The sequence below is a fragment of the Electrona antarctica genome (assembly GCF_951216825.1).
Source record: "Electrona antarctica genome assembly, chromosome: 23".
In the NCBI taxonomy this organism is placed as follows: Eukaryota; Metazoa; Chordata; class Actinopteri; order Myctophiformes; family Myctophidae; genus Electrona; species Electrona antarctica.
The window spans coordinates 17,655,599-17,727,687 of record NC_136804.1 but is presented as its reverse complement, the minus strand read 5'-3'; the positions used below and the strand labels follow the sequence as shown (position 1 = coordinate 17,727,687).

Sequence of the window (72,089 nt, the reverse complement as noted above, 5' to 3'; positions counted from 1 at the left end):
TGTAAAATCAATGTTAATTTAACTTTGCTGAGCGTGTACAAATGGAACCAAATGGACCCGTTAAGGTCCATTTTTTTTACACTCTTAGAGTTACAGAACAATAAGGGTCCATTTGGTTCCAAACTATCATTTAGCTAGCTGGGGACCCCCTGAAACTCCCTCAAGGACCCCTGGGGGTCCCTGGACCCCACTTTGGGAACCACTGAACTACTGTATCCCTTTAAGGCTGCACATCTAGTGCTTTCTGGAGAAGCTTTCCATAGGGTCAACAAGTTGGAAAATGTTTTTATGAAAAAATACAAAAAATACATTGTTTGCACTAATACTGTGTTGTGTATCGGTAGGCCTAACAAATCAGGTATTAGAATGCACTGTTTGGGGGCACGGAGGAACAGTCGGTAGTGCTGTCGCCTCACAGCTAGAAGGTCCTGGGTTCGATTCCCGCTGGGGACGTTGTGGGCGCTGGGGGCGTGCTCTCTCCTACGCGTCATCAGTGCAGTGGTGAAAGGTTCTTTCTGTGTGGAGTTTGCATGTTCTCCCCGTGTCCCCTAGGGTAGGTACCCTCACAAAAACATGCAGCAATCCTGGTCTCTAAACTACCTCCCCCTGGCCAGCCGGGGCGCCTGATGGAGGGGAAAGGAACTGGTCGGAATAACATTTCTGTTCCTTCCACGCGCTACGTCCGGCCGGGGAAACTCCCCCCTGTCAGGTGAAAAGAAGCAGCTTGGACTCATGCATAGTAGGAAGCATGAGGTCAGTCCACTGCCCCCCCAGGTTGGCAGAGGAAGTGTAGCGCCCAGGATTACATTAGATAATTGACACTGGGTGAAAAAATTGGTTGTAAATTGTGGGATATAAAAAAAAGAAGAAGAATGCACTGTTTATAATTCCTATTAGAATTCGGCATCTGCACGTATAATCAGTTTCTGTAGAACACGTGTAAGGTAAATCCTACAACTCATATTGCAATATCGGTCAGTTGATTTGACCATGCAAATAAGTCCTTTACATGAAAATGTTTGAGGACCTGATTTTTTGTATTTATTTATTTATGTTTTGCTGACGGTCAAACGGTATGCTATGCCTATTCAAAGTTTGCATTTTCAATTGAGTGGCCTTCAAGGAAGATGGCTGTGGGCTGTGGACTGTCTACATACAAGTTACAACTCTACATTATAACAAACGTGACGTATCTGACCTATCCTTTTTCAACATACTCCTTGGCGTACGGTAGTGGCCAATGTTGCCATGTCTGCTTATTATAAGTGACTTTGGACTTGTTTTCCTGTGCAGGTTGCATTTATTTGTTTATTTTTGTCAACAAACGTGTCAACAAATGTGTATTCAATTCGTCAACAAAACTGAAACAAATATTAAATTATAAGTATAAACAGACATATAGCTGCTGTCCTGTGCAGTTTGGGCATGAGAATAAGAAGTAGCCTACCAATACAGCACCCCACCCTTAAAGGTTTCATGACATTCATTTTCTTTTAGGTTTTATGACCTCAATTACACCCAAAAAACCTGAACGTTGGATTTGTTGTGGTCTGGCGTTTTCTCTGGCGTTTGGTAGCCCTTTGAGCTGCAATGAAAACAGGCAAAACAGTGAAAACAATGACATCTGCTGGCAAATCCCATTGACATAATTGCAATTTGCTGGCTCTTACATCACTAACAGAAGGAATATCAGAGCACTTGTTTGAGCCAGAAAACCCCAAACCACAGACAATCTACTGAATGTTAAAAGTTCAGGTTTTTTGGGTGCAAGTGAGCTCAGAAAACCTAAAAAACAATTAAGAAAAATTACAAAAACTTGTATTTAATTTGATGTCACTGTTGATGTACTGCCTGGCTTCAATCTCAAAATCAAACACAATAAAAGAAGGTTTGGATTGGAATGATTACATTTGGATTCACGTAGGCCTATATGAAATCTAGCTAGAATAATGATCAAATTAGCTTGTTTTATTTTTTTTTAGACCTGGCAACACTGGTATAGTGACCATTGCGTCATGACGTGAAGACGGAGGCAGGCCTGGTTATACTGTAATGTTGTGTTCCTGTTCCTCCCTCTCGTCTCATCTCCTCTCCTCTCGTCTTCCACCCTCCACCCGGCCCGACGGACTGATCACAGCACCGAGAGAGAGGATGTCCCATCAGACTGGCATTCAAGGTAAACCACAAACAAAGACACAGAAAGACAAAGACAAAGCAAAAAAACCCTCCTTGAGACGTGATTGAAATAGCTAACATTTGTCATGATGACAGTTTAAGAAGACCGCCAGATTATGGTAAAAAGCCACGGGAGAAGAAACCTGTAGATCAGATCTTCTGTTGTCGCATCAACCAGGCATCAACAACACAGGACAGGGCTGCCCGTTGCTTGCCTTGCACGCACGGCACGGCACGGCACGCACGGCGGCTTTGCTTGTGAATGAGAAGAATGCATGACAAGTGTTTCCAGCAGCAGCCGAGCCGAGGGATGCGTCTTTGCACTAATATGGTCATGGAGAATCCACTGAGATTAAGAATACCTAAACCTACCGCCGCGTTCATGCGTGTTGTGTTAATTCATTTTAACTCTCTGAGCGCGTTACAAATGTAACCAATTGAGACCCGTGCCGGGGAACATTTGGTTACATTTGTAACCGCTCAGAGTTGACCTGTGGAAACGAAGGATTTGCTTTTGCTGTGTATAGTACAAAGGTCCTTTTGTTGCGCGTGCGTGTATGCGCGTACGTGTGTGTGTGTGTGTGTGTGTGTGTGTGTGTGTGTGCGTGCGACTGTGCGTGCATGCGTGTGTGTGTGCGCAGTGATTGATGCGACTAAAACTAAAGCATCAATGTTTATGTAACAACTGGGCAGGGAACATTTGGGTGACCTATTTATTTGCACACAGCATCCATCTCTGGCCTCGCCAGTAATTACATGGGACAACTGGAATCTGCATGACATCTGAAGAAGAGACAGATGGACAAAGATTTCATGCTTCTATCCTATGTGGTCTGCGTTCAGTTAGGATACTATAGAGCGGTGCCCGTGGGGCCTCTACAGCGGTGCCCGTTGGGCATTTGCCTACTTGGAACGATGCAAGTTGGAAATGCATGCCCCACCCAGATATTATGCGTTGGAGCCTCTACAGCGGTGCTCGTTGGGCACTGGCCTACTTGAAACGATGCAAGTTGGAAATGTATGCCCCACCCAGATATTACCCGTGTCCCTTTTATGCCCAAATATGGAGTCTATGCAGACGTCAGAATGATGTCAGAACAGGCCAGCTCCATATATGGAGCCTGGGCAGGGGCCCGGGCAGAGGACTTTTTGAGGCGGTTCTGGACAACCGTACGTCCGACCGACTCGACACCGGGCACTGCACCCCCTGTGTTGGGGTGGAACGCGTGTGTCGAATTTGAAGTCGGTAGGGCGAACGGTTCTCCAGTTACGTGGATTACACACAGACGTACAGAGACTTGGTGATAGATGTAGGCGGCAGGCCTACACTAGATTGCTTAATATAATTGTGTAATGAGTATATTATAGAGCGTTGCAGTCCCGCCACCTTTCATGACGACGACTGGCCAAGGAAATAATTCCCCATTAATTTTTCTAATAGACATTTCGAAAAGTATTTATTTAAAGACCTTTAAAGCCGCGGACAAAGCCAACTCGGATCGTGACAAATCATGACAACAAACATAATATTTTGGGCCGATTACAAAGAAGAAAAACAACAAACAAAAGTGTTGTACCCTGCCCTTTTTGAGTGGTGCACTGAGTGGTTACGGAGCTATGTGTGGCTGGCTGGGTGCCTGGGTCACTGACTGGGTCTGAGCACGAAAATAGCATGGTTGTTTTTCACCACCTGTGCGCAACCTAACACACACACAAACACACACGCATATATTAACTGTATATATGATGATTTCGGGTGTGCCAGTAAAGTGACAGTACAGTACAGTAGAGGGTACAGTAGAGGGACCCCCACACGGTAACTCTTATTTCCTGGGCCTGTTGTCGTCATGAAAGGGGGCGTGACTGCGACGCTCTATAGTAGCCTAAGTATAAATTGGGTTAAAGTGGTTAAACTAGCTGACTTAACCACTTTCACTTAAACATTTTAAAATATAGCTGAAATAGCATATCTACAAGCTCACGCGACACATTATGTGCTTATATATTTGCTATTGTTGCTATTTTTGCACAAGTAGGGCATACATTTTCGGAAGGACGGGGGGAGGATCAACATATGGAATCTAAGGGTTTGATGAGGGCAGATCAACATACTGTCCGTGAGGTCAGATGTAGAGTTGCTGGCCGGCTTCATATATGCATATCTAGGTGATTATCCAGTCTTCTCCATGTATGGCTATCCAGGGTTTGATGAGGTCAGTGTCGTGATCTTCATAATGACGGCCATATGTGGAGACGGCCATATATGGAGCGTGTCACGAGGCGTGACTGACGGACGGACGGCCTGACTGACATGAAGTGTCACTGACATGAAATGCAGGTTTTTATAGTAAACTGCAATGGTCGCAATTATTTTATTTTGTATTTTTTATTTCTGCACATTATGAAAGTGGCTGTATGTGTTTTGACAGCTACCGGGGAAGTACGAGACGTATTTGCCAAGGCCAGGAATGGAGCCTTCCGCCTGATTAAAGTTGTCATCAACAATGGTAAGAACAAGTGATCTGTGCTATCTATAGAAGTATAGAGGGTATGCGCGTGACATCATCAAAGCAAAAACTACTTTCTGGCCTTGACAGCCCATACGTTAAATTCAAAATTTCACTCACTTCGCCACTCAATTTGCCACTCACTTTATGCATGCACATACCCTAGGGTATGTGCATGCATAAAGTGAGTGGCAAATTGAGTGGCGAAGTGAGTGAAATTAGTAAATATAGAGTCTATATTAGTAGGACTATAGGTCTATGAAACAGGTCCACTGTGCGTACACATTGGAGTGCTGTCAGTATCTGCATAGATAAGCAAATACTGTTTAGTGTTTACTAATGTTTGTGTCTACTGCCACATAAGTGGTCTTCCAAACCTTTCTCACTGTTAACATTCTTTATGTACAATAACAATACTAAAAAACATACAAATGTATAATTATATAAATGTATTATGCTAATTCAAAATACTAGACTAATACTTTAACTCAATGTGTTAGTGCAGGACTTGACATGAACCTTTGTCCGGGCACTACCCAGCAAGCCAAATGACGTCATGATGACGTTAAGATGACGTCCTCCGATGACTCCGGTGACGTTCAGGACTAGGCCAGATCACAGCCCATATGGGGATGATCTTTACGTCATTTCCAGGACGTCTTCACCAGTTGAAATAATATAGCTCATTCTGGGCCAGATCTGACTAGTTATGATTTGACTTAAGTTGATCTGACCTCAATCGGACTCTCTCTGATTCATCCAGGGACGTCCGTCTTAGTGGGCAGAATTTGTGTTGGTTGAAATCAGGTGATATTCTGGGACAGATCTGACTAGTCTTGGTTTGAACGTGATCTGGCCCCAATCGAGACGTCACTAATTTGTCCAGGTCCTGACCGTGCTTGCTGGGTAAAGTTACTTGTCCATGTACAAAGGGGCTGCTAATGTCCAATGGACAAGTACACGACATTAAGGCTTTCCGTACAAGTGCAGTAAAATTATTTTACTGCACTTGTACAGAAAGCCTTAATGTCAAGCTCTGTAGTGTAACTACAGTATGATTGATAAGGCCCCTTTCTGGAATCACAACCTGTTTAGGCCTGCTGTCCGGAGGTCGAATCCCTCTTAACCAGTGGTAACCAAACGTTTTAGCTCAAGACCCAAAAGAGAAAGTAGATCTTTGCCCGGGAAAATCTACTATTTTCACTGCTTTCACATTTATTTATTTATTGAAATTATTAGATTTTTCTTATTTTTCTGATTTATTTTTTTCCTTTTTTAAAAATCTTTTGAAATTATATATATTTTTAAATGTAGGAATAAAAATCACACCCGTGTGAAGTGAGGGGCGCTCTTATCATCATACATCATCTCATTCTGGCCAGTCATAATTTGCGTCCTTACTTTTCCGTCTTCACTTTTATCTTCAATGTTTGTGTTTACACAAACTCGGAAAGCTGGGCATAGGAGGTGCTGGCACCCCTCAAAAAGGGGATATGTTCTCGCGACCCATAAAAATTGGCCCGTGACCCAAAGATGGGCCCGACCTACTGTTTGGGAAACAGTGCTCTAGAGCAGTGGTTTTCAATCTTTTCTTTATATCAAGGCCCATTATTTATTCGGCATTTGAGCCACGGACCACCATTTGAGATTTTACATCATTTTAGAATGATTATTGAATGATTGTACTTGTTATGTGGATATATAGGCTACTGTAGCCTATCGGTGAGAGTGAGACACTGTTAAACCTAGGCTGGTTAAGGCCTGCCAATGTTACTTCGATTTGTATTGCAAATCCAGCCTCTCTGGGATGGTCTCCTGTAACACGGTCATTTAGCTCCAGAGGGCCACACTATTAGTGATTAACACTTTGACTCCTGAACACGAGTTGCACAAGTTACACAAGTTAATTGACTGTAGAACAGCTTCCCTCCCGTTCATGAGTTACACGAGTTTTTGTGTGTATCTGTCCACAGATACAAATTGTGCAAATAGCAGATCTACAAGCTCACAACGCATCGCAACGCTTGTAGAACTGCTATTTCCCCCCTGTCTTATATCATTTGACAATTTGGCCAATGTTTGACCAGTTTTTATAGTATAGTTTGTTGGTTACGTTTGATGCAGTAATAGTCTTTTTTTCTTTTCTTTTTTGAGGTATTGAAAAGGTCGTTAAAGTCCTTGAATTGTCACTTCACTGTCATCTGGGGACACAAAATCACGTGGGAACCCCCCTGGGGGTCCCGACCCACAGGTTGAGAACCACTGAGCTAGAAGAAGGTCCCAGTTCTTGGTCATTTGCATATGAGGCCAACTAAGCACATGCACATGTAGGCCTTCAACATGCCATCTGGGTTGTCTTCACTCCTCTTGTTTAGTCAAAACCAGTCACGACTGTGTTGAGGCCAGCGGTTTGAAAACATTCTGTCCAGAACATAGAGTTATATATAATAGAGACGTCATTGGATGTCTCCTCCCATCCACTTGCATTGAGTTTCTCACCCAGCGCATGAGGCGATTTCACTTCTTCTTCCGGGAATGGAACAGAGTGCATTCTGGGTATTTGTCCTGAGGACATTGTCTGTCCTCAGAGCAGCTAGTGCTGGGGACCACCAGGCAGCTTATGTGTCGTGTGTGTGTGTGTGTGTGTGTGTGTGTGTGTGTGTGTGTGTGTGTGTGTGTGTGTGTGTGTGTCCGTCCTCACTCAGAGCAGCTAGTGCTGGGGGCCACAAGGCAGCTTATGTGTCCTGTGTGTGTGTGTGTGTGTGTGTGTCCGTCCTCACTCAGAGCAGCTAGTGCTGGGGGCCACCAGGCAGCTTATGTGTCCTGTGTGTGTGTGTGTCCGTCCTCACTCAGAGCAGCTAGTGCTGGGGGCCACCAGGCAGCTTATGTGTCCTGTGTGTGTGTGTGTGTGTCCGTCCTCAGAGCAGCTAGTGCTGGGGGCCACCAGGCAGGCGTGTAAGAAATGGGACCAGGAGTACGATGCCTACATTCTTCCCCTTCTGGAAGACCTCATGCCCTCCTACCTCCTCTACCGGCTGGACTCCACCAACAACCAGGGCTACGAGTGGCTCTTCCTGGCCTGGACTCCTGACCCGTCCCCTGTGAGTACAACAACCATCATGGATGTCTGAGGCATGGAGAAATGGATTAGGGGACAGTTTGTTCATTTCATCAAAAAACTAACAAAAAAAAACAATCGTCGATTTCTTTTCCCCACTGACAAACAAAAGAATAACTAAGCTATGATGACTAAAACTAAGACTAAATATGACTAAAATGTTAGGGAGGGAGTGGGGAGAAGAGATCCAATAGAGACAAGCCATTTCATGTTTGGTTGCGCTCAAATGTTGAGCTTGTAGATCTGCTATTATCAGCATGCAAACAAGTGACTAAAACTAGACTAAAACCTTTCAGATGACTAAAATAAAATACATTTTATTCAAAAGACTATGTCTAAACTAGAGCTCTTCACGGGTCAAAAAAAATTGTTCCGAAATCCGAAATTAATTTGACATTTTACCGATTCCGACCCGTTCCGAAAATATTTTCAAATAGTTAAATCAAACCCGAATGGATTCGTGACAATTTCATCCGATTCCGACCTGTTCAGAGATTTCTTTCAAATGGCGGCGCCGAGCCCGACCGAGATCCGATTATTTCCGACATTCCGAGAGACACAACTCAGCCAGGCAGACAAATGTGGACTATATGAAATAATATAGCAGACGTATTGACCAATTACCATTTTATGATTTAAAGCGCGAGAGAGAGAAAGAGAGAAAGTCACAGACAGACAGAGAGAGAGGTTCCCTGCAGGCTGCGCGCTGCAGCAGAGGGTGAGAGAGAGAGACCTGTCTCTTCTCGTCTCCTCAGCGTGCATGCATTTAAAATTAACCAAACGGATCATTTGTTTTTTACACACAATCATCAGAGTTTTAGTAGATCATGTATCGGTCTTGGCTGAATTGAATATTAACAAGGCGCGCCACTCGATGCACTTATAAACAGCTCAGCTCCTACTTTGCTAGTCTCTTCTTTATCCACGTGTGGGGAATGGGATACACAGGAGAGTTTTCATGGTTGCTTTAACCTTCTTATATTAATTTGATTTGAGCTTTGCTAGTTTGCTTTCACCTCGTTGAGGTCAACTGTTGTCGAGATCCGTGATCGTGATATAAAGTGTAATTGCACGGCAGTGTTTTCATTCAAATCAGCGCAAGGCAAACCATACAGGACGGGGCCTTGCATTGCGTGGTACGTCTTGCGCTGCTGATCCTAAACCAGCATAATCATCACACGTAACACAGCCGTTCATGTCGCTGGAACATTAACCTGATCCTAGGTCAGCCTAAATTATCACACTTTAAACAACTTTTTTCCCCGTTTTTCTCCTCCGCAGCGCTGCGCAGCAGTAGCCTGGTTAATAAACCAGACCGAATCAGCCGTTGGCAAAAAAAAGTTGCCTACCAGCGGATTACCGCGACAGTGTTGTGTGATATTAGTCTGGCTTATTAGCCAGGCTAGCGCAGCAGAGCGCACATGCAGTGGACAGAGAGGAGGGTATACAGTCAGACTGGCACACAATCACAGTGTGTGTGATTATCACACACTGATTGAATATGTTGAATATGTTGCAACAACAACAAAAAAAGCATTACCCACACACGTCACAGACACACACACAGTAGCCTACGGGTCTTCTCGGATCCACTCGGACATTACACATAATGATTGACTGACCCGAGTTCCGAGGGGGATACGTCCGATTCCGACCCTGCCCGAGTGATTACAATAAAACACGACTCCGACCCGAGTGTGTGTGTGTGTGTGTGTGGGCATACATGTGTGAATTCATACAGTGGTCTGTGTTGGTATTGTGCGTATGAAGTGTATTATTTCTATTGTCGGTTAAAGAGAAACGCTGCCTCATACCAGTGTTGATTTCGTTGACTAAAACTAAGACTACGTTATTTCACTGACGAAAACTAAATGAAAACTAAGGTATGATGACTAAAACTAAGACTAAATATACTGACAATTTCGTCAACAAATACAAACTAGACTAAATGTTAGGAAGGGACTAGTGGACAAGAGATCCAGTATAGGCCTAAGTCATTTTACACTTTGTTGCATGCTGAAACGCGTGAAACTGCGACACGTGAGCTTGTAGATTGGCAATTTTGACGGCATCAAGGCCCACCAAAATACATTTTAGTCGACTAAATCAACTGTAGATTTAGTCGACTAAAATCTTATGATATGTCGATTAAAACACTAAAACATTCCATGTGACTAAAATGTGACTGAAACTAAATAAACTATTGAAGAGACTATGACTAAAACTAAAATCAAAATGTGCTGCCAAAAACAACAGGGCCTCATACATGGTCACAGCTTGCTCAAACTGTGGGGTGTCTGTCTGGCTGCCCAGATGAGGCAGCCCATTGTGGGAGTGAAAAGTGTTTTGCAATTCTAATGCTCCGTTTCCAATTTCAAACAGAGGCCGCTGTCTTTTAAGTGAGCAGGAAGCGAAAAATATGGCTTTAATCCCAAACAATCAGACCCGGCTGAACTGAGTGGTGTTGTTGGGGTGTCTGACTAGTGTGTGTCTGACTAGTGGGTGTCTGACTAGTGGGTGTCTGACTATTTGTTTTCTTAGTCGGTGTCTGACTAGTGGGTGTCTATTGGTTTTCTTAGTGGGTGTCTGACTAGTGGATGTATGACTAGTCGGTGTCTGACTAGTGGGGGTGTCTGACTAGTGGTTGTCTGACTATTGGTTGTCTGACTATTGTGTGTGTATATCATTGTTATGTTGATGACACCCATTTGTATTTTTCTTTTAAATCCTCTCAGCATTCTAAGTTTATAAGCATTATAATCTATTTTAAAAGAATGTCTAAATTCTATTAAGGACTGGATGTCCCAAAACGTTTTACAGTACCCTGACAAGACTGAAATCCTGATTATAGGACCCGAGAGCACCCACTGTGAAATACAGCAGTCTATGGGTATAACAGTAAATTTCACAAAGGTGTCAAAAAAACCTAGGTGTGCTATTCGATCACCAAATAAATTTTGAACCACATGTAAAAAAGGTTGTCCAAACATGCTTTTTCCAATTGAGAAACATTGCCAAAATCAAGACGTTACTAACACCACAAGACCTGGAAAAACCTATCCAGGCTTTTATTTTGTCCCGTTTGGACAATTGTAATTCCTTGTTTACTACATTGAGTCTATTTCTATGTACTGTTTTTGCTTCTCTGTTTCTTATTTTATCGTTGGTTTATCTCCGATTGTGATGTTCTTGTTTTATTCCTATTATTTTATTGTACAGCACCTTGTAACAACTGTTTTGAAAGGCGCTTTATAAATAAAATGACCTTACCTTGCCTATTGGTTGTTGGCTCACAGCTTCCCACTCTCAGTTTCCCAAAAAAACGTTGCTTCCCATCATGCACCTGTGCACAGTGTGAAGCTCCACAGCGCCACTTTCTCACCTGTTGGTACCCTAAACATAGGGACATACATAGATAGGGGCACAGGGACAGACATTGCTGGTCATTGGAGTGGCTTCACCACTCAAAAACCAGACTTGACATTTTGCAGCTTTGCATCCGCGTTGCCTTTGGCGCCGTGGGTGCACTGAGCAACGGAGCGGTGCGATGCGTGTTACCAAAAACGACGAAACAAGCCTTTTTCTTTTCTTTTCTTCCCAGGTTCGACAGAAGATGCTGTATGCTGCCACGAGGGCCACGTTGAAGAAGGAGTTCGGCGGCGGGCACATTAAAGATGAGATCTTTGGCACAACAACGGTATGTCGCTACTTTCACATAACACACATGTACTGTATATTATATGTACACAGACATATGTGAACAGTCAGGCATCACTTAGGTTGTGAATGATTCAAATGTCTCCAGATCTTTGCTGTTATGTTGTGATACAGTGCATACATGCTGACAGTTACAGTTCTCTGTACCTTAATTTATACTCTAGTACAACGGAGATTGTACTACGGCCTACCACATGTCGCAAAGTGTGTGTGTGTGTGTGTGTGTGTGTGTGTGTGTGTGTGTGTGTGTGTGTGTGTGTGTGTGTGTGTGTGTGTGTGTGTGTGTGTGTGTGTGTGTGTGTGTGTGTGTGTGTGTGTGTGTGTGTGTGTGTGTGTGTGTGTGTGTGTGTGTGTGTGTGTGTGAAATAAGTCATTGTTTTGGGTGAACTACTCATTTAATGGGTATCCGCACAGCTGACAGTCCTCTCTCTCTCTCCCCAGGATGAAGTGTCTCTCGGCGGGTATAGGAAGTACCTGGTCTCCCTGGCTGCCCCACTCCCACTGACCGCGGCTGAGGAGGAATTACGGCAGATCAAACTGAACGAGGTGCTTCTACACAAACATACACACAAGCCTTCCCGCGTCCGAAACGGTCGAGAAATGACAGAGGTCCCCGACGGCGGCAATGGGAAGAAGGAAACTGCGGGATTTGACAGCCTCCACTTCATGTTTCAGCTGTGTTTTTAAACCCATTATTGTGCCCTTCACATGTAGTACCGGATGGCTACACATCGTAGACACACATGCACACCCAGGGTGAATAGTATGTGTACTTTACTGTATGTTTAGGCAGATGTAACTTTGGAAAGATATTATATAGTGTGAACAGTGCATTTTGACCACAAAATATCTGTGTATTCATCTGTGCTTTTGTCCATGTGAACAATGAACTCAGGCTTGCGCTGAAAGACAATAGATACAGATAAGATATTTAAAGTACAGCATAATGTCCGTACTGGCCTCCTTTAATACCGGCTTGTTATCATCCAGATAAGAGCTCGACTAGGTACCATACAGGATATCATGTTCATACAGCATATTGCCAAGTCAAAAATGGAATACCTCAGTATATCAAATGGCTGGGGGATACCACTGACATGGACACAAATAAATTGGTTGCGTGCAGGAAAATACACACGCGCGCACACACTGGACATACTATCTGATTTTTGCAGTCAATAAGGCTTTTCAATGTGTCTGTATAAATGCAACCAATATGGCGTCAGATGCATTAGCCTGTGGTGAAGGCGCTAGGCTCAAAGCAGGCAACAATCCATACTGGATCGATGAGGCTGAGCGATTTTCCACGCCAGACTAAACAGGAGCCTACATTTTCTGACCTATAACGAGGGATTTGATACTGTCCTAGTGCAGGTCCGATTGTCTTACAAAAAGCCACATCACCCGAAAGCTGAGCAAATTGATGTGCTGCTGTGTAGATTATGATACGGGCTCTAAAGGGGTATATATTTGGCACACAGCTGGTCCTTTCGTACGTCTGAACTCCGAAAACTCCCTATTTTGACATTGGCTTCCCCGTCCCTGTCCGTCTGCTCGAATACTTCATTTTAATCATTAATATTTGTCGCAAACTATATAGCAAAATGGGAGGTTGTGAACTTGTGAAGTTCCTGAAAATACACCTACACCACAAGCATGTGAATGACATGTGTCGCACACGTGACACTCAAGAATTGAACCCGGGTTCAAGTCTCCCACGTGGGAAAGCAACATATCAAGAGGGAATCACCCCCTTGGCCATGCGTTTGGACTCCACACGCAGCCACATTTCTAATATAGATATTGTTTATTTTCAAATAGACAGTGTATTATATGGTTAAATTGGTTAAACTCATTTTGATGCATATTATATATCTAATGTTACTGTCAAGGACCCCTGGCGGTTTGTCATGCCAGTAACCCATCTGTATAAAACAGATAATTCTGCACTAATCTACATGTGCTGGACGGAAGCAAAGAGGCTTTCAGATAATTTATTATTCATTTGTGGACAGCGAGAGAAGCTGTACAAGGGTGGACAGGGGGGAAAAAATGACTTGACCACATGAAACCTAGCATTGTACTGATTCGATCGGCTATAGTTTTGGTGCAGACTAGCGGGGAAAAGGAGCAGACCTAGTGTAGTGCCCTGGCGGATGGGTAAATGGTAAATATGGTAAATATAGCGCCTTTATCCAAGGGGCTTTACAGAGATTGTGCATTATACATTCACCCATTCACACACACATTCACACACCGATGCCGGAGGAAACCATGCAAGGCACCAACATGCACATCAGGAGCAATTAGGGGTTCGGAGTCTTGCTCAAGGACACTTCGACCTAACTCTGGGGGAACACGGGTTCGAACTGGGAACCTTGCGGTTCCCATCCGGTCACTATCCCTGAGCCAATAGAGCACCGAAGTCTGACGTCAATATCGGCAGAGTGCGCAAGTCCACGGGCTCATGTACTTTTTATTTGCTTTGTAATCCCCATAGGAGGATTTTAGATAAATCCTCATATAAGAACTGTGTTTGAAAAATAAACATGTCATCCCAGCCGTTTCACTCATAAGGATATGAAGAATCAACTGACTGAGAGAAAACGCTAATGTTACTGCTGCTGAATTAGTTACATTTTTGCTAGAAACAGACGGTATCAAATATGAGTGACTGACGGTCGTAAACGACACAGAGCCACCTCCCCGACAATTTCGCCGAGACACTTTGTTTATTTTTGAACCACAATGCTTATATGAGATGATTTTAAGATGACCCCATCTTATTCTCCATAGAGAAATTACTTCGAAACAGGGGATGAGTGACAGAGCGAGTGACGTCAGGACGGCACTCTTATGCCGCCCCCGATGGGGTTTAAGTTGTTAAGAGCGAGTCTCAATTGGGCCGGACACTGTTTTGTTTACGTCTGTTTCTCCAGTGAAATGAAGAGATGCACTGATGTTCTGATGAATATTGGTGTCGGATCCGGTCAGCCAGACAGTGAGAGGGAGAGAGGGAGATGAGGAGGGAGGTAGAAAGTAGAGCCTTCGATGTATCGGTCATTTTGGGTGCCGATGCCCGACATTGGACATCTGTGTTTATTTAATCCGATGTCCCGATGTTTATACAGGAGGGGGGAAAGTATTTAGTCCATCCTCAAAAATCACCCCTGTGTTACAACATCATGATGTCTATTTGCTCAGACACTATGACAAAATTGTCAATGAGAATTTAGGACGGAAATATACACTAATAGCTGAATACAGGAGGGCATATGGGGTGCATTTCATTTTGAAAAAAATGTTTTATGTGCCAAAACATTTTATTTAAATGTATTCAATGTATTCTATTGTTAACTTGAATTAAAAAATATATATTTAGACGTTTTTAGAAGTTTTTAAAATGTATTTTGTATTATTTTAATTGATTACTAAACATCGGTCCAAAAGATCGGCATCGTATCGGCATCGGTGGTGTAGGTCTCTCAAAAATCGGCATCGGACCCAAAAATATGGCATCGGTAGTAGAAAGAGCTGGGGAGTGAGGGGGATTAAGGGGGTCAGGGAGGGGAAAAGACAGCGGGAGGGAGAGAGATGGAGGCAGGCAGACAGACAGACAGACAGACAGACAGACTTTTTTTTTTAAATTATTCATAATGTGAATAACATTTTCCACATGGTTCTGTTAAATATAGATGTTGTGGCCAGGACAGGTTTCCCATTTTCCTTCTTAATATTAGAGAAATGTTCTCTCCTCTCCTGTAGGTTCAGACAGACATCAGTGTGGAGACTAAGCAGCATACCCTAGCTGGCGTGGCGTTCCCCATGCAGAGGGAAGCCACCCAGGCTCTGGAACAGTTCAGGGCCAAGAAGATCAACTATGTCCAGCTGGTCAGTATATGATCTGTCAATGCTACAAGAGTAGGAGCTATCTATAGATGTTTAAAAGAATGAACTGCACACATGATGCACATTATGATTATGATTCAGCTTGGGTTTTTTCACACTGACATGGCATTAAGTACATAATCAATTACCTCATTTATCAAAGTGGTGTAGACCAAAGAACGGGCGAACGGTGGGATCACCGCAATTGTCACCGAATGTATCATTCCAGCGTGACTTTGACTTTTGATGTCAGATCTCACGTCTGGTCTGAGCTCGTATATGCTTTTTATTTGTCTGCACCCGTAGACATGCGGAGCAGCATTGGCATCTCTGGACACATGTATCTCAAAATGTATATTTTGGGTTGCATAGGATACACTAATAAATAATCCCTGTGCAAATATAACAGTTTATAAAGGCATACCAAGTGAACGCCAAGTGACAATGACAAGCAAATGAACATGGCCAACAATCTAACATAGCCTATTTGCAATGTTATAATTTAGGTGTTTAATCATTCACTCATTTAAACAAGTGCTTTAACAGTCATTCGGATAAGATTGCAGATCTGGATCAGACCTATAGGCTATACAAGTGCTTATGCAAGAGCATTTTTTGGAGTCGGGACCTTTGGCGCTGTAATCCTTTCATGGACAGTGAGGTCTTCAAACCTATACAGAAACTACGTCCTCTGGACTTATGTGCAGTACAACCTATTGGATAAAAAACAAAACTCTCCAAACCTGTGCCCAGTGCAAGTGATCTTCACGCTGTGGATTTATTTGGGCCACCGGGATATCTGTGTGTGTGTGTGTGTGTGTGTGTGTGTGTGTGTGTGTGTGTGTGTGTGTGTGTGTGTGTGTGTGTGTGTGTGTGTGTGTGTGTGTGTGTGTGTGTGTGTGTGTGTGTGTGTGTGTGTGTGTGTGTGTGTGTGTGTGTGTGTGTGTGTGTGTGTGTGTGTGTGTTCTGGAATAACGTTCCATCATCTTTTTTTTCTTTTTTTTTTTACAGGAGATTGACTTCAGGAATGAATCCATTAAGCTGTCCAGCACCGTGCCCACAGAGCTGAAGGAGCTGCCTGCACGGATACCGAAAGAAGCTGCGCGTTATCACTTCTTCCTCTACAAACACTCCCACGAGGGCGACTACCTGGAGTCCCCAGGTAACAATGCCATACTTATAATAACCCATTAAGGACTGGAACGCATCTGTGTCACCTTAGCTTTTAACCACTTTAAAGGTGCGTTCAGACTTGAATTTAAATATTCGCCTCGTTTCGTCCCGTTTGTGCTGCACCAGGTCGTGCCGCGCCCGTTCGCGTTGCTCGCGCATCTTCTCGCCTTTGCATTGACTTTGTATGTAATCGTGCAGCTCTAGCCTCTAACCATCCAAGTCTGAACGCACCTTAACAGTTAATCTACACTTTAGCTGTTGAAAAATAGCAGATATAGTGCCGCGCTATGAGCTTGTAGATCTGCCATATTTTCAGATGGGGGTCCGGCGGCCAAATACTTATAATATTTGGGGTCCTTGACATGAAAAAGTTTGAGAACCACTGTTGTAGAATCAGGTTTTTCAGAAAATAATCAGATCCTCATGTCTCAATGGGTAAATGCAAATTCAACAAAGCATGGATACGCATAGATTAATACTAAAGATCCTGAGAAAAGTCTTCATTCATCACTAATGTTTTGCGTGTTTTTTGTTGTTGCATACACTGAATCTCACTTCTGCTATCGGGCACTCGTATGTGCCACAAATCATGCGTAGCTGTTATTAGAATGCCTTATACTTACTTCATGCAAAATCAATTATAATAGTGCATTTTACTTAACTTACAATTACAATAGGGATTGTATGTGAAAATGTAGTAGGAAATGAACAAAGAGCTTTGTGAATGAGGCCCAATACCTTTAAAAACAATACCACTACCAAATAAACTGCAGTACTGCCTCATCCATCCGTGTGTGTGTGTGTGTGTGTGTGTGTGTGTGTGTGTGTGTGTGTGTGTGTGTGTGTGTGTGTGTGTGTGTGTGTGTGTGTGTGTGTGTGTGTGTGTGTGTGTGTGTGTGTGTGTGTGTGTGTGTGTGTGTGTGTGTGTGTGTGTGTGTGTGTGTGTGTGTGTGTGTGTGTGTGTGTGTGTGTGTGTGTGTGTGTGTGTGTGTGTGTGTGTGTGTGTGTGTGTGTGTGTGTGTGTGTGTGTGTGTGTGTGTGTGTGTGTGTGTGTGTGTGTGTGTGTGTGTGTGTGTTGCAGTGTTCATATACTCCATGCCAGGCTATAAATGTAGCATCAGAGAGCGGATGCTCTACTCCAGCTGTAAGAATCCTCTCCTTCACACTGTGGAGAATAGCCTGCGACTCCAGATAGCCAAGAAGGTAACACGCACGCACGCACGCACACGCACAGTGGTGGAAAAAAGTACACAAATGTTTTAGTTAACTTTTTCGCTGCTATCTACGTTTATAAACGTAGCTAGGCTATCGGTACCTACTGGTGCTAACTACGCGTACGTTCGTAGACAACCGTATACTCCATATATGAAAGCAGCGACCATCAATTTACCTTTTAGCATTGCTCCGGTTAGTATGTAGAGCCTCCGTCCCCACCAGCTATGGGATTTTTACATCCAGCTCTATTGAGCCTCCATTATAACAGGATTTTCAAAGCACTGTATCTCAAAAGGTTTGAGCGCTGTCCATGGTGAGCCGTCGCACATCCGACGATCGTAAATCCTTTGTGAGTTTGTATCGCTTCGCTGAGCACATGTAACTGGTTGTAATGATAGCTAAGGGGTCTGAGCTAACTGATCACTGTGCTCATAACAAAAGCCCCCACCTCCCTGAATAACCCGGAAAGGAAACAAGGATCGTAGAGTTAGAGTGGACGGGTGGCATTCCTTAGGTGTGCCTATGCTGCCACCTAGAGGCAGCGAAAAAGTTAAGTAAAGGTATCGATACAACATTGTAAAAATACTAGTAAAAGTATTACAATGTCTTAATATCTCATTTGACAAAAATATGAGTTCATACAAATACTTCTGTCTTTTACCTCCCCATACACACAAATTGAAATAAAATTGAAATAAATCTTTAAAGATGGAGTGCCGTGATTTTTCCCCCCCCAATGAACTGCCAGAACTGGTGGGCGTGTCCACATACAAATTTCAGCCTGGGCGAACGACCCAGGAAAATTGGCGTAGGAGTGAACCGTGTATTTCCCCAACCAATAACGGTGCAGAGGGGCGTCACTCCAAATTTGGACACACACACATGCACAAGTGTACGACTGCATGTAAACACGCTTGTACACTGCTGCCGTGCCAAGTATTTTTTTCTCAAGGGCACACTGGCACCGCGGCAGGTCCAACTTAAGCGATAACGGTGTCAACGCTTTGTGTGCTGCAGATGGAGATCGACAACGGGGACGAGCTTACTGCCGACTTCCTGTATGAGGAGGTTCATCCGAAGCAGCATGCTCACCAGCAGGCCTTCGCCAAACCCAAGGGCCCCACAGGAAAGAAGGGCGGGCGCAGGATCACGCGGCCGCCTGGCCATGGTGACATAGACGACTAAAAACGGCAATAACAAAGGGGAAGAAGGAAACGAAGAAAAACACCCCTCCTGTGATCGTCCACGATGGGACATTCCAGGAAGTAGTGCAGAAAGGACCCTTTTACCTTTGAAATAATTCCATTACTAATCCTTTTAAAAACCCTTTATTAACCTTATTCATGTGGCAGCCTTTTTGTTTTTACGTCATACTCGGCTAGGAAACCACACCCGAGTATGACATGAGAACAAAATGGCTGCCACGTGACATGTGGTCAATAGGAATCCAGGTAGTTGAACTTAACTATGCACACACACATTTAAAAAAAGCCATATTAACACACGCGAACCTGTGAACTAATATTTGTAGCTCCCTAGACCACAGCCTAACTCTCTGTACTGTAGCTGCGTTGCAATAGTCAAGAATGTATTTGAAAGGAATATTTGGGGAAAGCATTCTGACGAAATTTATTTCCCTTTGTTTAGTAAATATTTTATATTTTACGGGGCACGAGTAGCCTAAGTTTGTGTACGTAATGATTTTATTAACATTAAAAGGTAGCTAAACGTTTTTGCATTACAGGGTAATTATACGAGTGCCATTGAAATGTGCACTGATGATGGTCAAGTGAAATCTCTGTTGTCTGTTAATATCTTGGTTTATATGAAGTCTTTTTTTCTTTTATTTTGTTTTACTGTTTGCAGAATACCAATTGAGCAGTTTCTTAGCTTGTGAGTGACTGGTACAATGGTACGTTGTATGTAACCCTTAACGAGATGTCTATCCTCTACTCCAGTCAGTTGTTCTCAACATTGTGGGTCCCCACATGATTGTGAAAGTAACTATAAAAACTGGTCAAACACATTGGCCAAATTGTCAAATATAAGAAAGAAGGAAAGATTGTGAAAAATCAGGAGTAACGATGCCTGGTAGTATATTGTCAAAAAATGCCTAAAGTTAAATGGACTTGGGGGAAAGCCGTCCGTATTCATGTCGAAATTAAGCGTTCTTTTTTTTTGTTAGGCCCTTTTGCCTAGTGCCCAGGTAGCTCAGTCGGTAAGGCGCTCACCTTCGACACGCAAGGGTGTGGATCCCGGCAGATCTTGGTGGAAGCAGCAAACGATAACTTTGAAGGCCGAAGTGGAGAAGGGTTCCATGTGAACAGCAGTTGAACATTTGGTCAGTCCTATTTCCTCCGCTTAGTAATATGCTTAAATGAAGACGTAGGAGCTGAAGGTGTCCCAGTGGTCTAGTCGTACACGTTGTAAAATGGGATACACTCCCTCGTTTCTAGTCTGATATCTACAATAATCCATTTACTTACCTTTTAATTTCTGTATCACAGTTGTCCCTTTTTGGGGGGGAATTATATTACATGATTATGTAATGCAGTAAATGAAGGAGTCTGTGCAGAAGTTTGGGATAGGGTTTGCTGAACAGTATCATGTGGATTATCATAAATAACTATTTTTCTATGCCTTTCCCGTTTGGTTCTCTCCTGTAAGCCAAGTCTGAAAATAGGTGTCAAGTTAATTGAATAATGTTTTTTTTTCTTCTTCGTTTCATGGGAAAAAGAACATACCTGTGTGTCCGTCCATCATCTTGCTGTTTCACACCAGAACTACAGATATTAATGCAATAGGGTTGAACCAGCTTTGTTCACTTCAATATGCTGCATGTGTTCAACGGGTGAGATGGGGTTGAATTTGCACCCTCAAATGCTGTTCTTGGTCCTGTTTAGTACTATAGACGAATAACGGTTTAAGTCAAATTTGTATTCTGACCCCTCCACGAAAAGGCCTAGTTGTCCTGACCCCTTATCCATCATTTATACATTATGGATAATTAGTGTGGACTTAAACTGTTATTCGTCTATAGTACTCTATTGTTGATCATATTTTTATCAAACCAGTCCAAATAATTCATTCCATGAATAACTCCCTGTAAGGGACCACGTACTGCTCGATATGCTTAGGGCATATGATATAGACTGACTGTGCATTTAATTATAATAGTGCATTCAAAGAATAATTAGCTGAAGGAACTTCTTGTCTGGTAAAGTGCAACGGAGAACGCTGATTGAAAATAGGCAGACCACTATTAAATGTATGTCCTCTAGAAAGGTACTATTGTATTTTGTTCTGCCCCTTTAATGGCCAGTAGGAGGCACCAAATTACACTTGCCATCATGGGAAGTGTTATTTGGGGCCTCCTAGTTGCCATTCAAGTGGCTGAACATGATTTCATTCCACTTGAATCATAGTTGGGAGTTGTGTTTTGAATGCAATGTCTATGAAAGTTAAGGACATTAAAATATTTAAATCAGTTGCTTATGAGAGTTGCATGAGAGTTCATTATGTGTCTTCTAACTGCATTCCATGATATGGGCTGGCGGAAATGAAACAATAAATGATCACATAGTGATATTTGCCAGGTGAAAGAAGCGCTGGTTTCTTAAAGGGATAGTTCAGATTTTTTTAACTTAAGTTGTATGAAATACTTGCCATTAATATAGTGGTTGCAACTGTATTAATTGATTGCCCGAGTCCCATGGTGGGAGTTCTGCTCTGGTTTTGGTCAATATTAAGTAGTTCCGGTCATTTCGTGGGGGGCACTGGGGCCACGCAGTAAAAGTAAATTAATCCACAAAACGAACGTAATTTGTATTGTTGACCTATTTCTAAAATATTAGCGTGACTTTCGTTCAACTTTGACCCCTCTATCACATGGAACTATTTTTTGGGCGTAGTGATATGGACACAAAAAACATAGTTCTGTGTGATAGAGGGGTAAAAAAAGAACGAAAGTTGCACTAATATTTTAGAAATAGGTCAACAATACAAATTACGTTAGTTTTGTGGATTCATTTACTTTTACTGCGTGGCCCCCAGTGCCCCCCACAAAATGACCGGAACTACTTGATATTTCACCAAAACCAGAGCAGAACTCCCACCACAGGACTCGGGCAATCAATTAATACAGTTGCAACCACTATATTAATGGCAAGTATTTCATACAACTTAAGTTCAAAAAATCTGAACTATCCCTTTAATATTTAGTAACAAACGCTCCTCTGAACCGGCCAGTCTCAATCATAACATTACGTTACATAACATTGGGTGTCTCTAAAGATTTATGTTACCTGCTTCCTGTCATAGACATAATATATAAAGGCTAGATGGCTCAAGGCGGAGTCTCTGACGTAGTTCACCCGGCGGCCGTCTTGCTGAGGGGCTACAGTACAGTATGTTCTAATCCAGCTCAAACAAAAATAGTCACTCAAATCTTGACGGATTTACAAATGGGTTGGTTTAATACAAACGTTATCAACGTGGCTATGATTCAGGACGCTTATCTGCTTAATTTTATTTTTTATAAAAATGTCATCTAAAAGCATATAAGTATGCTTTTGAAAATTAAGCAAGTTATGGTTATTTAAAAAGTATATGCCCATTGCCCATAGACACAATGTTATGCTGCCCCTCGGTAAGATGGCCGCCACATAGCAACGTCGCTCTCATTGGCCAGCAGCGCGGGTGAGCCATCTAGCTTTCTTATACCGGTATATAGAATCTCTTTGACCGGTATATATCTTTGCTTCCTGTTACCTGTTTCCTGGTCATGTGACCTGAGTAACCAATACATGACAGCAGTGTGTGTGGCAGCCAATCAGGACTAGGTCCTCAGTATGACTCATGTATGGCAGATCTTGTACATTTCATGAGCTGTTGTTAAGGTGCTGCCACACTATCGAAAGAGCCGCGCACGTCTTAAGCTGCGCGCAGCTTATTTTCCGAGTTTTTAGAGCTGGTGGATGGAAAAGAAGCTCCACCTCCGCGGAAGACTTGCGCGACGGCCAGATTCCCGGAAACGCTCTCCTCCGCGCAAGTCTTCCGCGGAGGTGGAGCTTAATTTCCATCCACCAGCTGTCTAAAAACTCGGAATTTAAGCTGCGCAGAGCTTAAGAAGTGCGTGGCTGTCGACCGTTTTGCGCTTAGGTGTGGAAAGGGCTTTAGTCAGGTTTCAGTCACCCTAATACTCTATGGGTTTCACCTGACAAAAAGCAATGAAATGGTGACACAAAGGGCACGCACATCCTGTTACCCAGGGGGCAAAGGGGGGTGTGCTGCATTTGCCCTGCCATAAAAGGTTGGCCACCATAAATAATATCTATGACCCATGAACACAACCTATATAGAGCGTCGCAGTCAATAAGAAGTGTGAATGGAGTTTCTAGGTAAAAGTGACTTTTTGATGTGCCATAGAGCTGCCATTGAGCCCCATTATAAATTTCTCAAATTTGAAAGCACTATATTTCTAAAACTATGAAACATTTCAAAGATTCCTTTTCAGGCAAACATGTCCACCGTAAGATGAACCTAAATAGGTTTGAATGGGGTTTCTAGGTGTAAGTATGTAGGACTAGTAGCTTACTATACTATAGCATGCCGTTTTTCATCATTTTTGAGGATTTGAAAAAAAGACGAAAATCACTCCGAGACCATGGGCTATAACCCATGGTCTCGGACGGCATACTATAGCATGCCGTTTTTCATAATTTTTGAGGATTTGAAAAAAAGACGAAAAACACTCAAACTACAAAACATTTCAAAGTAAAAAGTTCCAACATGTGTCTCCACAGTAAGCTGAATTATAAAAAGTGTGAATGGAGTTTCTAGGTGAATTAATTTTTGACGTGCCACTATCTGCCATTAGAAATTTCTCAAATTTAAAGCACTATATTTCTAAAACTATGAAACATTTCAAAGATTCATTTTCAGGAAAAACATGTCCACCGTAAGATGAACCTAAATAGGTTTGAATGGGGATTCTAGGTGTAAGTATGTAGGACTAGTAGCATGCCAAAGTTATAATTTTTTTCGGACGGCTTACTATAGCATGTCGTTTTTCGTGATTTTGGACTATTTGAAAAAAAGATGAAAATCATGAAAAAACGACATACTATAGTTCATGGCTTCGGACGGCATACTATAGCATGTCGTTTTTCATGATTTTGGAGGATTTGAAAAAAAGATGAAAATCATGAAAAAACGACATACTATAGTCCATGGTTTGGGACGGCATAATATATTTTGTCATATTTTCATGATTTTGGGACACTATGTCAGAGCCAGGACTTGAACCTGCAGCCTCCTGATTCCCAGGCAGGCTCTGTACCCAGTGAGCCACTGTGCATGCTGTTGTTAAAAGGCCGAATAGATAATGACAGAAGAGCCAGAGACTTGTTTCCATTGTGGTTCATAAACATTCGAACATAACAACAGCAAAAGAAACAATAGACAAATCTCCTGTTATTTTATTTTTTGTATTTTATTTTTGTATCAATGTTGTACTCAAAGGGAACAGCAGACTGTGTTGTGGCAGGTAGCAAGTAGATCAGTGACTTAGCACACTGGCTGCATGATCTGGAGATTGTGGGTTCAAACCCCACTCAAATCTTTACTTGCCACGTGTAGTTTAGCTACCGGTTAGATTGGGTTTGATTGGGTCTAGCTACGTCAAAGGTTTGCTGTAGGCTTTAGACCTATAATAGTAGGCATCTCTCCTAGTCACCGAAATTATGAAGTGTGTGTGGAGACATCATTTCTATATAGTTGTAATTGAAAAAATTATGGCCTTAGATTCACAAATTGGACATGCACATGTGGGTTACTGTCCCTAGCAAATTGGTATAGTGTTTTAAGCATTACAGCCATTGTTCCTCCTATCACAGATCAACAGTTCATGACTCTGTTATCCTGTGAAAAGAGGGACTAATGTCACAGTTGTAAAAGTGCAGAGCCCCTACCATCCCCACCCTGATCAGGGGCGAGGAATCAAAGCTCCTACTTTCATTCACAACTTACTATGCTTAAAACAAATACCACTAAGCTTTGTACAGTGCACGAATCCCTGTGAAGTCGGCCAGCAGTATTAACAGCTGTCATCTGCGACGGACAAAGGTCAACCACGTGGAACCAGTGGCGCAGTGTGTTAGGACGCCGCCACATGATCGGGAGATGGTGAGTTCAAACCCCACTCAAGTCTTTACTTTCAAGACCGATTTCAGAAGAAGAAAACCAACAAAAAAGCAGTGTGAATTGTCTGGACCCAGTGGCTCAGTGTGTTAGGACGCTGCCACATGATCAGGAGATGGTGGGTTCAAACCCCACTCAAGTTCAAACAAAAAAATAAAGGTCCAGGTTGCAATCCCACCCCAGTCTTTACTGACACTTTGCTTTCCACACTCACATCAAGTAGCACAGAAAAGCTGTGTTGTAGTAACCATCAGTTAGCTCAGTGTGATGAGAGGCTGTCCTTGGGAGCCACAGGTCCATGGTTCAAATCCCACATTAGGCATAACTGTGACACTTTGCTTTGCACACTGATTTCCTGAAGGACAACTTTAAAGCAGCCCAGAAATTCACCATGATTGTGTGCCGGTAAGTGGCCCAGCGGATAAGTCAGATGATATCCGTAGTATACCTAGTAGAAGTGTGCCGGTTCAAACCCGACATACTCCTAATAGGCGGTGATGGTTCCAATCACTGACACCTAGAGTAGGAGTGGCCCTGTGGATAAATCAGATGATATCCGTAGAATACCTAGTAGAAGTATGCCGGCCGACATACTCCTACTAGGATGGTGCTAGTTCAAATCACCAACACCTACAGTAAGTAGGAGTGTGTGCAATTAAGTGGCCTGGTGGATAAATCAGATAATATCCATAGAATATGTAGTAGAAGTCTGCCGGTTCAAACCCGACATAGGATGGTGCTGGTTCAAATCACCATCACCTAGAGTAGGTAGGACCGTGTGCCGTTAATTGGCCTGGTGGTTAAATCAGATAATATCCATAGAATACCTAGTGGGATGGTGCTGGTTCAAATCACCATCACCTAGAGTAGGTAGGACCGTGTGCCGTTAATTGGCCCGGTGGTTAAATCAGATAATATCCATAGAATACCTAGTGGGATGGTGCTGTTTCAAATCACCATCACCTAGAGTAGGTAGGACCGTGTGCCGTTAATTGGCCCGGTGGATAAATCACATAATATCCGTAGAATACCTAGTAGGATGGTGCTGGTTCAAATCACCATCACCTAGAGTAGGTAGGGGGTCAGGTAAGAGTAGGTTGAGGTGTAGATAGGGGGAGAGTAGGCGAGGGGGGGCCAGGTGAGGGGGAGAGTAGGCGAGGGGGGGGCCAGGCAGGGGAAGAGTAGGCGAGGGGGGCCAGGCAGGGGGAGAGCAGGAGAGGAGGGAGGCCAGGCAGGGGGAGAGCAGGAGAGGAGGGAGGCCAGGCAGGGGGAGAGCAGGAGAGGGGAGAGGCCAGGCATGGGGAGAGTAGGTGAGGGGAGAGGCCAGGCAGGGGGAGAGTAGGCGAGGGGGGAGGCCAGGCAGGGGAAGAGTAGGAGAAGAGGGAGGCCAGGCAGGGGGAGAGTAGGAGAAGGGGAGGCCAGGGGAGAGTAGGAGAGGGGGGAGGCCAGGCAGGGGGAGAGTAGGAGAAGAGGGAGGCCAGGCAGGGGGAGAGTAGGAGAGGGGGGAGGCCTGCCTGGCCAGTAGGCAGGGGGGCTATTCCTATTATTTTTTTTATAAAAAAATTATAATAAAGTATTTATAATATTTGTATAAAAAAATAATGTTTTTTAACTTATTTACTAATTATTTAAAAAAAAGTCAGGAAGACCCCTGCCAGGCCTCCCTCCTCTCCTACTCTCCCCCTGCCTGGCCTCCCCCCTCACCTACTCTCCCCCTGCCTGGCCTCCCTCCTCTCCTACTCTCCCACTGCCTGGCCTCCCCCCTCACCTACTCTCCCCCTGCCTGGCCTCCCCCCTCACCTACTCTCCCCCTGCCTGGCCTCCCCCCTCACCTACTCTCCCCCTGCCTGGCCTCCCTCCTCTCCTACTCTCCCGTCTCCCCTCTCCTACTCTCCCCCTGCCTGGCCTCCCCCCACCTACTATCCCCCTGCCTGGCCTCCCCCTCGCCTACTCTCCCCCTGCCTGGCCTCCCCCCTCTCCTACTCTCCCCTTGCCTGGCCTCCCTCCTCTCCTACTCTCCCCCTGCCTGGCCCCGCTCGCCTACTCTGCCCCTGCCTGCCACCCCCTCACCTACTCTTCCCCTGCCTGGCCCCCCCCTCGCCTACTCTCCACCTCACCTGCCCACCCCCTCGCCTAATCTCCCCCTACCTTACCCCCCTCACCTACTCCTCCCCCTAACTGACCAACCCTCGCCTACTCTCCCCCTATCTACACCTCAACCTACTCTGCCCCTACATACTCTTACCTGACCACCTACCTACTCTAGGTGATGGTGATTTGAACCAGCACCATCCTACTAGGTATTCTACAGCTATTATCTGATTTATCCACCGGGCCAATTAACGGCACACGGTCCTACCTACTCTAGGTGATGGTGATTTGAACCAGCACCATCCCACTAGGTATTCTACGGATATTATCTGATTTATCCACCGGGCCAATTAACGGCACACAGTCCTACCTACTCTAGGTGATGGTGATTTGAACCAGCACCATCCCACAAGGTATTCTACGGATATTATCTGATTTATCCACCGGGCCAATTAACGGCACACGGTCCTACCTACTAGGTGATGGTGATTTGAACCAGCACCATCCTATGTCGGGTTTGAAACGGCAGACTTCTACTAGGTATTCTATGGATATTATCTGATTAATCCACCAGGCCACTTAACTGCACACACTCCTACTTACTGTAGGTGATTTGAACTAGCACCATCCTACTAGGAGTATGTCGGCCGGCATACTTCTACTAGGTATTCTACGGATATCATCTGATTTATCCACTGGGCCACTCCTACTCTAGGTGTCAGTGATTTGAACCATCACTGCCTACTAGGAGTATGTCGGGTTTGAACCGGCACACTTCTACTAGGTATACTACGGATATCATCTGACTTATCCGCTGGGCCACTTACCGGCACACAATCATGGTGAATTTCTGGGCTGTTTTAAAGTTGTCCTTCTGGAAATCAGTGTGCAAAGCAAAGTGTCACAATTACGACTAATGTGGGATTTGAACCCTGGACCTGTGGCTCCCAAGGACAGACTCTCATCACACTGAGCTAACTGATGGTTACTACAACACAGCTTTTCTGTGCTACTTGATGTCAGTGTGGAAAGCAAAGTGTCACAGTAAATACTGGGGTGGGATTGCACCCTGGAACTTTATTTTTTTGTTTGAACTTGAGTGGGGTTTGAACCCACCATCTCCGGATCATGTGGCAGCGTCCTAACACACTGCGCCACTGGTTCCAGACAATTCAACTGCTTTTTTGTTGGTTTTCTTCTTCTGAAATCGGTCTTGAAAGTAAAGACTTGAGTGGGGTTTGAACTCACCATCTCCAGGTCATGAGGGAGCGTTCTAACACACTGCGCCACTGGTTCCAGACAATTCACACTGCTTTTTTGTTGGATTTCTTCTTCTGAAATCGGCCTGTAAAGTAAAGACTTGAGTGGGGTTTGAACTCACCATCTCCCGATCACGTGGCAGCGTTCTAACACACTGCGCCACTGGTTCCAGACGATAAACTGCTTTTTTGTTGGTTTTCTTCTTCTGAAATCGGTCTTGAAAGTAATTTTTGAGTGGGGTTTGAACTCACCATCTCCAGGTCATGTGGGAGCGTTCTAACACACTGCGCCACTGGTTCCAGACAATTCACACTGCTTTTTTGTTGGATTTCTTCTTCTGAAATCGGCCTCTAAAGTAAAGACTTGAGTGGGGTTTGAACTCACCATCTCCCGATCATGTGGCAGCGTTCTAGCACACTGCGCCACTGGTTCCAGACAATTCACACTGCTTTCTTGTTTGTTTTGTTCTGGTACCATATGGTAACCAATCTGGTAACAGACAACTAGGGTTAGGGTTAGGGTTAGGGTTAGGGTTAGGGTTAGGGTTAGGGTTAGGGTTAGGGCTAGTGTCCGTTGGGGGGTAATTGTGTGATTTAACATGGAGTTGATGAGAAACCGTGAAACACCCAACCCACCCTCAACAAAATCCGGGATGCCTTCAACTTGATAAGAAAATGGATTAATGGGATTGATATGCCTTTGAATGTGTTGGTTGATAGGTCGTTGGTTTTCTTCTTCTGAAATCGGTCTTGAAAGTAAAGACTTGAGTGGGGTTTGAACTCACCATCTCCCGATCATGTGGGAGCGTTCTAACACACTGCGCCACTGGTTCCAGACAATTCACACTACTTTTTTGTTGGATTTCTTCTTCTGAAATCAGCCTCTAAAGTAAAGACTTGAGTGGGGTTTGAACTCACCATCTCCCGATCATGTGGCAGCGTTCTAACACACTGCGCCACTGGTTTAGGGTTAGGGTTAGGGTTAGGGTTAGGGCTAGTGTCCGTTGGGGGGTAATTGTGTGATTTAACATGGAGTTGATGAGAAACCGTGAAACACCCAACCCACCCTCAACAAAATCCGGGATGCCTTCAACTTGATAAGAAAATGGATTGATATGACTTTGAATGTGTTGGTTGATAGGTCGTTGGTTTTCTTCTTCTGAAATCGGTCTTGAAAGTAAAGACTTGAGTGGGGTTTGAACTCACCATCTCCTGATCATGTGGCAGCGTCCTAACACACTGCGCCACTGGTTCCAGACAATAAACTGCTTTTTTGTTGGTTTTCTTCTTCTGAAATCGGTCTTGAAAGTAAAGACTTGAGTGGGGTTTGAACTCACCATCTCCAGGTCATGAGGGAGCGTTCTAACACACTGCGCCACTGGTTCCAGACAATTCACACTGCTTTTTTGTTGGATTTCTTCTTCTGAAATCGGCCTCTAAAGTAAAGACTTGAGTGGGGTTTGAACTCACCATCTCCCGATCATGTGGCAGCGTTCTAACACACTGCTCCACTGGTTCCAGACAATTCACACTGCTTTCTTGTTTGTTTTGTTCTGGTACCATATGGTAACCAATCTGGTAACAGACAACTAGGGTTAGGGTTAGCGTTAGGGTTAGGGTTAGGGCTAGTGTCCGTTGGGGGGTAATTGTGTGATTTAACATGGAGTTGATGAGAAACCGTGAAACACCCAACCCACCCTCAACAAAATCCGGGATGCCTTCAACTTGATAAGAAACTGGATTAATGGGATTGATATGCCTTTGAATGTGTTGGTTGATAGGTCGTTGGTTTTCTTCTTCTGAAATCGGTCTTGAAAGTAAAGACTTGAGTGGGGTTTGAACTCACCATCTCCCGATCATGTGGCAGCGTCCTAACACACTGCGCCACTGGTTCCAGACAACTCTACTGCTTTTTTGTTGGTTTTCTTCTTCTGAAATCGGTCTTGAAAGTAAAGACTTGAGTGGGGTTTGAACTCACCATCTCCCGATAATGTGGGAGCGTTCTAAAACACTGCGCCACTGGTTCCAGACAATTCAACTGCTTTTTTGTTGGTTTTCTTCTTCTGAAATCGGTCTTGAAAGTAAGGACTTGAGTGGGGTTTGAACTCACCATCTCCCTATCTTGTGGCAGCGTCCTAACACACTGCACCACTGGTTCCAGACAAATCAACTGCTTTTTTGTTGGTTTTCTTCTTCTGAAATCGGTCTTGAAAGTAAAGACTTGAATGGGGTTAGAACTCACCATCTCCCGATCATGTGGCAGCATCCTAACACACTGCGCCACTGGTTCCAGACAATTCTCACTGCTTTTTTGTTGGTTTTCTTCTTCTGAAATCGGTCTTGAAAGTAAAGACTTGAGTGGGGTTTGAACTCACCATCTCCCGATAATGTGGGAGCGTTCTAACACACTGCGCCACTGGTTCCAGACAATTCACACTGCTTTCTGGTTTGTTTTGTTCTGGTACCATATGGTGACCAATCTGGTAACAGACAACTAGGGTTAGGGTTAGGGCTAGTGTCTGTTGGCGGGTAATTGGGTGATTTAACATGGAGTTGATGAGAAACCGTGAAACACCCAACCCACCCTCAACAAAATCCGGGATGCCTTCAACTTGTAAGAAAACGGATTAATGGGATTGATGTGCCTTTGAATGTGTTGGTTGATAGGTTGTTAGTTTTCTTCATCTGAAATCGGTCTTGAAAGTAATGACTTGAGTGGGGTTTGAACTCACCATCTCCCGTTCATGTGGCAGCGTCCTAACACACTGCGCCACTGGTTCCAGACAACTCAACTGCTTTTTTGTTGGTTTTCTTCTTCTGAAATCGGTCTTGAAAGTAAAAACTTGAGTGGGGTTTGAACTCACCATCTCCCGATAATGTGGCAGTGTCTTAAGACACTGCTCCACTGGTTCCAGACAATTCAACTGCTTTTTTGTTGGTTTTGTTCTGGTACCATATGGTAACCAATCTGGTACCAGACAACTAGGGTTAGGGTTAGGGTTAGGGTTAGGTTTAGGTGATGGAAAAGATGGAAGTGATGATGAATGATAATTTTAACTGACAAGAAAGGAAACGGGTAACAATCAGTAGTGCAAAAAAACCAAAGGCATAATCAAGTAGCTTCTTGCTTCGTGCTCCCATGTTATCTCTATGTATACCAGCTTTTTCGTTTTGAAGCTTGGAATGAACAGCTTTTTTTTGCGTGCTTTTTTCTCCTGAAAACTCAACTTTGAGGCAGCTTTTAAAAGCTGGGTTTTGGCTTCGAGTTTTCACATTTTTCAAATCTGAACAAAAAAAAGGAAAAAAATAGCAAATTTGTGTTTGCTGGACTCAAACAGAATTATACTAAGGCACCACCATTTTTGTGATTTTTCGGTTAGTGTTTTCCCATTTTTCAATTCTGAACAAAAAAAGGAAAAAAATAGCAATTTTCTTTTTGCTGGATTAAATTGAACAAACATACTTATACTAAGGTCCCTTGACAAGTTTTTGTGATTTTTTGTTTAGCGTTTTCCCATTATTCAATTCTGAACAAAAAAAGGAAAAACTAGCTGGAATCAAATTAAACGAACAAAAATCACAAATATGTTTTTTATATGTTGGATTCAGATTCAAATAAGGCAATTATACTAAGGTCCCCTGACCTCAAACCCCACTCAAATCTTTACTTGCCAAAATGTGCCATTGACCCCCATTCTGAATTTCTCAAATTTAAAAGCACTATATTTCTAAAACTATGAAACATTTCAAAGATTCCTTTTCAGGCAAACATTTCCACCGTAAGATGAACCTAAAAAGGTTTGAATGGGGTTTCTAGGTGTAAGTATGTAGGACTAGTAGCATGCCAAAGTTTGTGCTATTGCCATTGGGAATGCATTGGGCGTTTAACTTAAATAACTCAGAAACTACAAAACATTTCAAAGTAAAAAGTTCCAGCATGTGTCTCCACAGAAAGCTGAATTATAAAAAGTGTGAATGGAGTTTCTAGGTGAATGAATTTTTGACGTGCCACTATCTGCCATTCGAAATTTCTCAAATTTAAAGCACTATATTTCTAAAACTATGAAACATTTCAAAGATTCCTTTTCAGGCAAACATGTCCACCGTAAGATGAACCTAAATAGGTTTGAATGGGGATTCTAGGTGTAAGTATGTAGGACTAGTAGCATGCCAAAGTTATAATTTTTTTTCGGACGGCTTACTATAGCATGTCGTTTTTCGTGATTTTGGACTATTTGAAAAAAAGATGAAAATCATGAAAAAACGACATACTATAGTTCATGGCTTCGGACGGCATACTATAGCATGTCGTTTTTCATGATTTTGGAGGATTTGAAAAAAAGATGAAAATCATGAAAAAACTACATACTATAGTCCATGGTTTGGGACGGCATAATATATTTTGTCATATTTTCATGATTTTGGGACACTATGTCAGAGCCAGGACTTGAACCTGCAGCCTCATGATTCCCAGGCAGGCTCTGTAACCAGTGAGCCACTGTGCATGCTGTTCTTAAAAGGCTGAATAGATAATGACAGAAGAGCCAGAGACTTGTTTCCATTGTGGTTCATAAACATTCGAACATAACAACAGCAAAAGAAACAATAGACAAATCTCCTGTTATTTTATTTTTTGTATTTTATTTTTGTAACAATGTTGTACTCAAAGGGAACAGCAGGCTGTGTTGTGGCAGGTAGCAAGTAGATCAGTGACTTAGCACACTGGCTGCATGATCTGGAGATTGTGGGTTCAAACCCCACTCAAATCTTTACTTGCCAAAATCTGCCATTGACCCCCATTCTGAATTTCCCAAATTTAAAAGCACTATATTTCTAAAACGATGAAACATTTCAAAGATTCCTTTTCAGGCAAACATGTCCACCGTAAGATGAACCTAAAAAGGTTTGAATGGGGTTTCTAGGTGTAAGTATGTAGGACTAGTAGCATGCCAAAGTTTGTGCTATTGCCATTGGGAATGCATTGGGCGTTTAACTTAAATAACTCAGAAACTACAAAACATTTCAAAGTAAAAAGTTCCAGCATGTGTCTCCACAGAAAGCTGAATTATAAAAAGTGTGAATGGAGTTTCTAGGTGAATGAATTTTTGACGTGCCACTATCTGCCATTAGAAATTTCTCAAATTTAAAGCACTATATTTCTAAAACTATGAAACATTTCAAAGATTCCTTTTCAGGCAAACATGTCCACCGTAAGATGAACCTAAATAGGTTTGAATGGGGATTCTAGGTGTAAGTATGTAGGACTAGTAGCATGCCAAAGTTATAATTTTTTTCGGACGGCTTACTATAGCATGTCGTTTTTCGTGATTTTGGACTATTTGAAAAAAAGATGAAAATCATGAAAAAACGACATACTATAGTTCATGGCTTCGGACGGCATACTATAGCATGTCGTTTTTCATGATTTTGGAGGATTTGAAAAAAAGATGAAAATCATGAAAAAACGACATACTATAGTCCATGGTTTGGGACGGCATAATATATTTTGTCATATTTTCATGATTTTGGGACACTATGTCAGAGCCAGGACTTGAACCTGCAGCCTCCTGATTCCCAGGCAGGCTCTGTACCCAGTGAGCCACTGTGCATGCTGTTCTTAAAAAGCCGAATAGATAATGACAGAAGAGTCAGAGACTTGTTTCCATTGTGGTTCATAAACATTCGAACATAACAACAGCAAAAGAAACAATAGACAAATCTCCTGTTATTTTATTTTTTGTATTTTATTTTTGTATTAATGTTGTAGTCAAAGGGAACAGCAGACTGTGTTGTGGCAGGTAGCAAGTAGATCATTGACTTAGCACACTGGCTGCATGATCTGGAGATTGTGGGTTCAAACCCCACTCAAATCTTTACTTGCCAAAATCTGCCATTGACCCCCATTCTGAATTTCTCAAATTTAAAAGCACTATATTTCTAAAACGATGAAACATTTCAAAGATTCCTTTTCAGGCAAACATGTCCACCGTAAGATGAACCTAAAAAGGTTTGAATGGGGTTTCTAGGTGTAAGTATGTAGGACTAGTAGCATGCCAAAGTTTGTGCTATTGCCATTGGGACTGCATTGGGCGTTTAACTTAAATAACTCAGAAACTACAAAACATTTCAAAGTAAAAAGTTCCAGCATGTGTCTCCACAGAAAGCTGAATTATAAAAAGTGTGAATGGAGTTTCTAGGTGAATGAATTTTTGACGTGCCACTATCTGCCATTAGAAATTTCTCAAATTTAAAGCACTATATTTCTAAAACTATGAAACATTTCAAAGATTCCTTTTCAGGCAAACATGTCCACCGTAAGATGAACCTAAATAGGTTTGAATGGGGATTCTAGGTGTAAGTATGTAGGACTAGTAGCATGCCAAAGTTATAATTTTTTTCGGACGGCTTACTATAGCATGTAGTTTTTCGTGATTTTGGACTATTTGAAAAAAAGATGAAAATCATGAAAAAACGACATACTATAGTTCATGGCTTCGGACGGTATACTATAGCATGTCGTTTTTCATGATTTTGGAGGATTTGAAAAAAAGATGAAAATCATGAAAAAACGACATACTATAGTCCATGGTTTGGGACGGCATAATATATTTTGTCATATTTTCATGATTTTGGGACAGTATGTCAGAGCCAGGACTTGAACCTGCAGCCTCCTGATTCCCAGGCAGGCTCTGTACCCAGTGAGCCACTGTGCATGCTGTTCTTAAAAAGCCGAATAGATAATGACAGAAGAGTCAGAGACTTGTTTCCATTGTGGTTCATAAACATTCGAACATAACAAAAGCAAAAGAAACAATAGACAAATCTCCTGTTATTTTATTTTTTGTATTTTATTTTTGTATTAATGTTGTAGTCAAAGGGAACAGCAGACTGTGTTGTGGCAGGTAGCAAGTAGATCATTGACTTAGCACACTGGCTGCATGATCTGGAGATTGTGGGTTCAAACCCCACTCAAATCTTTACTTGCCAAAATCTGCCATTGACCCCCATTCTGAATTTCTCAAATTTAAAAGCACTATATTTCTAAAACGATGAAACATTTCAAAGATTCCTTTTCAGGCAAACATGTCCACCGTAAGATGAACCTAAAAAGGTTTGAATGGGGTTTCTAGGTGTAAGTATGTAGGACTAGTAGCATGCCAAAGTTTGTGCTATTGCCATTGGGACTGCATTGGGCGTTTAACTTAAATAACTCAGAAACTACAAAACATTTCAAAGTAAAAAGTTCCAGCATGTGTCTCCACAGAAAGCTGAATTATAAAAAGTGTGAATGGAGTTTCTAGGTGAATGAATTTTTGACGTGCCACTATCTGCCATTAGAAATTTCTCAAATTTAAAGCACTATATTTCTAAAACTATGAAACATTTCAAAGATTCCTTTTCAGGCAAACATGTCCACCGTAAGATGAACCTAAATAGGTTTGAATGGGGATTCTAGGTGTAAGTATGTAGGACTAGTAGCATGCCAAAGTTATAATTTCTTTCGGACGGCTTACTATAGCATGTCGTTTTTCGTGATTTTGGACTATTTGAAAAAAAGATGAAAATCATGAAAAAACGACATACTATAGTTCATGGCTTCGGACGGCATACTATAGCATGTCGTTTTTCATGATTTTGGAGGATTTGAAAAAAATATGAAAATCATGAAAAAACGACATACTATAGTCCATGGTTTGGACGGCATAATATATTTTGTCATATTTTCGGGTCACTATGTCAGAGTCAGTACTTGAACCTGCAGCCTCCTGATTCCCAGGCAGGCTCTGTACCCAGTGAGCCACTGTGCATGCTGTTCTTAAAAGGCCGAATAGATAATGACAGAAGAGCCAGAGACTTGTTTCCATTGTGGTTCATAAACATTCGAACATAACAACAGCAAAAGAAACAATAGACAAAATCTCCTGTTATTTTATTTTTTGTATTTTATTTTTGTATCAATGTTGTACTCAAAGGGAACAGCAGACTGTGTTGTGGCAGGTAGCAAGTAGATCAGTGACTTAGCACACTTGCTGCATGATCTGGAGATTGTGGGTTCAAACGGTCAGGGGACCTTAGTATAATTGCCTTATTTGAATCTGAATCCAACATATAAAAAACCTATTTGTGATTTTTGTTCGTTTAATTTGCTAGTTTTTCCTTTTTTTGTTCAGAATTGAAAAATGGGAAAACGCTAAACGAAAAATCACAAAAACTGGTCAAGGGACCTTAGTATAAGTATGTTTGTTCAATTTAATCCAGCAAAAAGAAAATTGCTATTTTTTTCCTTTTTTTGTTCAGAATTGAAAAATGGGAAAACACTAACCGAAAAATCACAAAAATGGTGGTGCCTTAGTATAATTCTGTTTGAGTCCAGCAAACACAAATTTGCTATTTTTTTCCTTTTTTTTGTTCAGATTTGAAAAATGTGAAAACTCGAAGCCAAAACCCAGCTTTTAAAAGCTGCCTCAAAGTTGAGTTTTCAGGAGAAAAAAGCACGCAAAAAAAAGCTGTTCATTCCAAGCTTCAAAACGAAAAAGCTGGTATACATAGAGATAACATGGGAGCACGAAGCAAGAAGCTACTTGATTATGCCTTTGGTTTTTTTGCACTACTGATTGTTACCCGTTTCCTTTCTTGTCAGTTAAAATTATCATTCATCATCACTTCCATCTTTTCCATCACCTAACCCTAACCCTAACCCTAACCCTAGTTGTCTGGTACCAGATTGGTTACCATATGGTACCAGAACAAAACCAACAAAAAAGCTGTTGAATTGTCTGGAACCAGTGGAGCAGTGTCTTAAGACACTGCCACATGATCGGGAGATGGTGAGTTCAAACCCCACTCAAGTTTTTACTTTCAAGACCGATTTCAGAAGAAGAAAACCAACAAAAAAGCAGTTGAGTTGTCTGGAACCAGTGGCGCAGTGTGTTAGGACGCTGCCACATGAACGGGAGATGGTGAGTTCAAACCCCACTCAAGTCATTACTTTCAAGACCGATTTCAGATGAAGAAAACCGACACATTCAAAGGCACATCAATCCCATTAATCCGTTTTCTTATCAAGTTGAAGGCATCCCGGATTTTGTTGAGGGTGGGTTGGGTGTTTCACGGTTTCTCATCAACTCCATGTTAAATCACCCAATTACCCGCCAACGGACACTAGCCCTAACCCTAACCCTAGTTGTCTTTTACCAGATTGGTCACCATATGGTACCAGAACAAAACAAACCAGAAAGCAGTGTGAATTGTCTGGAACCAGTGGCGCAGTGTGTTAGAACGCTCCCACATTATCGGGAGATGGTGAGTTCAAACCCCACTCAAGTCTTTACTTTCAAGACCGATTTCAGAAGAAGAAAACCAACAAAAAAGCAGTGAGAATTGTCTGGAACCAGTGGCGCAGTGTGTTAGGACGCTGCCACATGATCGGGAGATGGTGAGTTCTAACCCCATTCAAGTCTTTACTTTCAAGACCGATTTCAGAAGAAGAAAACCCAAAAAAAAGCAGTTGATTTGTCTGGAACCAGTGGTGCAGTGTGTTAGGACGCTGCCACAAGATAGGGAGATGGTGAGTTCAAACCCCACTCAAGTCTTTACTTTCAAGACCGATTTCAGAAGAAGAAAACCAACAAAAAAGCAGTTGATTTGTCTGGAACCAGTGGTGCAGTGTGTTAGGACGCTGCCACAAGATAGGGAGATGGTGAGTTCAAACCCCACTCAAGTCTTTACTTTCAAGACCGATTTCAGAAGAAGAAAACCAACGACCTATCAACCAACACATTCAAAGGCATATCAATCCCATTAATCCATTTTCTTATCAAGTTGAAGGCATCCCGGATTTTGTTGAGGGTGGGTTGGGTGTTTCACGGTTTCTCATCAACTCCATGTTAAATCACACAATTACCCCCCAACGGACACTAGCCCTAACCCTAACCCTAACCCTAACCCTAAACCAGTGGCGCAGTGTGTTAGAACGCTGCCACATGATCGGGAGATGGTGAGTTCAAACCCCACTCAAGTCTTTACTTTAGAGGCTCATTTCAGAAGAAGAAATCCAACAAAAAAGTAGTGTGAATTGTCTGGAACCAGTGGCGCAGTGTGTTAGAACGCTCCCACATGACCTGGAGATGGTGAGTTCAAACCCCACTCAAGTCTTTACTTTCAAGACCAATTTCAGAAGAAGAAAACCAACAAAAAAGCAGTTGAGTTGTCTGGAACCAGTGGCGCAGTGTGTTAGGACGCTGCCACATGATCGGGAGATGGTGAGTTCAAACCCCACTCAAGTCTTTACTTTCAAGACCGATTTCAGAAGAAGAAAACCAACGACCTATCAACCAACACATTCAAAGGCATATCAATCCCATTAATCCATTTTCTTATCAAGTTGAAGGCATCCCGGATTTTGTTGAGGGTGGGTTGGGTGTTTCACGGTTTCTCATCAACTCCATGTTAAATCACACAATTACCCCCCAACGGACACTAACCCTAACCTTAACCCTAACCCTAGTTGTCTGTTACCAGATTGGTTACCATATGGTACCAGAACAAAACAAACAAGAAAGCAGTGTGAATTGTCTGGAACCAGTGGCGCAGTGTGTTAGAACGCTGCCACATGATCGGGAGATGGTGAGTTCAAACCCCACTCAAGTCTTTACTTTAGAGGCCGATTTCAGAAGAAGAAATCCAAAAAAAAAGCAGTGTGAATTGTCTGGAACCAGTGGCGCAGTGTGTTAGAACGCTCCCACATGACCTGGAGATGGTGAGTTCAAACCCCACTCAAATATTACTTTCAAGACCGATTTCAGAAGAAGAAAACCAACAAAAAAGCAGTTTATTGTCTGGAACCAGTGGCGCAGTGTGTTAGGACGATGCCACATGATCGGGAGATGGTGAGTTCAAACCCCACTCAAGTCTTTACTTTCAAGACCGATTTCAGAAGAAGAAAACCAACGACCTATCAACCAACACATTCAAAGGCATATCAATCCCATTAATCCATTTTCTTATCAAGTTGAAGGCATCCCGGATTTTGTTGAGGGTGGGTTGGGTGTTTCACGGTTTCTCATCAACTCCATGTTAAATCACACAATTACCCCCCAACGGACACTAGCCCTAACCCTAACCCTAACCCTAACCCTAACCCTAACCCTAGTTGTCTGTTACCAGATTGGTTACCATATGGTACCAGAACAAAACAAACAAGAAAGCAGTGTGAATTGTCTGGAACCAGTGGCGCAGTGTGTTAGAACGCTGCCACATGATCGGGAGATTGTGAGTTCAAACCCCACTCAAGTCTTTACTTTAGAGGCCGATTTCAGAAGAAGAAATCCAACAAAAAAGCAGTGTGAATTGTCTGGAACCAGTGGCGCAGTGTGTTAGAACGATCCCACATGACCTGGAGATGGTGAGTTCAAACCCCACTCAAGTCTTTACTTTCAAGACCGATTTCAGAAGAAGAAAACCAACAAAAAAGCAGTTGAATTGTCTGGAACCAGTGGCGCAGTGTGTTAGGACGCTGCCACATGATCCGGAGATGGTGGGTTCAAACCCCACTCAAGTTCAAACAAAAAAATAAAGTTCCAGGGTGCAATCCCACCCCAGTATTTACTGTGACACTTTGCTTTCCACACTGACATCAAGTAGCACAGAAAAGCTGTGTTGTAGTAACCATCAGTTAGCTCAGTGTGATGAGAGTCTGTCCTTGGGAGCCACAGGTCCAGGGTTCAAATCCCACATTAGTCGTAATTGTGACACTTTGCTTTGCACACTGATTTCCAGAAGGACAACTTTAAAACAGCCCAGAAATTCACCATGATTGTGTGCCGGTAAGTGGCCCAGCGGATAAGTCAGATGATATCCGTAGTATACCTAGTAGAAGTGTGCCGGTTCAAACCCGACATACTCCTAGTAGGCAGTGATGGTTCAAATCACTGACACCTAGAGTAGGAGTGGCCCAGTGGATAAATCAGATGATATCCGTAGAATACCTAGTAGTAGTATGCCGGCCGACATACTCCTAGTAGGATGGTGCTAGTTCAAATCACCTACAGTAAGTAGGAGTGTGTGCAGTTAAGTGGCCTGGTGGATTAATCAGATAATATCCATAGAATACCTAGTAGAAGTCTGCCGTTTCAAACCCGACATAGGATGGTGCTGGTTCAAATCACCATCACCTAGTAGGTAGGACCGTGTGCTGTTAATTGGCCCGGTGGATAAATCAGATAATATCCGTAGAATGCCTAGTGGGATGGTGCTGGTTCAAATCACCATCACCTAGAGTAGGTAGGACCGTGTGCCGTTAATTGGCCCGGTGGATAAATCAGATAATAGCTGTAGAATACCTAGTAGGATGGTGCTGGTTCAAATCACCATCACCTAGAGTAGGTAGGTGGTCAGGTAAGAGTATGTAGGGGCAGAGTAGGTTGAGGTGTCGATAGGGGGAGAGTAGGCGAGGGTTGCTCAGTTAGGGGGAGGAGTAGGTGAGGGGGGTAAGGTAGGGGGAGATTAGGCGAGGGGGTGGGCAGGCGAGGTGGAGAGTAGGCGAGGGGGGGGGCCAGGCAGGGGAAGAGTAGGTGAGGGGGTGGCAGGCAGGGGCAGAGTAGGCGAGCGGGGCCAGGCAGGGGGAAAGTAGGAGAGGAGGGAGGCCAGGCAAGGGTAGAGTAGGAGAGGGGGGAGGCCAGGCAGGGGGAGAGTAGGCGAGGGGGAGGCCAGGCAGGGGGATAGTAGGTGGGGGGAGGCCAGGCAGGGGGAGAGTAGGAGAGGGGAGAGGCCAGGCAGGGGGAGAGTAGGAGAGGAGGGAGGCCAGGCAGGGGGAGAGTAGGAGAGAGGAGAGGCCAGGCAGGGGGAGAGTAGGTGAGGGGGGAGGCCAGGCAGGGGGGCCAGGCAGGGGGAGAGTAGGTGAGGGGGGGGCCAGGCAGGGGGTGAGGGGGTGGCAGGCAGGGGCAGAGTAGGAGAGGGGGGAGGCCAGGCAGGGGGAGAGTAGGAGAGGGGAGAGGCCAGGCAGGGGGAGAGTAGGAGAGGAGGCCAGGAAGGGGTCTTCCTGACTTTTTTTTAAATAATTAGTAAATAAGTAATCTTTACTTATAAAAATATTATAAATACTTCATTATAATTTTTTTATAAAAAAAATAATAGGAATAGCCCCCCTGCCTACTGGCCAGGCAGGCCTCCCCCCTCTCCTACTCTCCCCTGGCCTCCCCTTCTCCTACTCCTACTCTCCCCCTGCCTGCCACCCCCTCGCCTACTCTTCCCCTGCCTGGCCTCCCCCCTCTCCTACTCTCCCCCTGCCTGGCCTCCCTCCTCTCCTACTCTCCCTCTCCCCCTGCCTGGCCTCCCTCCTCTCCTACTCTCCCTCTCCCCCTGCCTGGCCTCCCTCCTCTCCTACTCTCCCTCTGCCTCTGCCTCTGCCTCTGCCTGGCCTCCCTCCTCTCCTACTCTCCCCCTGCCCCTGCCTGCCACCCACTCGCCTACTCTTCCACTGCCTGGCCTCCCCCCTCGCCTACTCTCCCCCTGCCTGGCCTCCCCCCTCACCTACTCTCCCCCTGCCTGGCCTCCCCCCTCACCTACTCTCCCCCTGCCTGGCCTCCCCCCTCACCTACTCTCCCCCTGCCTGGCCTCCCCCCTCACCTACTCTCCCCCTGCCTGGCCTCTCCCCATGCCTGGCCTCCCTCCTCTCCTGCTCTCCCCCTGCCTGGCCTCCCTCCTCTCCTGCTCTCCCCCTGCCTGGCCCCCCTCACCTACTCTTCCCCTGCCTGGCCCCCCTCACCTACTCTTCCCCTGCCTGGCCCCCCCCCTCGCCTACTCTCCACCTCACCTGGCCCCCCCTCGCCTACTCTCCCCCTATCTACACCTCAACCTACTCTTACCTGACCCCCTACCTACTCTAGGTGATGGTGATTTGAACCAGCACCATCCTACTAGGTATTCTACGGATATTATGTGATTTATCCACCGGGCCAATTAACGGCACACGGTCCTACCTACTCTAGGTGATGGTGATTTGAAACAGCACCATCCCACTAGGTATTCTATGGATATTATCTGATTTAACCACCGGGCCAATTAACGGCACACGGTTCTACCTACTCTAGGTGATGGTGATTTGAACCAGCACCATCCCACTAGGTATTCTACGGATATTATCTGATTTAACCACCGGGCCAATTAACGGCACACGGTCCTACCTACTCTAGGTGATGGTGATTTGAACCAGCACCATCCTATGTCGGGTTTGAACTGGCAGACTTCTACTACATATTCTATGGATATTATCTGATTTATCCACCAGGCCACTTAATTGCACACACTCCTACTTACTGTAGGTGTTGGTGATTTGAACTAGCACCATCCTAGTAGGAGTATGTCGGCCGGCATACTTCTACTAGGTATTCTACGGATATCATCTGATTTATCCACAGGGCCACTCCTACTCTAGGTGTCAGTGATTTGAACCATCACCGCCTATTAGGAGTATGTCGGGTTTGAACCGGCACACTTCTACTAGGTATACTACGGATATCATCTGACTTATCCGCTGGGCCACTTACCGGCACACAATCATGGTGAATTTCTGGGCTGCTTTAAAGTTGTCCTTCAGGAAATCAGTGTGCAAAGCAAAGTGTCACAGTTATGCCTAATGTGGGATTTGAACCATGGACCTGTGGCTCCCAAGGACAGCCTCTCATCACACTGAGCTAACTGATGGTTACTACAACACAGCTTTTCTGTGCTACTTGATGTGAGTGTGGAAAGCAAAGTGTCAGTAAAGACTGGGGTGGGATTGCAACCTGGACCTTTATTTTTTTGTTTGAACTTGAGTGGGTTTGAACCCACCATCTCCTGATCATGTGGCAGCGTCCTATCACACTGAGCCACTGGGTCGAGACAATTCACACTGCTTTTTTGTTGGTTTTCTTCTTCTGAAATCGGTCTTGAAAGTAAAGACTTGAGTGGGGTTTGAACTCACCATCTCCCGATCATGTGTCAGCGTCCTAACACACTGCGCCACTGGTTCCAGACAATTCATCTGCTTTTTTGTTGGTTTTCTTCTTCTGAAATCGGTCTTGAAAGTAAAGACTTGCGTAGGGTTTGAACTCACCATCTCCCGATCATGTGGCAGCGTCCTAACACACTGCACCACTGGTTCCAGACAATAAGCCTATCTCACAGAATTTCCCCGCCCCCCTAAATACGCCCCCTTTCGGGGTTAGTGGTGATAGCGTGACGTCACTCCATAGACGCTACATGTTAAAAGAGGTTATTTAAGAAGTCTACAACTTTTGTTTTCTCAAGGTAAGGTTTGTTCTATCTGCTCGACCTGATTTACCATCTTGTTTGCTTCATAATAATATTGGTCTGTCACATTTTTACATTAGAAAATGTACTTAGATTCTCCAGAGAAAAAAACGTGTAAATGCCCATGTTAAAGTCACCACTATTTACCGGAAGTGGGCGTGAAAAACGGGCTGTGAGATAGGCCTATTCAACTGCTTTTTTGTTGGTTTTCTTCTTCTGAAATCGGTCTTGAAAGTAAAGACTTGAGTGGGGTTTGAACTCACCATCTCCCGATCATTTGGCATCAATTATGCCGTCCCAAACCATGGACTATAGTATGTAGTTTTTTCATGATTTTCATCTTTTTTTCAAATCCTCCAAAATCATGAAAAACGACATGCTATAGTATGCCGTCCGAAGCCATGAACTATAGTATGTCGTTTTTTCATGATTTTCATCTTTTTTTCAAATAGTCCAAAATCACGAAAAACGACATGCTATAGTATGCCGTCCGAAGCCATGAACTATAGTATGTCGTTTTTTCATGATTTTCATCTTTTTTTCAAATAGTCCAAAATCACGAAAAACGACATGCTATAGTAAGCCGTCCGAAAAAAATTATAACTTTGGCATGCTACTAGTCCTACATACTTACACCTAGAATCCCCATTCAAACCTATTTAGGTTCATCTTACGGTGGACATGTTTGCCTGAAAATGAATCTTTGAAATGTTTCATAGTTTTAGAAATATAGTGCTTTAAATTTGAGAAATTTCTAATGGCAGATAGTGGCACGTCAAAAATTAATTCACCTAGAAACTCCATTCACACTTTTTATAATTCAGCTTACTGTGGAGACACATGTTGGAACTTTTTACTTTGAAATGTTTTGTAGTTTGAGTGATTTTCGTCTTTTTTTCAAATCCTCAAAAATGATGAAAAACGGCATGCTATAGTATGCCGTCCGAGACCATGGGTTATAGCCCATGGTCTCGGAGTGATTTTCGTCTTTTTTTCAAATCCTCAAAAATGATGAAAAACGGCATGCTATAGTATAGTAAGCTACTAGTCCTACATACTTACACCTAGAAACCCCATTCAAACCTATTTAGGTTCATCTTACGGTGGACATGTTTGCCTGAAAAGGAATCTTTGAAATGTTTCATAGTTTTAGAAATATAGTGCTTTAAATTTGAGACATTTCTAATGGCAGATAGTGGCACGTCAAAAATTCATTCACCTAGAAACTCCATTCACACTTTTTATAATTCAGCTTTCTGTGGAGACACATGCTGGAACTTTTTACTTTGAAATGTTTTGTAGTTTCTGAGTTATTTAAGTTAAACGCCCAATGCATTCCCAATGGCAATAGCACAAACTTTGGCATGCTACTAGTCCTACATACTTACACCTAGAAACCCCATTCAAACCTATTTAGGTTCATCTTACGGTGGACATGTTTGCCTGAAAAGGAATCTTTGAAATGTTTCATCGTTTTAGAAATATAGTGCTTTTAAATTTGAGAAATTCAGAATGGGGGTCAATGGCAGATTTTGGCAAGTAAAGATTTGAGTGGGGTTTGAACCCACAATCTCCAGATCATGCAGCCAGTGTGCTAAGTCACTGATCTACTTGCTACCTGCCACAACACAGCCTGCTGTTCCCTTTGAGTACAACATTGTTACAAAAATAAAATACAAAAAATAAAATAACAGGAGATTTGTCTATTGTTTCTTTTGCTGTTGTTATGTTCGAATGTTTATGAACCACAATGGAAACAAGTCTCTGGCTCTTCTGTCATTATCTATTCGGCCTTTTAAGAACAGCATGCACAGTGGCTCACTGGGTACAGAGCCTGCCTGGGAATCAGGAGGCTGCAGGTTCAAGTCCTGGCTCTGACATAGTGTCCCAAAATCATGAAAATATGACATAATATGTATTTTTTTCATGATTTTCATCTTTTTTTCAAATCCTCCAAAATCACGAAAAACGACATGCTATAGTATGCCGTCCGAAACCATGAACTATAGTATGTCGTTTTTTCATGATTTTCATATTTTTTTCAAATCCTCCAAAATCACGAAAAACGACATGCTATAGTATTCCGTCCGAAAAAAATAACTTTGGCATGCTACTAGTCCTACATACTTACACCTAGAATCCCCATTCAAACCTATTTAGGTTCATCTTACGGTGGACATGTTTGCCTGAAAAGGAATCTTTGAAATGTTTCATAGTTTTAGAAATATAGTACATTTATAATGGGGCTCAATGGCAGCTCTATGGCACAAAAAATCACTTTCACCTAGAAACTCCATTCACACTTTTTGAGTGGTGTAAACCACTCCTACAACTGGCTTTGTTAGTCTGTCTGTCTGTCTGTCTGTCTGTCTGTGCAGAAAAAATGAGCATGGTTGCTACGGTCACCCAGTTCACCCGGGTGTGATTTCATTACGTCAGACATTACATCAGACCACAGCTGATCAGGCTATATAAGACCTTACACCACTCAGTACACACGGGTGTGATTTTTATAATTCAGCTTACTGTGGGCACAGTAAGCTGATCTACAATCTCGGCTACAAGATCGGCTATTTTAAAATGGCCAAAATGTATAGGGTTGAAGTGGTTAATGTTTTCTAATCAAAATTAAAAAATTAAAACTATAACTAAAGTTTTCAAATATTGCTATTGCCATTGAGAATGCATTGGGCGTTTAAGTTAAATAACTCAGAAACTACAAATCATTTCAAAGTAAAAAGTTCCAGCATGTGTGTCCACAGTAAGCTGGATTATAAAAAGTGTGAATGGAGTTTCTAGGTGAAAGTTATTTTTTGATGTGCCAATAGCTGCCATTGAGCCCCATTATGAATTTCTCAAATTTGAAAGCACTATTTCAAGGTTCAAGGTTGTCTTTATTGCTAAAACTATGAAACATTTCAAAGATTCCTTTTCAGGCAAACATGTCCACCGTAAGATGAACCTAAGTAGGTTTGAATGGGGTTTATAGGTGTATGTAGGACTAGTAGTGTGACGACGAGTATAATGAACTGGAAGAAAAGTAACTAGTGTGTGTTCTGGTCCCGTTGATTGAGCTGAGAAAACCTATAAACCTTTGAAGGTTTATAGGTTTTCTCAGCTCAATCAACGGGACCAGAACACACCTGGGCTGGCTGCCTGCAGGATCACATCCACCAATGGGGAGGCTGTCTGTGTCCTGTCATGGTTTCTCCTCTGTATTATCTGATTAACATCCACAATAACACTAAAGCACTACAGACACCTTTGATGGACAGCACCATTCAAATGCTCTGTACATGATCCCAAGGCCCCATTTGAAAAGTGACACCAAGAAGAACAAATTACAACCTAAAAGTCACTGAGAGCTCAGTGACTTGTGAGTTTGTGAGTTCAAATCCAGCTGAGTTCCTCCTACTTTCACTCTGCAGCATGTTTTGGAGAATAACATCCAGAAGAGAACTGGAGAGCATGGTGGCACTCTGTGATAAGCTGCTGTCTATGTGAGCCACAGGTCATGGGTTCAAGTTCAGCCCATGGCCTCAGACGGCATACTATAGCATGCCATTTTTCATCATTTTTGAGGATTTTTTTGCCGTTTTTTTGCCGTTTTTCATCATTTTTGAGGATTTGAAAAAAAGGGGGATTTTGTTTCCACTTGGAAAAAAATACTTTTAGTTACTCCACTGCGCCTTCTACCGATATTGCCCAGAGAATTGCCTCATAGAGACACCACACGTACAGTTTATACGTGTGGTAGGGGGCTCAGAGTGTGTCCACTAAGGAAAGTAGGCTTTCTAATGACACGACCCGCCTTTGTTTTGGTGAGTAGCAAAAACGTTCTTTTTATTTACGCTAAAGAGGAGAGGCTGCAGCTCTGCATCCATGCGAGCGGTGGAAGTTGAGAGTAACATAGCTCTAAAAGCAACGCATTAGAGCTATGGACCAGAGCTAGCAGAATAGTACAAAAACAACAACTAATTTCTGTAACAATGGACAATTCATTAACAATTCATTATCCATGCATCATTTTCATTTTCATTTGACCAACAACAAACTGGTTCTAAATGTTCTCCAGAATGGAATTTCCAGAACAATGGAGGGGGTTGAGCCATTCATTATCCATGCATCATTTGACCAACAACAACTAAATGTTGGTTCTAAATGTTCTAATATGAGAAATAAGGTAAAATAAACATGAAATAAACATGGGGCGAGATATCCATGCTTTGGGGCGAGATATCCACGCCGTGGGGCGAGATATCCACGCTTTGGGGGCGAGCTATCCACGGCTTCGAAATTCCGGGGCGACCGTTCTTCACTTTTCGCGGGGGAGAGTTGGAAAAGGGGCGAGCATAGGCTACCTGTTACGGGTACCGGATACTAAACGACTCGCCCCTTTACCAACTCGCTCCCGCGAAATGTTTTAATTACCTGTTACGGGTACCGGATACTAAACGACTCGCCCCTTTACGTTTGTTATTTACAGCTATAGGTAGTGGGGCGAGATGGAAAAGGGGCGACCGTACCTGTTACCCGGGTACCTACCCTAGGGGACACGGGGAGAACATGCAAACTCCACACAAAATGGAAAATAAATGGTGCATTTATAGCGCCTTTATCCAAGGTGCATTACAGTCACCCATATTCATACACCGATTGCGGCGGAAGTCATGCAAGGTAGGCTACCAACCAGCACATCAGGAGCAATTTAGGAGGAGCCGGGATTCGAACCGCCAACCCATGGATCATTGGATGACCTTCTCTACCTCCTGAGCCAGTCTCCCAAAGAGTAGCCCTTTCGCCAACACCGCCTCGGCTATGGGCACTGATGACGCCGATTGACCATTTGAAAATAGCCGATCTAGAAGCTCACAATGGGTCGCACCACGACGCATTGTGATGGCACATTCTCATTCTGCATAGTGAATAGGCCTACTTTCTACTTTTGGTACTTTAAGTACATTTTGATGCCAATACTTTTGTACTTTCATTCATGTACATTTTGAATTCCAGACTTTTTACCTGGTAGTAGTTTTACATTGCAGTATTGATACTTTTACTTAAGTAAAACAATTGAGTACTTTTTCCACCACTGGAAGCGAGAATGTTGGTGGCCTGTGCCTGAGCTTGAATTTTGGCTATTTTCTCAATTATTTTGCGCTTTTTTTCTTTTCTTACATAGAAAATAAACAGCCTATGTAGAGTAAAGCAATCATGAGGAATAAAAAGAAAATCCAATGCTCATTGGCTGCTGTGGGGTTCTAGAATTCAGCTACGCTGGTGGTGTGGTTGCCACATCTGGCTTTGGATGAAAGAGACTTCTGACTAAAACAAATTTAAATTTCAAATATCCTCTAACCTTTAAATGTGTTCTAGTCAGTGCTTTACGGCATATTCTTGAATAACAAAAAGCAAAGATATCTGTACATAAGAACATTTTATTGACTAGTCCGATTTCTTCCTGAACAAATCAATTTGCAAAGAAAATCGAAAATATATCGTGGCTGTCAAACTGTTACATTTCAGGAAATGTAACAGTTTGACCTACAGTATGATGAATCATGCACTTTGGAAATGTTTAACACATTTAAATACTTTTAATTAAATGTACAGAATATACATGTTTCTTTTTTCTTTCAAACTAAAGAGTAAAGAAAAGAAGGTTTGACATTAATCGATTCGATACACACAATGGGGAGGTGTATAAAAACACGTGTGCAACCAGCAATCGACTCCAATATGATCAACCGTTTGTGAGTTTGAAACATGAACCTCCATTGAGAAGATGAACAAATATGAGACAATTACTGCTATGACAGCTGTGAGATTGCATTTACATTCCTAATCTAATCTGGAACAAGTCGTCAAATCACAATCTCTTGACTATGCCTTGAACGTTTTCATTTTGCTCTAGAAAAGGATATTGTTGCCGTCTGGCAGAAACCTTGCATGTCCATATTTCAACTTTATATGTTTATTTATTATTATTGTTTTGTCAATTAATGCCCTACATCATCATACAATAGTGTCACAAGTAGGAAAAATTAAATACAAGCTCACAACATGCGTTGGAAGCTGGAGGATCGGGCATTTTTTACTTGAAAGTGACATTAAAAGTGGTTACGTGTATCTGTGGATGTCAAACATTTAACAATATTAACAAGAGCTTGGGACTAAATCATAAACATTATATCCATTGGAACAACTGCAGGTTATTTTTTCCTGAAAAGCACCGCTTATTTTTTTTTACATACAAGGTTTCCGCCTGGCAGTGACAATATTCTGTATTTCAAGGATGCTTTACTTTTTAAAATGTCACCGACACGAAAATAAAATAAAACAGTTTGGCTGGCGTCCACTGCCACAGATGGAAGGAATTAGGAGAGCCGCGGGGCGGGTGGGTGACAAGATGACTCAGTGACTTGTGACACTGGGGTGTAGAGGTTTGACCCGGACACGGCGGGACAATCCTAGTCTGAGTCCCTGTCCCGGAGACCTTCCTGGTACCGTCTGCGATGACCCGGGGCTTTTACCCACCTGACCTGAAGACATCACATAAGACAATAGACCTTTGTTGATCCCCATGGGGAAATTCAAGTATCGATACTGTGTTTCAATAGGAAATCCAACACTTTCTAAAACACTTCTACATGCTACCACAATTGAATGAGATGAGTTGTGTGGAAAGCAAAAAGGGTCATATTTCACCTCACGTCCGCTGGCCAACCAAGTGTTATAGGCACAGTCTATGTTCATGGGTTAATTTGGTTAGGTGAGCATTCAGATGTTTTACTGTGCACTCAGTTTGTGAAGTGTCCTGTTTTACAGCTGCTATGTGAAAACCTGATTTCTGCATATTGTAGCAGTAAAGCTGTAAAGATGTATTTAATCAAGTATTAAGGTTTTGTTTTTGAGTACTGAACCTTCTCAAAAGGTTCACAACCGGTAGGCTAGGTCTATACCATTTATTTATTTTGGTTTACAACATTTAATCCAATGTCGACATTTATGTCTGAACTGAAGGAGAGTGATCTCTCTCACACACACACCACTCAAATTGTGGCCAATGCAGATTCACACCTGCAGTGGTTTTCAACCAGTGGTCCTTGAGAGGATTGTTAAACATCTGAATTACTTAATTTGCAAGAAGTCTACACAATTTGAAAATGTATAAGAATTGTCATCTTGCCCGTTATCACTCCTAAATACAGCATAGAATTGTGGGGGGAAAAAAAAATCTTTGGTGGTCCGTGGCTAAAATGCTGAATATATAGTGGGCCTATATATAGTGGTTGAAAACCACTGCTCTATTGCATACAATTAGTTTTTTGAGATAACTGCCTTAATTACATTTACCTCAGTGTCCCTATTCTGTGGCAAACATTTGGCAGAAATAGCAGCTCTACAAGCTCACGAGTCTGTAGATAGGCTATTTTCATCGAAGAGATATTATATGGTGTACTGTAGACTACAGGGAAAAAGGAGGGGCTTAACAGTGGTGTCATGGTGCTTTTTTTTCTGGTACCACGGAACGTCACACACACGCTACCGCGCGTGCATGTGCGCATCGCGGCATGCACACAGAACAGCTGCATAGCCTAAGCCTATTTTGTTAAATAGTGTATGAGAGTTTTAGACACACAAACACGAAAGTAGACTTAAAACAGTCAGACAAACTTCTTTACTGCACAGTGCACACTAGCGACACTAAAAAGTTTGCTTTGGACGAATGAATCTGTTCTTTGATGGAGCCACTGTGTTCTACGAGCATGACACCACTGGGGCTGAATATAAGTAAGTGTATAATCCGTCAAGTCATACCTGGAGGAGTCCACTTTGGTACTCTGCTGCCACCTGCTGGGCTGAGAGGGTGAGATGCAGGTGTGTTGCCAGAGATGGCAGGCCTTTTGGAAGTGGATGGAGTCTTTGTCGGGGGAGGACTTCTGTCTGGTTGTGAGATCTTTGTCGGGGGAGGACTTCTGTCTGGTTGTGAGATCTTTGTCGGGGGAGGACTTCTGCCTGGTTGTGAGATTGCTGTGGGACAGATTGACCAATAACCATTAAAAAATGAATGGTATTGGGTATTCTTAACCACGGGGTAAAGCGAGTACTCTGAAAACGGGTATAATGGCTGGCTACTGCATAACTGGGTAGGGCATGTATTCCCAATTGCATCGTTCCACGTGCATTGTTCTTGACTTGTGTGGTGGTTATAAAATTATATACGGTAATCAATGAGTTTACAATTACAATTTAGGCATTTAGCAGACGCTCTTAATCCAGAGCGACTTACATTAAGCAGTATAAAAAGTAGTTATCATGAAACAAGCGTAAGCTAAGAACGTAACAGTGGAGTATCTATATCATGAAACTATATATGTAAACTATACATACTATACTATATTATACATTATACATGTGTACTATAAAGTGCTATGCCTACATAAAATGCAATTCTAGTGCCGTCTACGTAACATGCTATAAGTCTGTTAAAAATGCTATCTAAGTCTACATAAAGTGCTACCTAAGGGGCTAGGGCAAGTGCTACGGGCCATGGTGGAGTCTGAAAAGGTGGGTTTTCAGACTACGGCGGAAGATTTTAGTGAAGGTACTTCCAGCGTCCCTGCATTGTCTGATCTGAGTGCGCAGGAGGGTTTGTAGGGTACGATCATACCTGTAAGATATGGGGGAGCCATGCCTTTGGTTGCTTTGAATGCCAGCATCAGAGTTTTGTATTCTGTGCGGGCGGCGACCGGGAGCCAATGGAGGGAGCAGAGAAGGGGGGAGACGTGTGAGGATTTTGGCTGGTTGAAGACCAAGCGAGCTGCGGCATTTTGGATCAGTTGGAGGGGCTTAAGTGCACATGCCGGTAGGCCAGTAAGGAGGGAGTTACAATAGTCAAGTTTTGACAAGACTGTTGTCTGGATTAGGAGCTGGGCTGACTCCTGGGTGAGGAACGGTCTAATTCGTCGTATGTTATGTTATGAGTGTAAACCTACAGGATCGAGTGACAGCTGTGATGTGTGTTTTGAACGAGAGCTGACTGTCCAGGACAACACAAATGAGTTTGATTAACTGTTGCAGCCCTAAAAAAAACTACAGCATATAAACTAAATATCAAAGACAGACCTGCTGTATGTGATTTGGCGGTTTTGGAGGGTTGTTTTTCTTTCTTAGAGACAAGGGTCTTGGGGGGAGCTTGGGTCTTCTTTATTATTATTACTATTTTTTTGTCCTTCTTGCTGGTTTTGTTGATTTTCTTCACAGTGAACTCCTCATCCTCACTTTCGGGTGCGTCGCTGAAATCGTCGTCGCTGTCTGTATCTGAACATAAAGTCAGTGTTACGTTATCACACGAAAGCAGAGAAACAATGCAGATTAGATCATCAAACCCTGTACACAAGACACTGCCCCCGCTGCCACCTTTAGATCTCCATATATGGAGCTGACCTGTTCTGACATTCCATGTGTTGATCTGACCTCATCAAACCCTGTACACTCAAGACATACTGGCCATATGGGTATGGCCAGTACAGAATTAATTCCATATGTTGATCTGACCCCCCCATGCCAAAGCTCCAGCGCTCGCCCAGCAGTCTGCCCAGGCGGATATGTTGATCTGACCCCCCATTGCAAAGCGCTCGCCTCGGACCCACTGCCCTAACCTGGTGTCATTTTGGGCAGATAGTCCTCATCGTCTTCCTTCGACTTGGCCCTGTGCGGCTCTTGTGCACTGCAGGCAGCCTTCCTCTGTCTGGATGGGGAGCAGTGTGAACCCTGCTCTGCTGTGATCTGTTCCAGACCTGCAGGAGAAAGGGTATTCTATCAACACTTGTGATCCTTCTTCATTCTGTTCTTAAATTGTTCTATTATGCGATGTGGATGAGTGGTTTTCTACTTTTTGTGCCCAAGGCACATCAGACCCACCTGGCACACCTGTATTCATGATTGTTTTTTTTGTATTCATGATAATACACTTGTATTCATGTCAAAAAATACCCTATCTACAAGCTCGTCACAACACGTTGTGAGCTTGTAGATTTGCTATTTCTTTTTAAACAATTTTCAACTTCTCTTCCTATAATTGGTCCTCACTAATGATCATGATAAAATACAGCAATTTTTTTCTACTCAATCTGTGTCTCATAGGAGGGCTGTTGGCAGTTCAGAAACCCGTCCACCAGTGACATCATCGATGGGGATTCCAAGCCAATAGAAACTACAGGCTTTCTTTTCCTGAAAAGTTGCAATGCAAAAATGGAAGCCATCGTTCTCACGATAATACAAATCTAAATAGATTTTAAAACAAATCTTGTTTTAAAAAGAATCTGCCTAACGATGATGTCACTGGTGGACGGATGTCTGAACTGCCCACAGCCCTCCTATGAGACACAGACTGAGTTAGGAAAAAATTTTGGTGTTTTATCATGAACATTAGTGAGGACCAATTATATGAAGAGATGTTGAAAAGTGGTGAAGTGGTCCTTTAAGTTATCATTGTTACGGGTGAAATGACGCGTTACTACTTGATGGCCTTCCAGATTTTTTTACTTCAGTCACTCTTTCTGCAATTTCTGAATCTTAGCAGCACCCCCATTATCTAAATTCAACATTTTGGTTAGAACATATTGACACAAAAACAATATGTCAATATGTTCCAAATAAAATAGCATAAAAGCATTTCCATGGATTAAAGCAAAAATAAAATCTCATGACCAAACTGTTGTTAGGCCAAGTCCTACTCTGCAATTTGTGAAACTGCGTGAAAGGAACCCCTACACTTCACACTAGCGCTGTAGGGCCTTCGTCCTACTCCTCCCACCCAACACTCCCTGCTGACAGCCCTTCGTCCTACTCCTCCCACCCAACACTCCCTGCTGACAGCCCTTCGTCCTACTCCTCCCACCCAACACTCCCTGCTGACAGCCCGTAGGACTCCTCCCACCCAACACTCCCTGCTGACAGCCCGTAGGACTCCTCCCACCCAACACTCCCTGCTGACAGCCCGTAGGACTCCTCCCACCCAACACTCCCTGCTGACAGCCCTTCGTCCTACTCCTCCCACCCAACACTCCCTGCTGACAGCCCGTAGGACTCCTCCCACCCAACACTCCCTGCTGACAGCCCGTAGGACTTCTCCCACCCAACACTCCCTGCTGACAGCCCGTAGGACTCCTCCCACCCAACACTCCCTGCTGACAGCCCTTCGTCCTACTCCTCCCACCCAACACTCCCTGCTGACAGCCCTTCTTCCTACTCCTCCCACCCAACACTCCCTGCTGACAGCCCTTCTTCCTACTCCTCCCACCCAACACTCCCTGCTGACAGCCCGTAGGAGTATGTTCCTACTCCTCCCACCCAACACATCCTGCTGACAGCCCGTAGGAGTATGTTCCTACTCCTCCCACCCAACACTCCCTGCTGACAGCCCGTAGGAGTAGCCCGTAGGAGTATGTGGCAATGACCCGCCCGGCTTCTCTCCCGTAGGAGTAGCCCGTAGGAGTATGTGGCAATGACCCGCCCGGCTTCTCTCCCGTAGAAGTAGCCCGTAGGAGTATGTGGCAATGACCCGCCCGGCTTCTCTCCCGTAGGAGTAGCCTGTAGGAGTATGTGGCAATGACCCGCCCGGCTTCTCTCCCGCAAGCACAGGCCAATTCTGTTCGCAAAACTTTCCACTTCACTTTCTATCACATACCCCATTTGAGAAACACAGATCTAAGCCCCGTTTTATATTTGAAAATTGCCAATCTACAAGTCCACAATGTGTTGCATATCAAGGTAAATGGTCAAAGTATAATATTTAATTTTGTCCAACCATAGCATAAAGGATAGGTGCTGGTAAAAAACAAAATACCCAAAACAGCGATGTTCACACTGCAGTTGGAAATGTGCTGCAAGGATGGAGGGACATTCTCATCGTCTTGCGTTGGACACTCTTCGACATCTTCCAAAGAAAGGAAATATGCAACAATCACACACGGTTATCGGTGTCAACAAAATGTAATCAGGTGTGTTTTGCTGACCACTGCACCTGTGGCGTTGGGAGACTGATCCTCTTTCCCATCTGAAGAATGCAGCAAGGAGAGCGTGAGGGCAGCTTCTAGATCCCGTTTTAACACCTTCTCAACCAATGGCTTTCTTTAAACCAAAAGGACAGAATTTCAGCTGAAGTTCAGGCTTATTTCAAGTAGGCCTGCAACAATCAATAATTTTCTTAGTGATTGTTAAGTGTTAAGTTAAGTTATTTAATATCAACAAACTGGCATTTCTTTTATATAATAGACTGACTTGGTCTGCCACCAAACACAGGTATAGTGCAAAATTTGTGATATCAGATCTACAAGCTTACATGTGAGTTTGTATGTTTACACGTGGTGGCTACTGTCACATGTACAGTATGCTAATTAGAGCAGGAACTGTGATCAACCTTGCATGCTACAGGCCAGTGATTAAACTGATGTTACAACAGGCTCACTTTGTTTTCAACATCAAGTGTCCTCATAAAAGCTTGTGACTCTGACTGTGACTGTTCAGTACAGAAGATGAGAAGATGACTGGACACACATTCGAGAGAATGGGCAATATCGATATATTGCACTGATATAATCATCCATCAATCATCATCTGGTATTTTGGTTGTAATTAATTAATACGATAAGAGTTGTCTTTTCCTAGTTTGAACACTTGAGCCTTATTTTATACTTTCAAATATTTGCAAAATACACAAGCTCACAAGGCGTTGCATGTAACAATAAGAAGAAAATCTAAATAAATAAATAAAAGGTACAGTGTATAAGATTACAAAACCTGACAATGTGACACTGTAATATGGATGCCTCTGCGTATGTTCCTCCTATACAGCATAAAACATTTATAATAAAAGCATTTTGTTGGCAAACATCTTATCTCCATATTTTAACTTTTTGTGTGTTCTATAAATCAATGCCCTACTTGATCATACTGCAGCATCACAAAACTATCAAAAGTATCAGATCCACAAGCGACGCGTGTCAAGCTGGTAGATCTGTTAATTTTGTATTTGAATCCTGGAAAGTAACAGTTTTGGACATATGAGGTTTCCACCGGACAGAGATGGTTTAATAAAACACAGACATGCAGTAAATAAACCCTCCTCATTCATTGCACATGATGCATTATGTATTCCCCACCTGTCTTGGCTGCTTATTTTGGACTGTGAATCACTGTCTTCTTGACTAGAGTACTTGCTTGATGATTTCATCTTCTGTTGTTTCAGTTCCTCTCTGGCTTTTTTGCGTGGGGGAGCTTTCGTGCTGGAAAAGTCATCTAATTCAAATGAGAAGAAAGAAACAACTCTGATGATGAGGATTAACTTGGTGGTTCTCAAACTTTTTAATTTCCTGGACACACAGTTTGGTATGAATTAGGCCACACATAACAGTCAGAGTTACAGACCAATAGGGTTCCATTTGTACACGGTTGCCGTTTGTGCTCTGTGTTGTTGACTGTGAAGACGAATATCCTTCGGGACAATAGAGCACCGAAGTCCTGACGTCACTGTCAGTAGAGGGCGTCAGTCCACAGGTTCATGTACTTTTTATTTGCATTGTAATCTCCATAGGGGGATTTTAGATCGCCTCATATAAGAACTGTGTTTGAAAAATAAACCGATCACCCCGGCCTTTTCACTCATATGGATATGAAGCATCGACTGAAGGTGGAAATGTACAAATATACCCAAAGAGTAACAAAATAAGCGTTAGAAACGAGTCAAACAACCCAGAGACTACATTTCCGGGTAGGCGGGTGACTGCATCTGCCCGTCACACAACAGAAACTGAATGTCAATTACGTTTATTTTATTGATATTTAATGTTTCGTGGTTAGTACGAGTCGAGTCACCACCAGCTGAGCTTACGTCAATGAGGAATCTCAGGAACGCAATGTGTTGACAGCTGGGCGTGACGTATATTAGCAGCGACATTGCCTTCATATGTAGTTTCAAGGCTTTTGCGGCCACATTAATTCCATTTTCTTCATTAACGACGCACAGTCACTCCCCTGACAGAAAGGCCGGGGTGGTCGGTTTATTTTTCAAACACAGTTCTTATATAAAGCGACCTAAAATCGCCCTATGGAGATTTCAATGCAAATAAAAAAATACATGAACCTGTGTGTTGGTGCCCTCTACTGAAAGTGACGTCAGACTTCGGTGCTCTATAAAGATTATTATTATAACAATCATTTAGCTGTGGGCACCTGGAACCACCTCTAACTCAGGGACCCCTCAGGGACCCCCAACCCCCACTTTTAGAGCCAGTGGTTTAACTCTCCACCATGAAGAATGGTGGTGGGGCCTGGGCCGTGGCTCAGCGCCCCAGGCACCTTGGCCGGTAGTCTGAATCTGGCAGTGTGCAGCGGGTTCAACTCCCGATCCCGATGGCCTTTACTGCATGTCACTCCCCCATTTCCTGTAAGCCTACCATCTGTCCCTCAATAAATAATAATGGTGGTGGAGCCATTCTGAATAAGCAGCAAACTAGATTGCAGAAATGAATGTTAACATGAAGCACTCAATTTAAGATGAACTTTTAAACCTACATTGAATCGATGCTCTATATGTCTATGGTATGTACTGTATCTATGTTACAGCCCACATCCCCTAGACCTGACAGGCTGCGTCACCTGAATTGAAACAAATATAAGTCAAGAGAATAGTCTTGAATAGTACTGTTCAAGCTTGGTCATCATTACATCTTTCCGCATTGGCTGGATGTCAAATAAGCCTTTTACTTTCAAGTTTGCTTTGTGTTCTATACCTCATTTTGGAAAAGCTCACACATGTTCTCCAAGTAGACATTATTGAATATGTTATTCTTGTGATAGGGGAGGAATACACTGAAAGCATACAACTTTGGAATCCAAGTGATGCGCTCAAAGGGTAAAATCATGTTCATTATCACTACATAACCAGGATCATGGTTATTAACTTATTGATATGGTTGTTTCGATCTATCATTTGTGTTAGGCTAAGGCCATTATTCCTTTTGCGGGTGTAACATTAAGTGTGTATGCATATTCCTGTATGAATTGAAAATGAATAAATGAATGCATTGAAATTAAATATGCATGAAACAAAACTCACCATCGTCATCGCCAAAGTCTTGGGAATCACAATAGTTGACCATCTTTGTTTTCCTGTTGGAAAACTAAAGTTATAGGGACCATGTATCTTAAGGGGAAATAACCCCTTTGTGAGCTTGCACGGCTGTTATTTCCCCAAGCATGAATTAAGTCATTAATTAATGTACCAGTACAACGACGACATACATACAGCTACTTTAATGAACAGCCCCTTTCGGGAACATTGTTTACCTTTTCTGTATTTAGTTAGTCTCCCCAAATACAGAAAATACAGAAAAGGTAAACAAGGGTGCCGAAAGGGGCTAAACTTAAAGTGTATTTCTCACGTTAAGCCTTTTATAGCTTTTATGTAACTTTAAGAATAGCTGTGGTTACAATTCAATCCGATTCAAAAGGTAAACATATGTTTACATTGCCAAAGTGGAACAATACAATCAAAACAAAATGAAAGTCAGTTACAAACCTCGGTGGTCGATCCATAGTGATAATGCTAATGCTATTGTTATTGTTCTTGTTCGAGTTAACGGCGAGTTACAATCACATTCACTCCGTGTCGACGGGTAGCAGTGACGGTGTAACGTAAAGTGAGACTGAAACTAAACTAAATATAACTAGTTCGTTAGTTTGTTTGAAACCACGTTAAAATAAACAACTCGTCTGAACTATTTCAACCAGCCCGCCCGAACACTGTGACGCTTTGTTGACCCATCTGACGATTCACCGCACGTGATTTGACGGTTAAAGAATAAAATGTCAACAGTATCCTTTGTTAAAATAATATATCTATTTTAAACTTTTTGCGAATAAATATTCTGACCTGTCAAATGTATTTGGGTTTTTTCAGCTGCAGCTGAATGTTTTATTATTTTCCGGAAGAGAAACGTGTCGAATCTGCTAAAGCAAACAAGCTGCATTTTCAGGCGAACGTCTCTGACCGTTACAGACCTGGGGATCAGATTGTATCACTTTAAAAGCTGTAATTGAACTGTATACAAATGACGGAGGCCACGGTGGTGTAGTCTAATGCATGCTACAATTACCGTATTAATGTCTTTAAGTTTAAATATGGCTCTTGTCTAGTCTATAGTAGCCGCGGCGCAGAGGCCTAAACATCGGTCTTCTTCAACAGGGAGTCAGCGACCCCCAGTGGCTTCTCAGAGTTACTTTAGGGGCCCACCAAAACAAAACCAAAAAACATTTACTTTACAATTTACATAACACTACTGGTCTGGTCAAACAAATCTTTGAAAGCATTAGCTGCAGTGTCACCAGAGAACCTTCTACTTCACTAGTAGGAAAGAGGAGAGTCACGCACACCGTCTTGACAATACAAAACCTTTATTCATACATTATTGCAACATTTCGGTCAGTCGGACCTTCATCAAGCATCACTTCTACTCCACTAGTACAATTATCTTAAAACTTACAACATGATACATACGTAGTACAACCCACGTTCAACCCAGATTCGGCTCAAACAAGGTATTAAGTTAATTTCGCTCCTATGTCACTAAATGTGGAACACCCTAACAGCAGCCATTAAGAAATGGCTGTGAATCCCTACTCCTTCAAAACCGCTCACAAATAATAATAATAATAATAACTTGTAATAATAATAATAATAACAAAGAGCACCTAATATGGACGGCTGCAATTTGAAACTGGCCCCTGTAAAAAATTTCAAAGTCCCCCCCCCCCCCCTTTTCCCCCATACTGTACATGTTTTTCCCTTTTTTACTTTCTTTAACTGTATATTATGATTATTTCCTCTTTTTTTCTTCTCCTTCATAGAAGTGTATATTTGTACGTCTTTAAATGTCCTGATGAACTGAAAATGAAGGACCCGGAAAAGCACTAAGACAAGTCTTAGTGCTTTTCTGGTTTCATCCTCGTAGCAGTTTTTCTATTGACTTGTGCTTTTCGTGTGTATGTAGGCTATACCCATTGTACATACTGTGAATAAAATGTTCAATCAATCAAACATGAACCACTTTAGCCCTATTTTATACATAGGTTATTTGAAAATAGCCGATCTACAAGCTCACAACATGTCACGCTGCAACGCGTGAGCTTGTAGATCTGATATTTTCAAACATTTTAATACTTTTACTTTTGGTACTTTAAGTATATTTCAATGTCAATACTTTTGTTATTTTACTCAAGTAACATTTGAACACAGGCCCTTTACTTTTATATTGTGGCATTGGTACTTTTACTTAAAATATCTGAGCACTTTCTCCTTCCTCCACCACTGGATGGGAGGTTGGTGAAGGAAGGCCTTGCAGGTAACTAGGTAGTGAGGAGTATTTTTGAAATTCTTTACTTGACCGGAAGCCAGTGGCGGTCCTGGTGAGGAAAGGCTTAAAAAGAAAAAAAGAATATAAACAAAATAACTAAAAAGAAGCACAGGATGGCAGACATCCACTCTGCAGCAGCAGCCGTTCATTACCTGCAAACAGACGAACAAGAGACAGACTATGATTTTATAGCCTGGGCACAGTGGGCAGCATTCCTTTTCGGGTTTTTTGTAGTCATCAGGCAGGAATCATCAATCTGGAACTTCCTTTTCCCTCAAACCGATTTTTCTCAATAAAAGCCGCAGGCTACCAGAGCTTTTATTGTTATTCTTCCGGTTTGAGGGAAAGGAAGTTCCATATGATGGTTCCTGCCTGATGACTACAAAACAATGACTACAACATAACGTAACGATATCATCCGCTCGAGACCGGTTCACACAGCAATTTTGCAACACAGACCAGGCTTTCCTCCGAGGTGGAAAGCCTGGTGACCGAGGTTAATGATTTTATAATCTATATTCTAATAGACCTCAGTTTGGTCCAGAATAATTCTATTTAACACATTTGACAAGAAAATGATGAGACCATGAAATATGCTACTGAGTGGCAGCAGTGATAAGTTCGTCTAAGCTATGATGACTAAAACTAAGACTAAATATAACAATTTATAATATAAATATACCAGACAATTTCGTCAAATAAAAACTAGACTAAATGTTAGGGAGGGACTAGAAGATATCTAGTAGAACTAAAATACATTTTATGCTTGGTTGCGCTCAGGTATTTTGATAATAGCAGATCTACAAGCTCACAACACTTCGACACGTTGTGAGCTTGTTGATTGGCTATTTTCAGCATGCAACAAAAATCAACTGTAGATTTAGTTGACTAAAATTGTAGGATATTTAGTCGAATAAAACTAGACTAAAACGAAAGCAATTCCGATTATGCAAAAAGCCAAAGAAATATCTTTAAAAAGAAACCACTGGAGTCCACAGTCAAGTAGGATTCAATACGTATGATGTCGCTTCAAATCTATATGGGGTTCATAAAATCACCTTTCTACATATCTTATACTGACCGAGTTCATCCATTCTGTGACATCAGAGACACGTGTGAAGACAGTGGGCTTCTTAGGGACATTGCAGCCCTCGCTGGACACAAAGCTGGCAACGCCAAGGACGTGGTAGTGTGTGCCATTCACTTCACAGTTCAGAGGGCCACCAGAGTCACCCTAGGCAGACAGAAAGAGAAAGTGTCTAAAGTCAAAGTCGTACGATTAGTCACACACGTTACCGCAGTGAAATTTGTTCTCTGCATTTGACCCATTTCTTGGAGCGGTGAGCCACAGCGTGCCTCGCGCTCGGGAATCATTAGATGATTTTACCCCCAATCCAACCCATTGGAGTAACAAGCAGGGAGGCATGGCCCTTTTTGAAACCGCCTCCTCGCCAGTCGCCCTACACACTTGCCCTCGATATGCACGTTCACGTGAGGCTGCGCCCTATTAAGTGCCGTCCGAAACCAAGCAGCCTTGAGTGGAAGTGGCTTATAAGGCCCTCAAGAGCGAGTCTGTGCCGATCTAGACTTGATTGCCTTGTGCAGCCCTGATCTATGTCCGCATGGAAACCGCGACCTACAAATGTAAGTACCACCACAAATAATTGATAAATAAACTGTTCCTAAACAATCTTCATCTGATGCAGAATAGACAACGCTCTAACTGACACAAGGGCTCTTTATTTACCCCACCGTGAAAAACTATAAATGAAACCACACAAACAAAACACCGTTTAACATGATTTATAAACACCATGGATGTATATGAAATGTCCTTTTTGACAGTCACGCTGTAATTCCTTTTAAATGTCCATATTAATGAAATCCACATGTCACACAAACATATACACGATGCAATGCAATATAACGAACCCCGACCTCCCAGTTTCAGGGCAGACACTCTAACCACAAGGCAACTGTCTGGTCTATAAGGACCCAGTGACTGATACATAAACAGCATGTGATTACATGCCGTTTCATACTTTCATATACGTTTCAAGATTTTAAACGTTATATTATTATATACATCATTCTAAAGCTCCCCCCACCTATTGGCTATGAATATGGTAAATATTGATAAATTATTAAAGGACCACTTCACCGCTTTTCAACCTATCTAATAGGTCGTCACTAATAATCATGATAAAATTGCACGGTTGTTTTCTTAGGAGGGCTGTGGGCAGTTTAGAAACCGTCCTCCAGTGACATCATCATTAGGCATATTTTTTTTTAAACAAGATTTTTTTACAAAAATGTTTAGATTTTCATTATCGTGAGAACGATGGCTTCCATTTTCACATTGCAACTTTTCAGGACTAGAAAGCCTACAGTTTCTATTAGCTTGTATTCCCCATCGATGATGTCACTGGAGGACGGTTTCTGAACTGCCCACAGCCCTCCTATGAGACACAGACCGAGTAGAAAAGAATTGCGCCATTTTTTCACGATTATTTGTGAGGACCTATTATATGAAGATAGCTTGAAAAGTGGTGAAGTGCCTCACAGCTAGAAGGTCCTGGGTTCGATTCCCGCTGGGGACGCTGTGGGCGCTGGGGGCGTGTTCCCTCCTCCGCGTCATCAGTGCCCATACCCGAGGTGGGGTTGGCGAAAGGGCCTTTCTGTGAGGAGTTTGCATGTTTTCCCCCCGTGTACCCTAGGGTATACCCTCACAAAAACATGCAGTAATCCTGGTCTCTAAAACTACCTCCCCCTGGCCAGCCGGGGCGCCTGATGGAGGGGAAAGGAACTGGTCGGAATAACGTGTTCTTTCCATGCGCTACGTCCGGCCAGGGAAATCCCCCCCTGTCAGGTGAAAAGAAGCAGCTTGGACTCCTCCTGCATAGAAGGAGGCATGAGGTCAGTCCGCTGCCCCCCCAGGTTGGCAGAGGAAGTGTAGCGATAATTGGCACTGGGTGAAAAAACTGGGTTGCAAAATCGTGGGATAAAATTGAAAGAAAAAAATAAAAGTGGTGAAGTGGTCCTTTAATGATTTTTGTTATTATTAATGATAAATAAATAATTCCAACTGACTGCAGGATGAATGAACTGCTGCGGCCATAAATCAAGTGATGATAGTTTCTTATGTCCAGCGCACTCACATTACAGCCAGCCTCATTACCACCTCCTGCACAGATCATGGCGGCCGTTACAGCTGGTCCCCACCAGTCATCTCTGGTACAGGTCCGGTGGTCTACCAGAGGGAGATGGACTTGCTTCAGTTGGGCAGACGGGTGTCCATTAGCTGTGAAAGGAAAAGGGAAAATGCTTCAAAAAGCTGAAGCCGATTCTACAAATTATGCCTTCTAAATCAGTAGTTCACACACTTTCATGATTTCTAAAAAGTCATGAAAATAGCAAGCTCGCAGCAGTCACATTGTGACCTTGTAGATTGTCTATTTTTGGTATTATTTGAAGATTTCTGAAATTGAAGGTCTGTGGGATTTATAAATATTTAACCAATGAAGGGTTGTGATTCACAACAGCTTGTGACTAAATAACAACTACATTGGATCAATTTTGTTCCATTCCCTGAAAAGTTACGTTTTTTTACATAGGCCTACAAGGTTTCCATCCAACAACGACTACCGGTATGTAATATCCCAACTCACTGGAAGTACGCCCCCATCCGGTGATGAAGCAGGTGGTGTTGTGTGTCAGAATGTGTCCAGAAGGTGGTAGGTAAGCTAGCTGGACATAATGGTTCAGGCTGACATCAGAGTGGAGGCGCAGCAGGGCAATGTCATATCTAAGAGAAACTTAAGCACATGCAGTGTAGGTGTTGTGTTGATAAAGACCACAGACTACACTGTAGTCTGTGGTCTTTATCAACTTTAATAGTCCAGCCGACAGCTGACAGTATACTGTAGTCACTACAGTATACTGTAGTCACTACAGTATACTGTCAGCTGTCGGCTGGACTATTAAAGTCTGATTTATACTTATAATACAAACCAAGCCATATACTGTACTTTGACAGCATCTCAACCCATTATTTAATTTTAAATTTCTTTTAGATGTTTCTTGTTCAAAATAAAACAATAGGCTACATTATCAAAATGTAACCAATACACCTTGACACAATCTTCCAGGGCAACCAGCACAATATACTGTAGGCTACTGTGTGTGTCAGTGAAAACATATTTACTTTGAATGTCTAGGGGTCTTCTTGAAATCTATGATAAATAGTATGATGTTCCACCCACCCTCTGGCCGTCTTTCTCGTGGGATGGATGTGGACACCACTGACGTTCATAACCTGCTCCCTGCCACTGTCCCTGTTCAGATCATGCTCGCCAACAACCACACGCCATTCCCCGGACCTGAGTTGTTGCACACAAACAATTGACATAGATTTTGTTAACATCAAAACATGGATTCTCACTTTGTGTATTCTTTTCACTGTCCCTTATGTGTCATTCACATGCATTAAAATGCCCTAAAGGAAAGTAGGCATATGTACACAGTCACACATTATGATCAATGTGTTTTCCATGCTTATAAGCCAAACCTTAAATGTAATTCAAATCCATATGGCCAATAAAGTATACAGTTAGTTGTTACTTTTTCCACATACAGTGAATGCAGTATTTAAACTATGTTACCTCCAGTCCACACAGTGAGCCGCAGTCATGGCCCAGTTCAACCCGATCAGGGTTCCTCCACACACGTGGATGTATCTGCCAGTCCTCCTGTCCTGATACTGAAGCGAGATCTGAGACACAACACAAATACAGTGCTAGTGAAAGAAAGGTAATTTAAGCTTCATACTGTAGAGATAGATGTTCAGGCATTAGCAGAGTTGTGCTGTATGGCAACCACTAGTGGTCGTTGTGTTTACACATTATTGATTGTAAAACTATCAATAATGCAATGTAGAAATACTCTGTTACAAGTAAAAGTCCAGAATTCAAAATGTACTTGAGCAAAAGTATTGTTATCAAAATATACCTAAAGTAACAAAAGTAGAACGTACTCATTATGCAGAATGTTCTCAAATGTATAAAATGTATAAAAAAAAATCTTTAGAAATCTGATCTACAAGATCACAATGCGTCACATTGCGACACATTGTGAGCTTGTAGATCAGCTATTTCCAAATGGCTGAAATGAATATAGGGCTGAAGTGGGAAATGTATGTTTCTGTTTTGTAAATAATAATCAAAATCTACAAAGTAACTATTAACTCGCTAGGACAGATTCAACGACAACGACAGTGATACAGACACAGAGAAGGCTCCCTTGACTCAAATACACCAGAGTAGGGCCAAGTGTGGACAAGGACAGATGCATGCACACCGCACCAACAGTCTGGTGAGACGTAGGAGGACCCTAGCAGGCAGGAGGCAAACCATAGTCCTAAAGACCTCTCAGTTCCTGCAATCCTCCAAGAACACACAAGGCAGAGAGAGCCTCCTGTTGGCTCTGGCATAAGAGAAAGGACAATGGGCACATTGGGCAGGTCCACGGGGGAGTGCCCTGGGCGCGGCGGTTGCTGGGGTGTGGTCGGCGCTGGTTGGCTGCACCTGGCCGGCAGAACACTCCCTTCCCTGTTGGCCGGGTGTGGCTGCGGCCGGGGCACCCCTCCGTGGATTCGTCTATAGCTGGAAGCCTGGATGAGAGGGGCAGTGATTTGGCCAATCACCGCTCGACCCGCCAACTGGAGAGTGTAGTGGTTGAGAAAGTGTCTAAAGCCTTTGGATCCAACCTTCTTAGAGTGTTTCAACAATCTAAGAAGGTTGGATTCTCAGACTCAGATTGCTTTACACGTGACCTGACCATGGCAACATATCTTACACATATTTCTCTGTGTGTGTGTGTGTGTGTGTGTGTGTGTGTGTGTGTGTGTGTGTGTGTGTGTGTGTGTGTGTGTGTGTGTGTGTGTGTGTGTGTGTGCAAATGGAACCAGATTGCTAAAATGTTACCTGCCAGGGCCAAGCATTGGGTGCAGCCTCGTTGCCTCCCACAACAGCCTCCGCAGAAACGTCCTCCAGATAGTGAGGGTCAAGGTCAGCAGGCACTGAGGACGAGTCGTGGGGAAGACAAGAGTTTCCAAGTTGTGCCAAAAACTTCAGTTTCATTATTTAACGACTTAAACTCTATGTACTTTATTGAGGCAAGAGGCATGTGTCAGATCGCGTCAGATAATCCCCACATAGCCTGCCCTACAACAACTTCCGCGAACTGAATTCACTGTAGTAGCCGGGAGGAAAGTGAGGGCAAGAAAAACGGGCAAGCGTGTGTGTGTGTGTGTGTGTGTGTGTGTGTGTGTGTGTGTGTGTGTGTGTGTGTGTGTGTGTGTGTGTGTGTGTGTGTGTGTGTGTGTGTACATGTGCGTGGGTGTATGGGCCTGTACTGTAGGCTACATTATAACATTTCTTATATCACTGCTGTCAGGCAGAAACCTTTTATCTCCTTTTTTTTCGTAAATGATGTGTCACACAAAAGTAGCAAAAATAGCTCTCAACATTTTTTGGATGTGCGTGCACCTCTTGGACTATAATGAACCAATGAAAAGTATTAAGAAGAGCAGCGACGATATTGCTAGAAGTCCGGAAAAAAAGCAATGTACCATACTTGATAGACTCTAAGCCACCTTCTGCACTTGGTACAACAGCAGTTGGTGGTCCTGTAGTTGGAATGGCTGTCACTGGGGTGCAGCGCACACCAATATCTAGGCCTAGCCCCGCTAGGACAAAGACAAGTACATGGACTGAACCATCTGAATTGAACTGGACCTTGAAAACACACACACACACACACACACACACACACACACACACACACACACACACACACACACACACACACACATGTTGAAAATGATTTGAAAATAGACGATCTACAAGCTAATAAGATAAATGTTCTTGTTGGCTATTTTCAAAATATTTTTTTCCATACACATATGAAACAAGACATTCTGCATAATGAGTACTTTCTACTTTTGTTACTTTAAGTACACTAGACCGGTGCCCGGCTGTAAAGCACCGAGTCAGTAACGATGGAAGTTGGAGATCCATATACCCGTAGCCTGGCTCCAGCCCTGAATCGCTAGCCACGCCCATTAAGACTGAGTGTCAGGCTACAATACCCGTTGTACCTGTGTCAGAGTACCCGTTCCACCCATCAGTCTGTGTCCCTTTTATGCCCATATATGGAGATTTATGTATCTGTCTCTCTGTGTCCCTTTATTGCTATATATGGAGTTCTGGGTCAGGCATGCCCAAATATGGAGTGTTGTGATGTCAGGTCAGGTCAGCTCCATATATGGACCCTGGGACCCTGTCCAGAAACCGGGCAGAGGACTTTTGTGGCGGTTCTGGACAACCCTGGGTCCGACGACTTGACCGGGCACTGCACTCCCTGTGGGGGTGTGGAACGCATGTGTTGAATTTGGCGAACGGTTCTCGAGTTATGTGGATTACAGCCATACACACGTACAGAGAGAGACATATGGTGCATTTATAGATATCAATACTTTTATCATTTTACTCAAGTAGGCTACTTTTAGAATTCCAGGCTTTTACTTGTAACAGACTATTTCTAGATTGTGGTATTGATAGATTGTGGTATTGATACTTTTACTTAAGTAAAAAAATATTGAGTATAACCATGCAATGCTTTATAAAGCAATGCTTCAAAGATACAATGTTTCTAAGTGCAACCTTGCAGATTAGTTGCAGCACAAGGTCAGACTTGTCGGCTGAGAGAAATACACAAAGAGTGGTCACCAAAACACTGTGGGCCCAGGAGAGTATACTGGGCACCAGCCAGGTAGCACTTGTGAAATCAGGGCACAGGGAATACAGGGCATCAAAACAGAGAGAAGATTGGGCTGTGAGCACCATGAATACTGAAGTCTGGGTACCATGAATAAGTATACTTAAGTTAACATGCCCAGTACGTCTGCCCAAGAAGGAAAGAAACCTAAAGTGCCCAGTCATCTCCCCCAACCACCTCATGTGACTTTTCCCAAGTAGGCCTACTCACTTCTTCCAAATGTGGTGCCCACTGTCTTATAGAACAGTGGTTCTCAAACTTTTTCATGTCCAGGATCCCCAAATTGACACTAATTAGCCCGCAGACCACCATTTGAAGGGATGTGCCACAGTGTCAGGGAACCAAGAGAAGATGATTCTCAACCCGTTTAATTTCAAGGACCCCCCAGTTTGACATGCATTAGGCTACGGAACCATCTTTAATGGCATTTCTATCTCTGGGACCCCGAATTTATATTATAAAATCAATGTTAATTTAACTCTGAGAGTGTAGGGTCCATTTGGTTTCATGTGTACACTCTCAGAATTACAGACCCACAATGGTCCATTTGGTGCTATCATTTAGCTGGGGACCCCCTGGAACTGCCTCAAGGACCCCTGGGGGTCGCCGGACCCCACTTGGGAACCACTGTTCTAGAATCTAGAATTCGTAGAATCTTATGCTGCAGTCTGCCAGGCTCAGGCATAGACATATATACATAGACGCCCCTTCCGGCTCTGAGGCGTGTGTCAAAATTGAAGGCACTATTTTCCCGACATTCCTTGCGAAGAATAGCGGAAGCAAAGCGGAAGCTTGTCAGGCTTCCGCGTGCGTAACATAAGTCCCGGAAAAGACGCGCTGTGATTGGCCAGTAGTCACTTGAGTGACAGCGAGAGACATGGAGGAGTCACATGAGTGACGTCACTTGGGAAGCGACGCAGTCGCCTTCAGCAAATGCCTTCGGCACGCTAGTTTTTTATTCCTAGGGTGGCTCAGGTTTAGGAGCGCTCGTTTTACCGCTCCGCCACATCTTTTACTACCGCGGATTTTTTAATAGTTTTTGGATTAAGGTTGGTGAGGGGTACGTTAATAGTTTTTGGATTAAGGTTGGTGAGGGATGCGTTGCTCCCCTGCTTGCGGTTATGTTTAGGTTAGAGTTAGAGATAGGGTTAGTACTAGTCATAGAGTACTAGTAGGCATAAACACTTGTGTGCGGTCCAAAACACAGACCCAGCGCTTCCTACTCCACTGACAACCAATCACAGCGCTCCAAATTCCCTCCCATCATAGGAATAAAAAACTCGCCTTCGGCACTTCTAAATAATAAAGCTGCGGAGAACTGTTGCTTTGTGTTCACTCTTTAATGTTTTCTGTTAGTAATCTAATCCCCCTGGCTCTGATGTTGTATTGTTAATAACTTTGTTGTTTGTTTGTTTGTCTTGTTTTGTATTGTAATGTATACGGTCATGACTGTTATAAAGATTTGTTAAAAAAAAAAAAAAAAGCCTTCAGCACTGCACTTCCGCCTTCATTGGGATACACGTCGCTCCAATGAACTGCAGCGGCAAATGAGGCATCTATTTCTTAATATCTATGGGCTCAGGCACCAAGCAAAAGCTCACCACCATGCACCAGCCTATACCAATCATTTAATTAGGCCTAATCAGTGGGTAGGCTAGATAATCTGAAAATCAAGTAGAATGTTATTTTAAGACTTTATCGGTACAGCAATTAAAACTGCAATAAAAAACATACCATGGCGTGCCCCCCGTATGTTGTGTTGGATCACATTCTGCTCGCGCCGTTTCAAATCCTCCTGTTGAACTGAAAACCTTGACTGTTTTTTTTAACAGAACGCTAAATAATTAACACCATGATGGGAATGTAACAGAGCTGCCTGCCTGCCTGCCTGCCTCAAAGATTCACTGTCGTTTACACAATAGACACACTTGCGCTCTCGCGCAGTCGGGCAACGCACGCACGCACACACACACACACACACACACACACACACACCCCGTTGGGCACATGGTGGTGGGGGTGCGGTAGGCTAAACGACTTTACACAAAAGCCAAAAATAAAACATACAAACAAACTCAATTGTGTCGGTGAGCTAACTTTGAAGACCTTAAAGTTTGCTGTTGAGAAATGAGAATTCACTTAAACATTCCAGCATGGCCTCTGCATTCCAGCAGAGGGCAGCACGAGCCCAGACGATTTTGATTGAAAAATGTATTAACGGTTTGTAGAATGGGTAGGCCTACTGTTCAATGAAAGTATGCTACAGGTCAATACACAAACTGCGAAGAGGATAAAACCAGAAAAAGCACTAAGACTTGTTTACATAAGGGTCCTCCATTTTCAATTCATCAGAACATTTAGCCTATAAGCCTAAACACATAGAAGAAAGGGGGGGGGGGGGCTTTCACTTTTTTACAGGGGCCAGTTTTGAATTGCAGCCACCCATAAGTGCTCTTTGAGAGTTTTGATTGATTGATTGAAATATTTATTAACTTTTATTTATTTATTAATTAAGTTTGCAGAATTACAGTACATTTCAAGCACAAACTCAATACAAAGGCTGTTAACTGTGAGTGGACGACCCAATTAAGCATTACATTTGTTTCCAATAGGGTCCACCATGTTCAATTCATCAAAAATATTTAGAGACGTACAAATAGACACTTCTATATAGACAAAGGACAGAACAGGAATTCATAATAAAGGAGGTAAAAAGGGAAAAGAAACATATACAGTGAGGGAAAAAGGGGGGGGGGGGGTTTGAAGGAGTCTAGGGATTCACATTTCTTAACAGCTGTTGTTTGTCCACATGTTAGTGGCATAGGAGCGAAATCAGTTTAATCCCTTATTTGAGCCGAACCTGGGTTGAATGTGGTTTGTGGAACTCCCTCTGGTGTTGTCATCATGGACTTTGTTGACATTAAGGATTTATTTTGACAGGTACATGGGTATCTTCTTTGGGATGTCTGGAGCCAATTGTTTTAAGGGCCTTTGAGGTGCTGTGGTACCATAGGTGCATGTGTAGCCCCCAGCCAAGACCCAGACAGCATCAGCCCTGCCAATTGGGCTCAGCCCTATTGGCACGACAGGTTGCGAGTTGGTCTGGCGAGTGGGTGCCCCGGGTTCAATCCCGCTTCCGCGTGGAGCATGAAATCCTTGCGTGAGGGACAATAACTTACTTAAGCGCTATTTCAAA

The 72,089-nt window shown here is 43.0% G+C and overlaps 3 protein-coding genes across 4 annotated transcripts in view; 1 reads left to right on the top strand and 2 right to left on the bottom strand.

Moving 5' to 3' along the window:
- The window catches only part of LOC306916636 (twinfilin-1-like), a 41,737-nt gene extending 20,454 nt beyond the window's left edge, over positions 1 to 21,283 (top strand). For both annotated transcript variants that reach the window (XM_079494602.1, XM_079494601.1), the window contains exons 2-10: positions 1,983 to 2,176; positions 4,605 to 4,682; positions 7,605 to 7,783; positions 11,402 to 11,497; positions 11,959 to 12,063; positions 15,283 to 15,408; positions 16,417 to 16,567; positions 17,660 to 17,781; positions 18,811 to 21,283. In XM_079494602.1, the coding sequence (XP_079350728.1) occupies positions 2,053 to 2,176; positions 4,605 to 4,682; positions 7,605 to 7,783; positions 11,402 to 11,497; positions 11,959 to 12,063; positions 15,283 to 15,408; positions 16,417 to 16,567; positions 17,660 to 17,781; positions 18,811 to 18,978 (1,149 nt within the window). In that variant the 5' untranslated portion in view covers positions 1,983 to 2,052 and the 3' untranslated portion in view covers positions 18,979 to 21,283. The remainder of the gene's footprint in view (positions 1 to 1,982; positions 2,177 to 4,604; positions 4,683 to 7,604; positions 7,784 to 11,401; positions 11,498 to 11,958; positions 12,064 to 15,282; positions 15,409 to 16,416; positions 16,568 to 17,659; positions 17,782 to 18,810) is intronic.
- A 27,772-nt stretch (positions 21,284 to 49,055) lies between these two features.
- rad51ap1 (RAD51 associated protein 1) lies at positions 49,056 to 59,483 on the bottom strand. The gene is made up of 9 exons (XM_079494256.1): positions 59,224 to 59,483; positions 58,762 to 58,814; positions 56,807 to 56,942; positions 55,669 to 55,775; positions 55,492 to 55,581; positions 53,303 to 53,440; positions 52,767 to 52,961; positions 51,459 to 51,671; positions 49,056 to 50,179 (listed from the first exon to the last, which is right to left on the bottom strand). Exons 1-9 carry the CDS (start codon positions 59,238 to 59,240, stop codon positions 50,052 to 50,054), a joined length of 1,077 nt encoding a protein of 358 aa, XP_079350382.1. The 5' UTR covers positions 59,241 to 59,483; the 3' UTR covers positions 49,056 to 50,051.
- Positions 59,484 to 60,525: 1,042 nt separating this feature from the next.
- On the bottom strand, positions 60,526 to 69,537 carry LOC306916120 (elastase-1-like). The gene is made up of 9 exons (XM_079493860.1): positions 69,104 to 69,537; positions 67,686 to 67,851; positions 67,039 to 67,133; positions 65,719 to 65,828; positions 65,320 to 65,436; positions 64,726 to 64,862; positions 64,216 to 64,358; positions 62,139 to 62,291; positions 60,526 to 61,209 (listed from the first exon to the last, which is right to left on the bottom strand). Exons 1-9 carry the CDS (start codon positions 69,203 to 69,205, stop codon positions 60,973 to 60,975), a joined length of 1,260 nt encoding a protein of 419 aa, XP_079349986.1. The 5' UTR covers positions 69,206 to 69,537; the 3' UTR covers positions 60,526 to 60,972.
- Positions 69,538 to 72,089: the final 2,552 nt, after the last annotated feature.

What these genes read in the sequence shown, in the direction of transcription:
- rad51ap1 (XM_079494256.1), bottom strand. An exon ending in AAAATAAGCAGCCAAGACAG is followed by an intron (nt 55,776 to 56,806) that starts GTGGGGAATACA and finishes TTTGGTTTAAAG; the next exon opens with AAAGCCATTGGTTGAGAAGG. An exon ending in ACCAAAGTGGACTCCTCCAG is followed by an intron (nt 50,180 to 51,458) that starts GTATGACTTGAC and finishes TGATGTCTTCAG; the next exon opens with GTCAGGTGGGTAAAAGCCCC.
- LOC306916120 (XM_079493860.1), bottom strand. Translation starts at nt 69,205, where the DNA reads ATGGTGGTCTGCGGGCTAATTAGTGTCAATTTGGGGATCCTGGACATG. An exon ending in GTAATGAGGCTGGCTGTAAT is followed by an intron (nt 62,292 to 64,215) that starts GTGAGTGCGCTG and finishes CTGTCTGCCTAG; the next exon opens with GGTGACTCTGGTGGCCCTCT. An exon ending in TCACAGAATGGATGAACTCG is followed by an intron (nt 61,210 to 62,138) that starts GTCAGTATAAGA and finishes GTCTGTTTGCAG; the next exon opens with GTAATGAACGGCTGCTGCTG.